Source organism: Lygodium microphyllum, chromosome 16 (genome assembly GCF_053477565.2).
Source record: "Lygodium microphyllum isolate KBCC chromosome 16, Lygodium_microphyllum_v1.1.10, whole genome shotgun sequence".
NCBI lineage: Eukaryota > Viridiplantae > Streptophyta > Polypodiopsida > Schizaeales > Lygodiaceae > Lygodium > Lygodium microphyllum.
In genome coordinates, this window is record NC_141150.1 from 94015171 (window position 1) to 94087259 (window position 72089).

Genomic DNA, 72089 nt, shown 5'->3' on the forward strand with positions numbered 1-72089 from the left:
CTCAAGAAAGAGAGGAAATTCTCATCAACAAAGACACCACCTCCAAGGCATCCAGTACTCTTTGTAGCTTCCTTCACTTCCAAATTTGTACCAGGAACTTTCTCATGCACAACCAAATCAATAGTGGCTCCGCCCACATCAACCATAGCAAACCTTTCCCCTTCTCTGATGGATAGGAATCTAGCATTTTGGAGACAATGCAAAGATGCAGCCTCTGGCTCCAAAACTACTCTTTATGGATGAGGGCTTACATCCTCTAAGCATGTTATGCTTGACACTCCCTTGACCATACCAGCTTCCTGAGCACATTTCCTCATCTTTTGCTTGGCAGCTTCTGCCCATATTGCTGGCATGGTAAGACACCATTGAATATCCTTCATCATCAATTGCCCACCATACCTGTCCCTCAGGTAATGAAAGATGAATTGTGATATTTTCTTAAGGTAGTCGACGATGAGAGACTCAATTGAAAGGCCTTGAGGAAGAGCCTTTGATTTGGATTGACCTTTGTAAGGAGCTTGTTCTGCTAGATATAACTTGAAACCACTCATGAAAGTACTTCCACAAGGAAGCGATTGCATGCATGCGACACTTGTCTTGATGGCAATCTCATCAGTAAGATAGCTGCTGTCAGGACTATTTGAATCATCACCAGCTTCTGATCCATGACGGGCTCTCTTTGCTGGAGGTTGCTTCTCCAAAAGTTGGAGGGCTTGTCTAAATTGGACAAGGGTAGACCAGCCCCAATCTTTGAGCAAACGTCGGGATCGCGGTCAAGTACAGCCCGAACTCTATGGCTGGATGCAGACGATATCGATGTGGACGTCAAAGGCGAGGAGATGCGACGGTATAGCAAGTTGGTCTGCGTTTTGCAGTAGAACACAGAGGAGGCCTCATGCTACAAGGGCCAGTCGCGATTGATATGGATGTCATGTGGGGAGGAGCGGTGCGAGAAGGCGAAGCCCAAGAAGGTGGTACCGAAGTTGAGTGCTACCATCACCAACGCCGATGGATCCAGACCAGGGAAAACGCTAGTCTCTAGTTTGTCATTGCGAGGGCTGCTATGCTAGCTGCTAGGAGTTCTAGGCATCCTCCCCTCCCTCTGTCTCTGTACACACACACACTCTCTCTCTCTGTTTGTAAGACTCGCTACTCATCATAAATATGCCAGAAAATTTGCCAACGAGACCCAATCTTATTGTATATAGTATTCAATTAGCTTGCGAATACAATGATGATTGATATTAACTTTAAATTACCGTTTGCTGAAAATTCGCAATCGCCTGATCAATGATCTCAGATTGAAACTCGCCAAATCATCGTACGTGTTCTATAGACAATTGGCGTTTTCGTCTAATTGCCAGCTTGCATTGAGAGCAAGGATATGGGACACACTGATTAAGATACGCCTCGTGATCTTGAACAACATGACCTTCTTCGTTTTCCATTTTGTCTACGTTACAACATACAATTTGTTTTTGTTATCTTTCTTTTCTTTTCTTAGATTGTTATCCTCTCCTTCCATCTCTCTCTTTTTCTATCCCTCTCTCATCTCCTCTCCCTCCCTCGCCCTCACCCTCTCTTTCTCTCTTTCTCTCTTTCCCTATTAGGTTTAATGATTTTTCTCTCTTTTTCTCTCTCCTCTCTCTCTCTCATTTTTTCTCTCTCCTCTCCCTCTCTCATTTACCTTTCTCTCTTTCTCTCCCTCTCTCATTTCCTATCCCTTCCTCACCCTGACCCTCTCTTTTTCTCTTTCTCTATTAGATGTAATAATTTTTCTCTTTTTCTCTCTCCTCTCCCTGTCTCATTTCCATTTCTTTCTTTCTCTCCCTCTCTCATTTCCTCTCCCTCCCTCACCTTGACTCTCTCTTTCTCTATTTTTCCATTAGGTTTAATGATCTTTCTCTCTTTTTCTCTCTCCTCTTCCTCTCTCATTTCCTTTTGCTCTCTTCCTCTCCTTCTCTCATTTCTTCTCCCTCCCTCTCCCTCTCTCATTTCCCTATTATGTTTTCATCTCCCCCCCTCTCCCTCTCCCTCTCTCATTTTCTCTCTCTTCCTCCCTCTCCCTCTCTCATTTCCTCTCTTTCTCCCTCTCCCTCATTTCTTCTCCCTCTCTCATTATATATAAATCACACCATAAATAAATAAAAAAGAGAGAGAATACACTCTCCCTTCCTCTCGTTCTCTCATTTCATCCCCCTCCCTCTTCCATTTCCTCCCTCTCCCTCTCCCTCTCGCTCCCTCTCATTTCCTCTCCCTCTCTCAATATATATACACAAATCATATAAGCAAAAGTAAAAGAGAGAGAATGCACTCTCCCTCCCTCTCCCTCTCTCATTTCCTCCCATCCCTCTCCCTATCCCTCTCCCTCTCTTTCTCTTCCTCTCCCTCTCTCATTTCCTCCCCTCTCCCTCTCTTTCTCTTTCTCTCTCCCTCTCTCATTTCCTCCCCCTCCCTCTCCCTCTCTTTCTCCCTCTCCCTCTCCCTCTCCCTCTCTCTCATTTCTTCTCCCTCTCCCTCTCTCTCATTTCTTCTCCCTCTCTCATTATCTACAAATTATACAAAAAATAAATTAAAAAAAGAGAGAATACACTCTCCCTCCCTCTAGTTCTCTCATTTCATACCCCTCCCTCTTCCTCCCTCCCCCTCCCTCTCCCATTTCCTCCCTCTCCCTCTCCCTCTCTTTCTCTCTCATTTCCTCTCCCTCTCTCAATATATATACAGAAATTATATAAGCAAAAGTAAAAGAGAGAGACAGAATGCACTCTCCCTCTCTCATTTCCTCCCCATCCCTCTCCCTCTCTCTCTTTTTCTCTTTCTCTTTCTCTCCCCCTCTCTTTCTCTTTCTCTCCCTCCCTCTCCCTCTCCCTCTCTTTCTCTCTCATTTCCTCTCCTAAACAAGCAAAAGAAGGAGAGAATTAAACCCTAAACAAGCAAAAGAAGGAGAGAATGGACTCACCGATGAGATATGGCGAGGGTTTGGCGGCTCCTCTTCGCCTTCACGAACGGCGGCAGTGGCGGCAGTGGCGGCAGTGGCAAGCCTTCTTCCTCTCCCTCTCTCACCCTATGCAAGATGGTCGCTCTCTCCCTTGCTCTCCCTCTTGAAACGTTTGACGAAAATGCACGAAATGAACTGCGCTCAGGTTTCGGCTTGTTTTTTTTTCCTATGGGGCGTCGCTATTCTTGCGTCGCTACTCGCCGTCGCTATACGTTACAATCCTTGTAGTGTAAGAACAACCTTCTTAGAAATAATAAGAAAGGTAAGAGGCTATGTGGAAGGGGTGCTTGATGAGTAGTGGCAACCTCCCTCTCCAATGAATATTTATAGCTAGGCTGCTCGTTGGAAAATAATAATTTTAAAAGCTTAAGCTTTTTTCAAAAATAAAGCTTTAAGCTTTTATGATTTTAAGCTTTTTATGCTTAAAAGGACATTGATTGATTGCTAGGAGGAAAGGCGCCAAATGTAGGCTATTGAGCAAAGAGGGAGGCAAGGATGGTGAAATCCACACAGTTGAAGGGTGGTTTTGGAATTATCGTGCTAGATCTGAGTCTCTCCCTCTCTAGGGGAAACCACTTTGGCTTGAAATGCCACCATAGGTAGTGGTTTTAGGCATTAAGAGAAGAGAGGAAGAAGCCTTCGAAGAAGTCTTTTTTGCCAAATATTGAAAAGTGCTATCGATTAATATCGATAGAGAATATTTAAGCTATAATCTTACGTGTAACACCTATGACTAGTGCATAAAAGACTAATGTTGGATATAGGTAATGTTGAGGCCTTCAAGATGGATGCATATCTTCTCTTTGATGTTGATGTATCCACCAATCACTATGCTTTAATACTAATGTTGCCAGCCTTCATCATATAATAGCCAAAGTGAGCACCTTCCCCATTCGTGTATTTATAATTTTACACTAAGCTTTTGTGTCAAAATGCATCGAAGGCATCTTTTTGTGTTCTTGCTTTTCCTTTTCTAAAACATTAAAAATAAAAAATAACAATTCAACCTTTTTAGGCATTTTATAATAATTATATCCAATATAAATTGATTGCACATGTGTGTAGGCAAAAGGTCTTGCACTCACTGGTGCCTACAAAAATATATATTTCCATGTTATGAAGCATACAATTTTCCAATAATATGTCCATGTTGTGAAGCGTACAACTTCCATGCATTAAACAACACTTTCATAAAATATTTATTTTGCATAACTCCACCCAATAATTTGATCATCACAACACAAGGCACATTAGTATCCTTCGGTCTATCTACTAGGCATAATGTGACCAAAGTCACACATGTATACTCATGTAATAAGTCACAGATCATGGATCAAATATACAAAATCCACAATAAATAAAATAAAAACAAACTTATTTCCATTGTAAATTCTGGTATAACACCGTAAATATCATAATTCCATAACAACATGAGTATCTTGAATCATGCTTTTGCCATGTGAAAGTCGAAGTATCAATATTGTTATTATTGAATGCCATGTCTCGCAATTGGTGAGTCTTTGATAAGTCATTCCCATTCTTTGAAGAATCGACTTGCAATATCATATTCTCATTGTTGTTCAACTTATCATTCTCACACTCAATTGTATTCCAATCTCTTAAGAGGATAGTATTTGAAGAATCGACTTTTTCTTTTGTTAAGGTTCATTGTTTAGCCCTCTTCACGAACACATTGAAACCATAGATTGAAATCACCAACAGTTCTTTGGTCCACTCTATACTTGGATTGCTAGAATAGAGCTTGCTTCATCAAACCGTTCTATCATTGGTTGAAGATCCCTCTTTAGCCATAAGCATGGTATTGCCTTCACCTTTATGGCACATGGGCCCACAAATGAAGCATGTCTAGGAACATAAAACCCCAGAGCTTGCTCTTCACTAATTTTAATCTTTAGCAAATCTAGGATTGTTGGCTTCTTATTGTTCAAGGCATGTTTTAAGACCTCCTTCCTCTTATCAGATTGCCTTGATGCTCCTACTACCTTAGAGGTTCTAGGCTTTCCCAACCCTCAATATTCTTTTGCAAGCCTTAATTCTATACTCTATTACTTTTGTCATATTTCTTATTGGGTTCACTTCTTGTCTCAGCAACATCATTCTCATTTGTTATGCAATCTTTGCACTTGTTCTTATCTCCGAGCCTTCAAAGGTAAACACACTCAAAATTCCCTCCTTCCTTGTAGAAAGAGCATCCCACAATATAGAAGCTCACCTTTTTGACCAAAGAGCACCACGAGAGGAAGCAACAAAACAAACACATAGTACTTTGTATGAGGTCTCAACAATGCTAGCAATCAAAGAATGTAATCCATACAAGACATTTGTAGAGCAGCATGATAATAGGTGACAACTATGAGCTTTAAGGCAAGGAATACACTGGTTGCTTTATAGGCCACAACATACCATAAAACCGAATCTCACTTGTAGAGTAGCATGATAACATGTGACAACTATGAGCTTCAAGGCAATGAATACACTGGTTGCCTTATAGCCCACAACATACCAAAAAACCGAATCTCTTGCGCACTATGAGCCCACCAATACCATAAAAAACCTGTTGCTAATGAACCCATATTGTAGTAGGACGTTGTCTTAAAATTTATGTGCAAACCATTTTTTGAAGTCAACTTTAGAGGGTGGTTTACCCATGAAGGGGAAAAAAAAGACCAACATTGACAAACATGACATATCTTTGTTTGATGTGAGCTAGAGGTAGATCAATAGGAGCTAAGAAAGATCCCCTGGTGCGAACCCAATTCATAAGTGCTCTCTATAATGTTTGGGGTCTTTAGCTTAAGTTCTATCCTTATAACAACGGTTAATTAATGACAATATGCTCTTTTGGGGCTTCTTCCCAAGGGCTGTGAGTTTCTCTTAGAACAGAGTGTTAACCAAAAGCTTTTGGACCACGAAGGGATTCCTCTGAGCTCTTGTGCAGCACCAGTGCCTCGTCGCCACCCAGGAAGCTCGCTTCATCGGTCGCACACGCCCTCTCCCTGCAAGGTACGACCTCTCGCCGTTGCGAATTGCTTACCATTCTTTCATTCGCGCACACACAGGAATAAAGAAAGTGAAACGGAATCTTGGCCGATTTCTCTGTGTGGCTCTGCAGGGACCTTTTTCGTTTTTCATGGAATTAGGGTTCCCGGATGATCCATTCCCTGTCCCCAAGAAGGCCCTTTAGTTGAGCTTCCGAGTGAATTCTTGTGTTTTCTGGATTCAGGCCTTTAAGAACCCCCTTTTTACTGGCTTTCTGAATGGTGTGCCATGAACTCTTGACATATAAGATCTGTATGAAGCAGTGTCATGGAGTAGTGAGCATGGCCCTGTTCGTACAACGTGCAGCTGAGACCTGCTAGAAGCACTTAGCCAGTCTCTCTCAGATTGAGAATGTACAGGCCAGGTGGGGATATTCCACACTTTAGGCCAGGTAGTTATGCGCCTGCGGCCCCCCCTCCTCGAATGATGAGTGGGGTGCCAGCTTTCCCCCCTCCACCTGTACCAGGAGGTGGCTTTGGTATGCCTCAGTTTCCATCAGGGGTTGCACGATACCCCCCACCCCCTCCCACCCCTGTGCCCTTGCCTCCCCTGCCTTTCCCTTACGTGCAGCCACCAATATTTGTACCTCCTCTGCCAGAAAGCCCCCCAGCAGAGGTACCCCCTCCTCCTCCTGCATCTCCTCCTCCTCCTCCTGCTCCTGCTTCTCTATCGGCAGAGCCTTCCTTAGCTGGACTGCTACCTCCAGTGCCTCCTAAGCCCAGTGATCCAGAAATGCTTAAGAATATCGAGGCGTTAGCTGCTGGTGTGGTAAAGAATGGTCCCAGATTCGAAAGTGTAGCACGAGCAAGGCATGCAGGTGATCCAAAATTTGTCTTCCTGTTTGAGAGTGATGAGGGCCCTGAGGCTTTCATTAGCCATGCATTTTACAAGTGGAAAAAGCAAAGCCTTGAATTGCAGCTCAAATCAGAAGCTGAGGTCAAATCAAATAAACACTTAGACCAAGGGAAAGATTCAATACGAGTTCAACACAGTCACTTGCCTGGGAAGTCCAAAGACGCTCCAGGATCACCGGCAATGTCTGATATGGACATGGAAGGTATGCACATGTTTTGTCACTCACTAGATCGTTGATTTTTGTGAAAGAGGTCGTGTTATTTGGTTTTGGTGATAAGGAACATTTTGTTACATGACGAGTCAGCAATTCCTTTAGTGTGCCTGTTTTGTGATGAGTCATGGAATGCCTTTGATATGTTGAGGGTGCCAGTGCGGTATATGCCAGCAAGACTTGTGGCATGAGACTACTGCATGCCTTTCATGTCATGCTTTGTTACTTGTTTTCTATCCTTTCACATGGGCAATTCATTTATCTGTCGCAGTTTGATCTGAACAGATGATTTTTCAATGCTTTCTTCTGATGGGCTATCATCAGAAGCTAAAACAGCTTCCAAGCATGAGGCAAAGGAGGCATTGTCAAAGGGTTTAGAGCAAACCTCTGACAGAAACACGAAAGATTTAGGACTAGAAAAGGTGTCTAGTCTGCTAGAGAGTCCACCTGGAAGTTTGCACTCTACACCCTTGACAGAAAGGACCAAAGAACATGAAGAGTTGGGCCATATTACAAGCAAGGGAAAGCAGGCGCAGTGTCGACTGACAGGTGATCACACTGGAGCTATTATTGAAAATTATTATAGTGATACAAGTGATACTTCTGGAGACTCGGAATCAGCAGAGGACGGGAGCAAGGCTGGGAAGCTGATCTCAGAAGCAAATGAACAAGTGGACCACAAGACAGATATTGTCCGAGAGCCTTTTGCCAAAGAAGCCTCTCCATCAAGTCGTGAGCATTTGCAAGTGAAAGCATCACGACAACTAACTGGGGTGTCTCAGCCTCCCAAAAAGAAGCTGTCAAACATGATTGGAAGCTCTCAAGGTGGCAGCATTGGTAGCCCAACTCACATTCCCAGCTTCAGCGACACTAGTGATGTTTCTAAGGATCCCGAAAATAACGGTGACACATTTGAAGTTCAGAAAGGTACAGAGATAGAGAGGCCAGATCAAGGTGGGATCTCAGACAGCAGCTCAGATGGGGAACAAAAACAACTTAGAACAAGAAAGAGAAAAGGTAGAAGTCTCAGTAGAAGCAGAAGCAGGAGTAGAAGCAGAAGCAGTAATAGAAGCAGAAGTAGATCATTGGAAGACTCGAAATGGAGAAAGAGCTCTAGCCGTTCTCCTGAGAGATGGTCTAACTTTTACAGGTTCGAAAATCTGACTCTTTTTTAATCTTATAAAGAAGTGTTCAGGTCTTATCTCACCTTCCTATGCTAAGTTTACCCATTCGATCATGCACTGTTTTGGCACAGCCGGTCACCAACACAACGGGGCAGGAGTCGCAGCAGGACACCATCCAGGGATGCAAGGTCAGCGGTGCCAGGCAAGATTGAGAAGGAAGGAAGAACTGAACCTGTTGTCCAGGAGCGGGGGAGAGGAGGAATTGAGCCCAATATTTGTGTAAATTTTGCCAGAGGGAGGTGTTTTCGTGGTAACTCGTGCAGGTTTCTCCATCAAGATAGAAATGCTGTAGCGAATAAGCCAGCTGTAGATGATGCTCAACTGGGAAGAGCCAATCCAGAGTCTGCAGAAGCTGGTTCAGACGTTGGGGAGAAGGCAGTGGATATGAAACTTGATAAGATGGATGCTACCTTAGAGCAACGCGAAACTGTGAATGAAACGAACAAGCATCATCTTGATAAAAAGGTTGAAGTAATTTCAAAGGCTGAAATTCCCAGACAGGAAGATATTAAGGGAAACAGGGAGCTGGATCCTGAAGGGAAGATGGTTAGGGAACAGAATGTTGATGCAGGAAAGCACGGAAGGAAAGGACCAAAAGCAAATACTGCTTGTGAAGATGGTATACACGGAAAAGGCGATGAAGAATGGTCACTTCCAGAGGAAGGAAATACCCCCAGTCGTGAGTTGGCTCAACAAAGTGAGGCTCCAAAGCCGGGGCACCAAGAAGCTGCATCTGTATTATCTCCAGACCTGCCATTGGAAGGGTTTGCTGGGGCTTCAAAACCACCTGCCCCTGCCTCAGGATCTTTGAGCACCGCCCCTTTTCTTCCAGAGCAGCCCTTCGTGGCACCTGGAAATAGATTGCCGTTAAATCTATCTGAGACGGCCACTACTCAGCCTTATCCATCAGAGAGTTTTGCTTACAATCTTCAGCACCCCAGTTCCATGCAATCTACTGGATCATTTCCACAATCTGGTCTTCCTAGAGCTCCTTCCAGCAATACATACTTGGACACAAGCAGTAATTTCTCTAACAGGAGCCCTGCTGCCATTCTGTCCGTCTCTTCTGGCAATAATTATGGAGGAAGTCAGCCCAGTTCAATAGTAGGTGATTTCGCAGGGTGTCATCAATCATATCCACCTACCATTTTAGGCACAAATCAGGAAGCTCTTTTTCCTGGATCCTCTTTGCGCGATGTCCCATCTTCCTTTCAAGGTCTCATGCCAAGTATGCAGTCTGTTTATGGAGCTTCCTTTCAATCACAGTCTGCCTTTGTCCAAAATCCAACACACCCCAGGACTGGCTTTGCTTCTCAAAGTCAAGTATCAGGTTTATCTTCCTATTCTTTGTTATCACAACAGCAGGGGGTGTCGGCAAGTCCCACAGCCTTTATGTCTTCCTCAACAAACCCAACAACTTTTCTCTCTTCCTCGCATCAAAGTCTGAGTTCTAATACCTTTCCAACAATGCAGCCACAGCAGTCTTTCTACACGCGTCCAGTTTTGGGTGATATATCAAAGCAGTTTACATATTCAAGTTCAGCAAACAACGGTTTTCAAGAAAGTTCTTATTCCAGGATATCAGGTGCACCACCAACTGTTGGAGTGCAGAATACTGCACCATGGTCGATGTCTAGATCTTCGGAGCCTTTGGCACCATTTTCAGTGTCGGGTTCATCATCAGGGCAACCATCAGCATACTCATATGCTTTGACGACAATCCCTCCCCTCCCAAGCTTAATTAAACTTTCATCATCTACGGATTTACCTACTTCCAACGACCAGTATGATCCTTTATCTGACAGTCTTGATCCTCCATCAGCAAAATCATTGGTCTTCAACTTTTTGAAGACAGATGAAGGGATTAAGCCAGCTGGTGGGCTTTCTAGTGTAATAGCGCCTCGTTTGGAGAATGTTAGCCCTGGGATGGACGTTAATGAATCAAATCTTGTGAAACCTAAACCAGACAGCCTTGAAGCTGAAGTAGCAATGATGAATGAGGCAGTGGGTGATCCAGGGGTGGGCATAGTTGAGAATGTGAGCCCTCCAGATGATGATCATAACTGGAGTCCAGGTCAGCCTGGGGAAGGAGCAGATACTCAACAAAATCAGACACAGTCAAAGACTAAGAAGAACAGCAGTGGGCGTGGATTAAAGCTGCTTAGGTCTGCCGTTGCTGACCATGTGAAAGAGGTCCTTAAACCAACATGGAAGGAAGGGCATATGCGTAAAGAGGCCTTCAAAACCATTGTTAAAAAAGCAGTGGATAAGGTCACTGGAAATTTACCAAGTCACCATATACCCAAGACACAAGAAAAGGTGGACCAGTTTATGGCATCATCACGCTCAAAGATTTCCAAACTTGTACAGGTGTGTGCTTCCACCTTGAAAGTTTAGTTTCAGTTCTATAGCTCTTCAGTCTTGTACCTGAGCAAGTAAGCTGCATGCTGCATATAGGACCACCTTACAACTTTTGAAAGGTGGCATTGCAGGCCTTGGCTCTAGATGAGAAGCTACCTTATCTCTAGAACAACTAGAAGTTGAGCAATGAATACATTTAAGAAAGAAAGAATAGTTGCAGTCCTTGCATGTTAAAGAGGCAAGCTCATAAGATTTTCAGAGTCCTGAGAAAATAAATGAATAAAAGACAAGATTTTGTGCAAGATTTATAATGATAGCAATATTAAGTGATAGGAGCTCTTAGTGCAGAGACAATCATAAATTTATGTGGTGGTCGTGAGTCACAAGCATCTTTTTGGTAACGGGATGTCATAATAAGACCTATCCAGAAACACAATTATGTAGTCTATATAACCTTCTCTAGACTTGCAGTAAGGAAGGAAGAATTGTTATGGCTTACTACATGAGAAGAAGTGTTGCGGCTTTTTGCCATCCCTGGTATTCTAGGTTTACAACATAGGGAATGCAAGAGCAAAGTGTGTTTATACATAGACTGAGCATTATGCTCTCAAGCGACTCTGGCTTTAAGGGGAAGAAAGAGGCTAGTGTATGTAGTGTTCACTCATGTAAGAGATAACATGTAAATTGTTTGCAGAATGTGCACTAATTGAGACCAAAGATTGGAGCACATGCATTGTGAAATGAGATTTACATTGAAGAATTGTGCTTAATTTGTGGTACACTAAACTGGTGAGATTGGCACATGTGCTTGATGCATGAACTCAATAATGATGACCAATCAACTTGGCTAATGTGATCAGTTTGAGGTTGGATTCTGGACTGATATAAAGTAATGGCTAGTTAGAAATTGCAAAAATTTGACATAAGTAGAGATGCACAAGAGTGACAATAGAAAAGAAGAATATGAAGCATGGCCATGAAAAATTGCAAAATTTATGATGGGAATAAAGATTCACTAGAGTGGATAGTAGAAAAGAAGAAGAATGAACATGATGATGAAGGAAGTAGAACGAATCTGGGCTGAAGATCCTAGGCTGATGTAGATACGCAATTGAGAATCAAGAACCAATCAATACTCTAATGAATGCTGCCTATAAATAGATATTGGCCCAAAACTTGGCTGACTAGCCCTTTGACTACCAAACCATAAAGAGAGCTGGACTAGTATGGTATATAGAAATGACAAGGTTTGCAATGAAGACACTAGAGTGTACAGCAATCACTAGCATGAATGACTTGAGAAACACATAGAATGGGAGAATGAAAAATATAAGAGAGAATGCCCATAGCATGTCCTTCTATAGAAGATTTTTGGGCATTTTTCCTATGGCACATAAATAAAGATGTCTAAAATAAATAGAGCTTTCTGGGGCGATTTTTAAGGAGCTCGACATCCCCTTTGAGGCCCAAAAAGGATCCTCATAAAGAGAGAGAGTCATACTTTGCCTTGCCCTCTTAAAATGTAAGGCAAGAAATAGACAGTAAGATCCCCCATCAAGAGCAATTATGTGGTAAGGGTGTCATTGGCAAGGATTATTGGTAGTTGAGATGAGAGTGAAAGGTAGTCCACCATAGTCGGCTAAGGGAAGACGGAAATAGAAGCACTTATAAGGCAAGAATGCGAAGCTCTACCAAAGAGGAAACTTGAGAGGAAGAATGGTAGGTAATAGTCAAGGTGACCAAAATTTGACCTTGGGTAGAAGCTGCTAGCTTCATTTCCAAGTGGGTAAGAATACAAAGGCATGCTTGATCCTAGGCCTCAAAAGATAGGACATAGATGACAAAGCTGGATATTGGAAAGCAACCCAAGATGTAGCCCTAGAAGAGCTGAAGGACTACACATGCCATGGATGTTTGGAAAGTTCCCCAAAGAAGAACCAGAAGGAAAGAAGACTAAGATGTTTGACCAAAAGAAATTAGATCAACAAGAGTTAAAGCGTAAGAATGGGGGTATACCACCTTTGCTGTCTGAAAAGAAACTAACGTATCAGTAGTTAGCAGAATATAGAAGAGAAGGGTGATGTTTCTCTTGTGGAGAAAAGAGATCCATGGTTGGTCAATGCCCTAACAAAGCAAAGAAGAACCAACCCTAGAAGGCACTTCAAGCAAATGCTGTACCTAAAGAATCTTTACACAAGATGAAACTCCATTTGAGAAAATGAAGCCTTTTATGGCTTGGGGTAATTTCATTTAGATACATATCATTATGTCTATCCTTGGATCGTCGAAGCTCTTTATCTACCACACCAAAAATGTCAAGTATTGCTTTTCCTAGTTGTCCATATTTGACGGACGGGTCAACTTGTCCAATCCATCTTCTCTAGTAGTACATGTTTGATGGTGTCTGATGGAAACCGTTTGAATGTTTCAAAGTGCTTGTTTTTGACCATTTGGGGTAAATTCTAGGTAGTGTTTAGGCTCTCTCTCCACAACACACTTGTACATATCCCCAATCTCTCTCTCTCTCTTCCTCCCCCCGGCTGCTCCATTCACCCTGTTCTGGCAATATATTCTCTCCCTCCCTTTCCCTCTCTAATTTCACATTTAAATTTCAAGCTGAACTTTCAAGCTCTCTATTCTCAAAGTCTCTCAAGCTCTCCTCACGAGCAACTCCCTCAAGCTCTCCTTCGCCATATCTCCATCCTACATTCACTTTCAAGCTCTCCATTAGCCATCCTCTCTATCCTCAAGCTTTTAATATGTAAACTCTTGGTATAAAGTCTCTAAATGTTTAAAGTGTATTATTTTCGAGTCCCAACATTAAGTATAGGCTTTAAAATTATATGTACAATTTTTTTCATTGGACGTAGATCGAAGATTTATTAGTTCAATTAGTACCGTACTAGACAGTCTTGATGCTTTTCAAGGAATGAAATTTCAAGTTACTCCAATATTTGGCAAGCTACGATTGAGGTAGGAGACTATGTAGATCATGAGAGTTTTGTCACGGGAGATCTTGGCCATTGTGATGTTGTATTAGGAATACCTTGGCATAGAAGAGTAGACCTATTTAGAATCAAAATAATTTTTTAAAAAATTTTAAGGGTAAAAATGTATCTTTTGAGTTGGGAGTTGAAGGAAACTCTATTTTCATCTTATACCATGTACAAACTTGTAAGATAATGAAAAATTCTATTTCCTCATTCTTGATTTTTATCAAAGATTTTAACAAGGAGTCTGGAACTAAAAAGTCCATCTCAAATATGAACGAGGAGCGAATGAATTTTGTAAAGAAGTATGAAGATTGTTTTATGGACACTTTATCTAAGGAGCTACCACCAAAGAGGCCATAAAATCATCGTATTGTTTACATTCGTGGGAGCTCACCTCCAAATAGACCACCTTATTGTGTAAGCCCAACACGAGGAGATTATGAAGCAAGTGAATGAGCTCGTGGAGAAGGGTTTAATAAGATCTAGTTCCTTGTCTTTTTGCTATCTAGTCCTCTTTAGTATAGAAAAAAAGATTGGTCTTGGTGCATGTGTGTGGATTGTGGGGTCCTCAACAAAATTACTATTCCGAACATGTTTCCCATACCAAGAATTGATCATATCTTGGATAGATTGGATGGATCTAAATTATTCAGTTGGATCGTTGAAGAGTGGTTACGATCAAATAAGGATTGCTTCTGAAGATATTCATAAAACAACATTAAGAACAAGCTTTGGTTTGTATGAGTGTTGTGTTATTATTTGGTCTCACCAACGCTCTTGCAACCTTTAATAAAATGATGGAAAGAATTGTTAGAGTACACCGGAAGTTTACATGTACTTTCTTTGATGATATTATGGTTTCTTCAAAAGATGAAGAAGAGCATAAGGAGATGCTTGTGAAGTAGGGGCATGAGGAGTTGCTCGTGAAGTAGCCATGTGGACTGCTATGCTGAGTTGCAGGCAAGGATGGAAGGTGGGCAAAGCAACTGCCAATTGGTTGTTGCAAGTGAGTAGGGGCAAGTGTTGGGCAGAACAGTTGGTTGTTGCAAGCGTTGAGTAGGCAAGCATAGCAAGAAGAGGCAAAAGGGTAGGGAAGCTAGCATAACAGGGTTGGGAAAGAAATATGAAATGCATGTGGCGGGGACTTGAAAGTGATGTGATGCGACATGGGCTGGAAGTCTTGACATGAGGGAAGGATAGGAGATGCGAAAGAATTATGTACCCCGCATCTTGAAACTTAAAATGTTATCCATCCAAACTTCAATCTGACAGGTCAGGATGTCCTCAAGATGTGTAGAATGTGTCCTATGTTTGGGATGTGAACGTGACATTCTTTGCCCCGCTTGGACATTTGGACATGACTATATGTGTCAGACCCCTCAAGGGTTAGGGACAACCATCCCTTGTTACTATGCCTTGAGAGGTGCTAGAAGGTTGCTTATCATGGTGTCTTCTTTAGTGAGCTTATTCATACCTCCTTTTTCGAGAGTGGCTCTATACCCATATAGGCTATTTAGTTGGGGTTCCATTGATAGATGAGATATTTCAACTTCTTGGTGAGAGAGAGAGAGAGAGAGAGAGAGAGAGAGAGAGAGAGAGAGAGAGAGAGAGGTGTGCGTGCGCATGTTGGGGTGAGGGAGGTGTTGAGAAACCCATTTCCTCAGTTCACACAGTTCGCTTTTTCCTCTTTGTTTGCTATTTATAGGCTTCTTTCGTCATTCATTCCACCCCTACTGATTCATTTTGTCAGTCACCCATTATCTTTCTTCTTCCAGCATCTCCATCCCTATTGCCAGGCACCAGTCTCCAACTTCCTTGGGCTGCGTTTATGGTGGCAATGGCTTCTTCCTCAGTTGGCGCTCCTTTCCACACATGCAACAACTTTCTTGAGCCCTTTCTCTTTGCATTTGGTGCTCCTCCTTTGCTAATGGCGACAGCTTCCTTGGGCGCTTCCTGTGAAGATATGCTAGGGTTTGCACTAAGAAAACACAGCATGTACGACCAAGATTGAAACTCAAAGACTCGGACAGAGACAAACAAAACTCAAACCCTAAACACAAAACGCAAAAGGGTTTAAACTCAAAACTCAAACACAGAGAACACAGAGAGAAGATGCTTTGAAGAGAATGACTGCTGTAAATGAATGTAAGAGTGTACAAAAGGCCCAATGGCAGAGCAATGTAGTGTCGGAGAGTGACGTCCATTGGGGACGGATCCCAAGTGCTATGACCACTAGTTGGAGTGTCGAAGTGTGGAAAACACCAAATACTAATCACCAGAGTGTTAGTGAACTGGGGCCAACAGGAGAGGTGTTTGTTGATATAGACGGTGTGTTGGATAACAAAAACGTAGGTATTGCAGCAATTGCCCAATGGGAGAGATGGCAGCAGCTTGTCACTTGGCACTAGATGCTGAAAACGCAAGCTAATTAGGTGCTATGATGACATAGCAGATGGAGACCTCCAAATAGTAGGGGATGGCTAAAAACAGACCGCCTAGGATAGTGATGGGCTACAAGTCAATGATGGCTGGACAATAGATGGTAGGTGGTTGATGGTCAAAATTTGCATGGTAGAGTGAGAAACTTGCATATAAGGACGAGGCTGAATGGTGGGCAGCTTGTCTATATTGATGTTGAAGAGTGCCCCAAAAAATTAGGGTTTTGGGGAACCACTGAAACTCTCTTGAATTGTGTACCAAATTTGTAGTTTTCATTAATTGTGTTTTGGGGATTGTTAAAAATGCCAATCAATTGTAAATCATGTTTTAGCTCGACAACCCCCTTGCAGGTTTAAAATTGTGACTAAAAGGAAAGGCTAACAATGTTTACCCCAAGGCGCTCCACCCCAAAGTAGCCAGGGTATCAGACAAAGGGTGTATGCTGGCTGCCAAGTGGCCTACCAAGACTACAGAGGCGATGGTTATCTTACCAAGAGAGTCCAAGTAGTCACCCTAGAGAAGACAGGGTGCTCGGTTGCCTAGTGGCCTTCCAAGCCCTACAAAGGCGGATAGAACCACATTAAACTTTTCTCTTTCTTTTTTTTTGATAGTGAAAAGTTAATTTTAGGAAGTGACAGTCGATTAAGTAACATCGACCTAGAAAACGGGAGTACGGATGGTACACCCAACACATCACAAAAAAGTACAAGCTTTTACCCAACCTTGTAATGATGAAGATAAAGGTGATGAAGTATCATGTGAAGAAGGATGGTGGTGTAATCCTCCGGTTATCTTACCAAGAGAGTCCAAGTAGTCACCCTAGAGAGGACAGGGTGCTCGGTTGCCTAGTGGCCTTCCAAGCCCTACAAAGGCGGATAGAACCACATTAAACTTTTCTCTTTCTTTTTTTTTGATAGTGAAAAGTTAATTTTAGGAAGTGACAGTCGATTAAGTAACATCGACCTAGAAAACGAGAGTACGGATGGTACACCCAACACATCACAAAAAAGTACAAGCTTTTACCCAACCTTGTAATGATGAAGATAAAGGTGATGAAGTATCATGTGAAGAAGGATGGTGGTGTAATCCGCCAGTGGAAAAATTGTTCACTTGCCGAGTGCCCTAGTATAGAGATGAATCATGCAATACATAGGGGAAGGTCCAACAGGGGGGGAAGGCTGATGTTGAAGACAAGTGCCGAAATTTGTAGAATACCAAGAAGTGTAAGAACCCCCTCTCAACCTGGATGTCGATACCGAAGAAGGAAGAGGAGCCTGAGGATGTCGGTCTTCATGTGGTGCCGAGAACCATGTGGATAAAGATGATGAAGCATGCCTACTGGAATAGCAAGGATAGATGTCACCGCCATGATAGCATCAAGAGAGATGCTGCATGATCCGTTGCGGGAGGGGAAGCGTCCATATTGGTGGAAGAGCAAAACTCCAAGTAGATGAAACCATGAAAGGAACAATGCACATCTCTTTTCTTCAGCTCAAGAAGGACTAGTGCAAGCTTGCATGTTGGCCCTACACTAAAATACAAAACATTGCAAAAGTGATCAAAATTTGTAAGGACAGAGGTGAGCAGTGAGATGCTTCAAAAACAAAGCTGAAAATAAAAGAAAGCAAAGCTAGTGCAATGCAATGAGTATGTAAGTATGCAACAGAAGTTTGAAAAAAGGGAAAGGCTAAGTGTGTAGCCACCATCATGTACACCGAGGTGGGGGAAGTGGTTCTAGAAGGTGTAGTGGATGTCCTAGGAATGGATGCGTAAAGTGCAATAGGTGAGCCACTAGCAGACCAATCAACCAATCCTTCAAGAGTAGTGAAGGAGATAGGTTGCTAAGATTGTCCAGGTGCCACATGTCGAATAGCCGTTGGGATAGATGGAATAGATGGTGCAGTAGTGGGAGGCGTAGTCCCACTGGAGTGGCCAGTTGGAGTGGAGGCAGTTGCAATAGTCTATGGTGGTTTTCTAGCAGGAAGGCGTTGGGCCTTGGTACACGCTACTCCTTGCCCACATGGCTCAACCTTTGGTAGTGTGTGCAAAACCAATTTTTCTTAGGAATTTGTTGCTAAAGGGGTTGTGTTTCTTTGGTTCCGTCGTTGGAGGAAGTGATGTCACCCTTGTTTTGGCTTGCCTTTGCATCTTGCGAGTTCTTGCCACTGTTGGTTTTTCCTTTCGAAGAAGAAGGAACCGATCCTTGCCCCTATGAATGGATGTGTGTAGAGGATTTCTTGTGGACTTGATCGTGCAGCCTCGCATAATGCAAGAACTAACACTCAAACTCGTAGAAGGTTGCCAATCTAGGTAGTGAGATAAATGAAAGCATTTGTCGGGCAAGTTGTTCAAGAAGAATGTAACCTAATTGTCATTTGACTTCTGTAAAGAATTCCCTAACATAGAAACACAAATAACAATCGTACGACAAAGCACAGATTGATAAGAGAACATAGTTAGGGTTAGGGTAACTCAGAGACAATGAACACAGAAAATAAATGAAATGATATGACTAGTGAATATACAATGCTCATGTAGTAAACACACTATGTAGTGAATGAATATTGAACCTCGAACTCCTGTATCTCAAGGATTAGGACAAGGGTAATGAGTTGGAGAGTGTGTCGTACTCTGAACGGATCACGAATTGCAGCAAGGCAGCCTCCGGATGTTGAACACCAGCAAACGCAGCCAAGGAAGGCTGTATCTGATGCAGATGGCAGTGCAGGAGAGAGAAAAACTAATGACGTAGGTGAGGAGAGAGGAATACTAAAAACGCAGGAAAAACCAACAATAGTAGTCAGTATGCTGAAATCAGCTCCAAATAGTGTGTGGTAGGCTAGAAACAGGCACCGGACTGTTATAGACAGCAATGGCTAGACTGGATCGCGATGTCCTCCGTGTTCAGGGTGTGGGCAGCAAGCTGAAATACCTGAAATCTGCAGCAAACGGGAGGTGGAGGGCTGGAAACAAGCTGTTACGTATTTGGTAGACTATCTTTTGACGACAACTCTGCCGACGGCCCTCTGTTCGTAACAGGAAAATGGCACAAGAGATCCTTTTCTCTCACCACCCAACCTCGCCTAGAAGATTGCTGGCTCCTCTCCCTAATTCGACTGCTAGCCGTCCGCTTCAGGTGAGTCCTACTATTCTTAGATTCACTTACTCTCTAGGCTCCCTTGACCCCGTTCGGGTGCCAAGGCCCCCGGACGGTCATCCCTCGCGCCTGTCTCCCATAAGTTACATTTATTAATGTAACATTTCCTCCCCCTTAAGAATCGGTTTCGTCCTCGAAAACGATACTTGGAAGGTCCAATTGTAATTTGGAAAACCTTTTCCTTAAAGTACTTACTCGCTCCCATGTTGAGCTTTCTTCTGAATAATTTTTCCATTTGACCAAATATTCTTGATAAATAGTATTCCTTGTTCGTCTGTTACGAACATTTAATATTCTTTCTGGTTCATGTGGATTAGATTGGTCATCTAATAGCTCCTCAATGTTATCATTTAAGATTAGATTATCCAAATCACCCAGCTTTTTCCTTAGCTAGCTTACATGAAAAACTGGATGTGTTTTACTACTAGCAGGTAGTTGGAGCTTGTAAGCCTGTTCTCCCACCCTTTTAAGTATTGTGAAAGGACCACAATACTTGGGTGACAGCTTTGGACATGGTCCCGTTTTCATGGTTTTAGTTTGCTCAAGCACTTTAAGATATACCAATTCCCCTTCTTCAAAGGAGATGTCTCTTCGGTGAGGATTTTGAGCTTTCTTAATATTTTTTTGAGCAAATTTTAACATATTATTCATATTTTCCGAAAAGTCCTTGGCTGCTTGAATCTTTTTCTTATGCAATCCTACTGCATGAGGAGCTCTGGGCTGAAACCCATACATTAGCATAAATGGACTATATCCAGTGGAAGAATGCTTGGCACTATTATATGCAAACTTTGCTATCGGTAGATACTCTTTCCAATTAGTTTGCCTTTTACTTACATATGCCCTGAGCATAACTTGAAGGATTTGGTTAACCCTTTCAGTTTACCCATCAGTTTGCGGGTGGTCCGCCATACTCATGCTAAGTTTAGTATCCAACTTTCTAAATACAGCACGCCAAAATTGACTATCAAATTTTCTATCTCGATCAGAAATTATATTTGCCGGAAGGCCATACAATCGGTATATGTTCTCTACGAATAATCTAGCCAATTCTGGTGTTTTAACATTAGTTGAAGTTGGAATAAACCTAGCCATTTTGGTTAACCTATCCACAATCACCCACACAGAGTCATGCCTCTTTTGTGTTCTGGGTAACGTAACAATAAAGTCCATGGAGATACTCTTCTATTTTCCCGAAGGAATCTCTAATGGGTGGAGAAGTCCTTCCATTTTCAATCTTTCAGCTTTATTAACCTGGCATTTATTACATTTGACCACATAGTCAAGGACGTTCTTATTCATTCCAGGCCAATAGAACTGCCGTTTAATAAGACTATAAGTCTTATTAACTCTTGGATGTCTCGGACTAGGGGTATCATGACACTCAAAGAGTATTTGGCGCCTTATTTCTTCATCTTTCGGGACACATACTCTACCCTTGTAGAGTAAATAACCATTATCAATGGTAAAATTCTTCCACTTGAATCCCATTTGAGCAACCCCTGATGCTCCATTTCCTTGTTGAACATCTAAACATCCTCAGATATTCCTTCCTTAGTGGAGGCCCTTTCATTTGGATCCCCATTTTCTATTGCTTCCCATATGTTGGAATACGCCGGATCAACCTGGCATTTCCCTTTTAAGAATGCAAGCAAATCGGAAGTGAACTGAGTAAAACTCAATTCATTTATGATGGGCATTCTGCTGAGTGCATCAGCCACTATATTATACTTTCCTTTTCTATACCTTATCTCATAGTCGAACTCTTGGAGGAGTTCGGCCCATCTGGCTTTACGCCCTTGTAGATCTGGTTGGTCATTAAGCCACTTAATGCTTTCATGATCCGACGATCAAAAGTTTGGCACCGTACAAATAGTGCCTCCATTTCTTCATTGCATGTACTATTGCATACAACTCCCTCTCATAAACAGAATAATTCCGTTTTGCACGGTCTAATTTCTTGCTTTCAAAAGCAACTGGTCGACCTTCTTGTAATAAGACTGCACCTATCGCCTTATCACTGGCATCGGCTTCAACCACAAAATGGTTTATTGGGATCCACAATTAATAGTACTGGAGCTGTAGCAATAGCTACCTTAAGTTTTTGAAAACTTTCATTTTGGTCTGTTCCCCAATTAAAGCTCTTCCCTTTCCCTTTAAGTTGGTCTGCCATTAGAACAACTATTTTGGCATAATCTCGAATGAATCTACGATAAAATCCAAATAAACCTAGGAAGATCTGCAGCTCTTCCAGGTTCCTTGGAGATGGCCATTCAATAATTGTCCTTACTTTTTCTGGATCTATCTTGATTCCCTCTTTTGAGATAATATGCCCCAAATATTTGACCTCTTGTGCGAAGAATTCACATTTAGTTTTCTTCGCATAAAGGGAATGCGTTCTTAACAATTGGAATACTAATCGTAAGTGTTTCAAATGTTCTTCTCTTGATTTACTAAAGATCAAGATATCATCCAAGAAGACTACTACAAAGTGTCGTAGATAGGGCCGTAGCACACTATTCATCAGCTTCATAAAAGTAGCTGGTGCATTGGTGAGGCCAGCATCACCAAAAAATCATAATGCCCATATCTAGTACGAAATGCTGTCTTAGGAACATCTTGTGCCCTAATTCTTACTTGGTGATAGCCTGATCTTAAGTCTATCTTTGTGAAGAATTTTGCCCCTTGTAATTGATCAAAAAGATCTTCCATTTTGGGCATAGGAAATTTATTCTTCACCGTTATCTTATTAAGTGCTCTATAATCAACACAAAGTCGCATAGAACCATCTTTTTTCTTTACCAATAAAATTGGCAAAGCTCAAGGTGAATTGTTGGGTTGTATAAACCCTTTATCAAGATAATCTTTAATTTGTCTTTCAACTTCTTGGTGCTGTGTTTCACTTAGCTTACAAGGTGGTTTAGAAATAGGGTGTGTCTGCCTATCTATGTCAATTGGGTGATTTACATCACCCCTATTTGGTGGAAGGCCACTTGGTAAATCAGAAGGAAACATATGTTTAAATTCATCTAGCAAATCACTTAATTCATTACTTAGATTCAGCTCACAAACATAAGAAAATTGTTGCTTTATATTACAGAAAGTAAAAGTGTTCTGTATAGGAAGAGACCATAACATATATACCTCACAAGCTTCTTTCTTTATCAGCTTCTGAACTTTAGTGGAACACAACAAAGGGTTATTAGATACTTCATGTTCACATTGAATCACAAAAGTCTTACCATCCCTTTCAAATTCCAGTGTATTATGATGATAACTACGTTTTAAGGATGGTTCCAATCCCCATAGCCACTCCGTTCCTAAAGCAATATCGGCTCTTTCATATTCATAATTTGGAAATCAAGTTTATCTTTATATCCTTGGATCTCAATTTCCAAATTGGATACCATTGTATCCCATATTTTATTATCCTGACCTTGCATCATACAAACAACATATTGATGCCCACTCTTTTGTTGGGGAAGTTTCAATTTTTTGACAAGTGCATAATTTATGAAATTGTGGGTGGTAGAGTCATCAATCATGACTCTAATCCTCTTTTCAGCTATCAATCCATGCACTCTAACTAAATCATGTGGCCCAAAAGTAGGCCGCCACATAGAAGTTGACATACAACACCTGTGTTGTACACCCTTGTGTAAGACCTCTAAAGATTTATACTTTCCATACCCCTTTAATTCCAGGGTCTGCACTACATGGATTTGTTTTTCTTTTCCCTTGCCCTTGTCCTTATCCTTTCCTTTATCTTCCCCCTTTTTCCTTTGAGGGCAATTCCAGGCAGCATGGTTAGGGGATAGGCAATTGAAACACAATCTTTCTTTTTTGGCCTTATCAAAGTCGTCTTGACTTAACTTTGGCCTTACATATTGTTTCTTTTCAAAGGGTTGTTTCTTGCCCTTAAGAAATGGCATTTTCCTTTACAAATTTTGAGGTTTCAAATTCCTTAGTCTTGGGATCCGTATCAGTGAGACTAGTGAGTGTATCTGGATGTGTATTATCTTCATTGATTAATGCAAATTTAATTGCCTCTTCAAGCGTCTTAGGTGAACTTCTTTTCACTTCCTTTTTACAGGCCTTATCTAGTCCCCTTATGAATCCTCTTGTCTTTTGAAATTCATCTAGTTCTTCCAATTTGAGGATTATCTCATGATACTCCTCTAGATATGTCAGTAGGGGTCTTCCTTTTTGTCTAACATAATCCCAATCTTCCCAATTTCTTTCCATTTCATTTTTATGAAGGAATTCTTTCAAAAAGAATGATTCAAATTGAGCCCAAGTTTCAGGTATTTTATTTGCCTCCTTTAAAGTTCTCCACCATTTATATGCCTTTGGCCCCAAGGTTAAATTGGCCTCCAGCGCTTGGAGACGTGGTGGAGTATTCTTAAGTTTGTGCAAATCCTCCCATTTTTGGAGAAAATTAAAGATAGTGTCTTTATTTCTGTCTTTTTCCTCCCTGAGAAACTGAGGGTGTTTCATATCTTTTAACACTAGGTTATCCCTTAACTTTTGGTGGGGTTCCCTAGGATCTCGCATAGTCACATCTAGATCTTTCGATGAAGATGGAATGTCCGAGGTTTCTACCTTATTTTTATCCCTTTCTAGTAACAAGGCTAATTGAGATTTTATTTCTGTGAGTGCTTGAGTTAGCACCTCCATTTGAACCCCCTGTGCTTGGATATGAGCAGTTAAATCATCAAATTGTTCTTGTGTAGCAAAAAATTCTTCCCATTGTTCTTCTTGAATTTCTTTTTCATGGGGATCCACCATAGGATGGTCCCCAAAACTAGAATCTTCCGTCACCCCCTTTTTCTCTTTACCCTCCATTAATATACTGGAATTAGAAAGGAAATATAAGAAGTTTGCGTATAAGATGAGGTACTTTCCTTATTACAAAGGTAGGACAGATGTCGATGGCTTGTATAGCTCAGTGGTAAAGATGGTGCGAAGAATGGTGCAGCTTTCCTCAGATCTGCACTAGTTATGTGCAGATTGCGTGGTATAGATTTGATGCATGATAATGCTACAGATATCCTTGATTGGATTGGCCCCTGATCTCTGCTTGGATGGCGAAAATGCTGGCGTAGAAAACAAAATCTGTCGGCCAGTGAAAAAAAACGCCTGTGGCCACACTTTACAAGGTCGCCTGAAGAGGAAACGGACAAAACATAAAAAAGAAGAAGAAGCTATTGGCCACGTTTATGGAGTCGCTTGAAGAAAAAACGAGCCACGGCCCACAGGCGATGGCCCAGACAGATTACAGGTCCAACTTTAAATCGCGAACCCAAACTCTCCGTGCGTTGCGTAGCTTGGCGAGAGGTGGCTGAGTGATAGTGGACGTGGCTCTGATACCAGTGTTACGTATCTGGTAGACTATCTTTTGATGACAACTCTGCCGACGGCCCTCTGTTCATAACAGGAAAATGGCACGAGAGATCCTTTTCTCTCACCACCCAACCTCGCCTAGAAGATTGCTGGCTCCTCTCCCTAATTCGACTGCTAGCCGTCTGCTTTAAGTGAGTCCTACTATTCTTAGACTCACTTACTCTCTAGGCTCCCCTTGACCCCGTTCGGGTGCCCAAGGCCCTCGGACGGTCATCCCTCACGCCTGTCTCCCATAAGTTACATTTATTAATATAACACAAGCGCTAGATTGTAGATGACAGAAGGGACAACCGAGACTGCGATGTCCTCTGCGAGAGGGGTGTGGGCAGCAAGCTGAAAACACTTGAAACCTGCAAAAACGAGATTGAGGGCTGAATGGAAGGCAGCATACATATATATAGAAAGTTTGGGCCCTCCCAAGTGGGTTTGTGTTTATGGGACATAGACACTTTCTAGAAATGCAGTTCTTTTAAATAAACAAATTAAGTATGTTTTGGGGCTGTTTTAGTAAAGCTAATGCAATTTTAGCTCAACAACTTCGAGGAGCCAATAGTGGCAAACTCGGCAAGTAACTGCGATATTCAGCCAACTTAACTTTGAGATTATTTCCTTTCTTAATGGAAAACTCTTGAAGCCCAAAATTGAGATTGATACGTCAAATATGATATTGTGCCACATAGCGGTCAATGAGATTACTCCAGCGCTCAGATGCAAGGGAAAAATGTTGTAATTGAGAGTGCAATTTAGGAAGCAACCCCATTAACTCAACGTTGGTTGTGGCATTGCAGCTCTCCATTGACGGATGTGATGAGGGTGAGTAAGTGAGGGTTTGGCGGCATAGGCTCGGTACCAATGACGAGGTCCCAAAGTCCTTGAGATTCAAGCACTTGTTGTATTAAGTTCGACCAAGTGGTGAAATTCGATTTGTTAAAACGAGTCTTATTTGTGAAGGCATTTTTGGCCATTGCAACAGGAGTGGTAGTGCTAGGAGATGGAGAAGGTGTTTAATGGGAGTAGGATGAATAGGGGGGATAGGATGGGGGAGCAGAGTACACTTAGGAAGCAATCCGAGAGTGCCCGCCATCCGTTGAAACGAGTCTTATTCATGAAGGTATTTTTGACCATTGCAACAGGAGTGGTAGCGCTAGGAGATGGAGAAGGGGTTTAATGGGGGTAAGATGAATAGGGGGGATAGGGTGAATAGAGGGGATAGGGTGGGGGAGCAGAGTACACTTGGGAAGGAATCCCCAAGTGCCCACCATGCATACGATAAGTGTGTATAGCGGATCCAAATGTGGGCAAGGATGGATTGGGAAGGGCATGGTAATTGCTTGTGGTACCCATGGTGGTGGGATAGGGACACAGTGAGCAAATGATGAAAATCCTTATGTAGGAGTGACCCAAGGGATGTGGGACGATTGTCCATAAGCAGAGGATGGATATCCTTGCATCTAAAAGGTCACGTGGGGGGTTTGTGAGTGTTTGGGGGTAGTGAGGGGGATTCCCATCACAACCGTCCTTGAGTGGAAGGATGTGGTAAAGTGGGGGTATGTGGATGGTACAGTGTGAAAGGATGGCATTGCCCCTAACGATGCACTAATAGGTGGAGTGGATGGAGGGTAGGTAGATGATGGGATGGAGAAAGAGAGAGTGTTAGGAGCGGAGATGGAAGATCCAAACCCTAGTGTGTTTTGAACAAAAGTGGAATGTAATCCAAGATTTTGGAATGAAGATGTGAGTAGATCAGAATGTGGAGAAGATAGTGGTGGGATGGGAGGGAGTTGAGAAGTGTGGTTTACTTTCTCAAATGAAACATATAGTAAAGATATACCTGATGAAGGGTATTTGCTTCAAGAGCCTCCATTATTAATGTTAACATATTGAAAACCATTTGGATCTTGCACACCAAAAGGAGAAACAAAAGAGGGTTTTGGCTCATATGGCTCAAAATGGTTATACGAACCTGATACAAGGCTCGGTTCCGATGAAGAAGATGGATCGCTAGATGCCTCGAATGTTGTGGTTCCTTCAGGATCAAGGAGATGACCAGTCTCACCAATCGGTCCAAACGGAATAGTAGTACTCATTGGAGGAGTGTAAACCGAACTGTATGTCATGCACAAGTACTCAAAATCTTCATACATAAGGTGACCAAAATGAGAAGAAGAAGATGGTAATGGTGAAGGTGTGTCTTACCTCCTCGAAACCATAATGCCTTCTCAAAGCCTCCAATCGTGGAGAAGCGTGATAAGGCGTCATAGGATCCGAAGAAGAAGGTGGATGAGACATTATCACTCAGAATTGCGTGTGAGTCTCGCACGAAGACTGGCCTCCACAATCACTGTAGGATACTCTTTAGAAGAGCACCGGCTCTAACACCATGTGAAGGTATGTAGGGTTTGACACATTACATGTATGACTAAGGCTAAAACACAAAGACTCAGATAGAGACAAGCAAAACTCAAACCCTAAATGCAAAACACAAAAATGCAAAACTCAAAACTCAAACATAGAGAACACAGAGAGAAGAAACTTTGAAGTGAATGAGTGTAAGAGTATATGGAATGCCCAAGGGTAGAGCAATGTAGTGTCAGAGAGTGACATCCACCGGAGTTGGATCCCAAGTGCTATGACCACTAGGCGGAGTGTGGGAAACACCAAATGCTGATCACTAGAGTGTCAGGGAATCGAGGCCAACAAGAGAGGTGTTTGCTGATGTAGACGGCCTGTTGGACAGCAAAAACGCAGGTACTGCAGCACTCGCCCAGTGGGAGAGATAGTATAGCCTGTCACTTGGCACAAGATGCTGAAAGCGCAAGCTAATTAGGTGCTATGATGGCGTAGTAGATGGAGGCATCCAAATAGTAGGGCGATGGCTGAAAACAGGCCACCTAGGGCTGGATAGTGATGGGCTATAGTGGATGATGGTTCGACAATAGATAGTAGGTGGTTAATGGCCGAAATTTGCACAGTAGAGTGAGAAACCTGCACAAAAGAATTGAATGGTGGGTAGCTTGACTATTTACAGATGTTGAAGGGTGCCTCAAAAAATTAGGATTTTGGGGAACCATTGAAACTCTCTTGAACCGCACACCAAATTTGCATTTTTCATTAATTAAGCGTGTTTTGGGGTTATTTAAAAATGTTAATAAAAAGCAAAGCATGTTTTAGCTCAACACTTTCCCCTTGCGTTTGGTGCTTCTCACCAGTTGGCGTCATGCTCTTCACCTTGGCGACAGTCTGCATCCTTTTGCCGTCACTTTTACATCAGCTTTTGGTTGGCTGCTTGGAGGTCATCTTTGTAAAGAAAATACCCTAACACAGAAGCATAAACAGAAACCGTACGACAAAGCACAAACTAATAAAAGAACACAATTAGGGTTAGGGTTAGGGTAACTCAGAGACAATGAACACAGTGAATAAATGAAATGACGTGACTACTAATAATACGATGCTCATACAACAAACACACTATGCAGTGAATGAATACTGTACCTTGAACTCCTGTATCTCAAGGATTAGGGCAGGGGTAATAAGTTGGAGAGTGTGTCGTACTCCGAACAGATCCCAAATCACAGCAAGGCAGCCTCCGGATGTCGAACACTAGCAAACGCAACAGTGAGAAGTTGGATTTGATACAACAGTAGTGAGGAGAGAGAAAGATAAAAAACGCAGGCAGCAGGTGAGAGACAAACTAAAAATGTAGGCAAGACAGCCTGTAGGAGAGAGAGAGACTAAAAACGTAGGCAGGATAGCTTGTAGGAGAGAGAAAGGCTAAAAACGCAGCCAGGACAGCTTGCAGGAGAGAGAAAAACTGCAGCGACTGCAGTAGGAGAGAAAACTGTCAGGGCGGCAGCCGGGGCCTGCAAATGTAGCAGTTTGCTAATGTGGCAGGTTGTACAACAGTAGTGCAGATGATTAGCAGTTAGTCGCCAGGCAAAAACAATAGCAATCAGCGTGTGGAGGGCTGGAAACAGGCGCTAGACTGTAGGGAACAGTGATGGATAGCAAGGGCTGAGATGTCCTCCGCGAATGGGGTGTGGGCAGCAAGCTGATAACAGCTGAAATCTGCAAAAACGAGATTTGGAGAAGAGTGGAGGGTTGGCTGCCAATTTATAGAAAATTAGGGTCGTAGATCCTCTCCCACTTAACTCTCTCGATCCGCTCAACGTTTTAGGGTTTTGGCTTAAATAAGCCTAAAATAAGCATGTTTTGGGGCTGTTTAAGTAGCTAAGAGCAATTCTTAGCATAACACCCTCTCTCAAGCCCAAAGTAGAGCAAGAAAAGAAGGCCAGCCTAAATTTTGATCCACCCCAAGGCATCCCACCCCAAAGTAGCCAGGGCATCAGACAAAGGGTGCACGTTGGCTGCCCAGTGGCCTACCAAGTCTACAGAGGCGATGGTTATTTTACCAAGGGAGCCCAAGTGATCACCCCAGAGAGGCCAAGGCATCGGACCAAGGGTGCTCAGCAGCTGCCCAAGAGCCTACCAAGTCCTACAAAGGCGGATGAAATCAATGGATTTTTTTTTTTTTTGGAAAATGTTTTGAAAATACATAAGTAATATAGAGGCAGCGGCCGATTAAGTGACAGATAGGAAAAGATAAAGAGAGTTTTAAACCCAATTCAAGCACAAAACTAGCAGACCAATCCCTCGCATTGACTAGGATAAGTGCCTAAGGATGAGATTAAGTGTGTGTATGTGCCAATCATGTGGTGAATATGTGGAAAGGAAAAAAAAAAGAGGATGGTGGGCTTAGCAAGACAAGCAAAACAAGCAAGCAAGCAAGGATAGGGAAACTGCCTTTAGGAGAACTGCTATGTGTTATACTACGAATATGGTGGATCCTAGAGTCGATCACTCTAAAAGACCGAAAAGGGATAAATGTGCACAGATGCATGTTTACATGAACATAATGCCAATGCATGGGGTAATGCAAAGGGAGATGCAAGATGTCATGCTCATGTAATATGCTATGCAACGGTGCTACTGGAACAGTGCCCTTGTAGGGGAATTGTTTACTTGTCTAAGTGCCCTTTTACAATTAGGTCATCCTGACAGTGCGGATGAAGTTACAAATGCCCATAATACAATACAAAAGGATAAGTAAATGTAATGTCTAAAAACTGTAAGCATCATCACTATCACGATCAAGAGTAGAAGCCGACCCCTCTCAAACTAGAAGGAAAAGCAAGAGGGAAGCACCCTCTCCCTGTCAAGCTGAAGAAGTAGGGGAGGTGTACCCAAGCCAAACTTGGGTAGCAGGTACCGAAGAACTGGCTGGTTGACCGCTTTGGTTAAGATATCTGCAAAATTATCTGATGAAGGCACAAACTCTAGGCGAATAGTGCCTAGCTCAACCTGCTCTCCGGAAAAGTGGAAGTGGGCTCCCACGTGCAACGCCTGTGGTGTGATGATTGGATTGCCCGCAAAGGCAATGGCACTTTGGTTGTTGTAGTAGACAACTGTGGGAGAGTCACATGGAAAATGAAGCGTCGCTAGTAAAACTCCTAAGATAGATGGCCTCGGTGGTGCCATAAAAGAGAGCTCGGTACTCAGCCTCGGTCGTGGAAGCCGCCATTGTCTCTTGCTTACGGTTGGACCAAGAAATGGGAGTTGTGCCCAAGGTAAAGAGGTAGCTGCCATGAGAACGCCGGGTGTCAGGATTTCTTGCCTAATCAGAATTAGTGTATCCCTACAAACATAAACCAGAACCATATATTAGGCCATAAGAAAAAGTACACCGCAAATAACGCAACAGACGAAGATATGCAATCCAATGTGACATCCTAGGTGCTGTGAAATACTAAGTGAGTATGCTAAGTAAGTAAGCTAAATCTGGCCTAGTGTGAATTAACCAAAAAAGTTTTCCTACAACAGAACGATAGGTGTGTGCATCGAAGGGCTGTCCTAGGGTATCCTTCGACAAGTGGATAGTAGGATCAAGAGGTGTGGCCACTGGCCGTGTTTGATCCGAAGTAGTAAGCTTACCTATCTTGTCATCAAGCATGTGTGTGTACGCATGACACCCGAAGACTCTGAAATGGGAAATAACAGGCCGAGAGCCAAAAAATGCCTCATACGGGGTCTTCTGAGGAAGAGCCGCAGTTAGGCACTGGTTGAGGATGTACACCGATGTGTTAGCAGCCTCGACCCAAAGGTGCTATGGAAGCTCTACTGGGAACAACATAGAGCGTGCCATTTCCATGATTGTGCGGTTCCTACGCTCTACGACTCCATTCTGAGAGGGGAAGTTGGTAGAGGTGAGCTGGCGAGAAAGGCCATGCTTCTGTAGAAACTAGGAAAACTCGTGGGAGATAAACTCACCACTGCTATCACTCCTCATGCACCCGACACGACGACCAATCTAGCTATGAACCAGCAGCACCCAAGCAGAGAAATATGTGAAAGCATCTGACTTATGCTTGAAGAAGTACACCCACATGTATCGAGAATGATCATCCACTATCAAAAAGAAGTACAACGCACTGTTCAAAGCGGCAGTGGATGTCGATCCGCAAAGATCAATGTGAATCAATCTAAGAGGCTCCTTAGCTCTATGTATAGATTGCTGAGGAAATGGGTTATGGTACTGCTTCTCGAGTTGACAGGCTTTACAGACATCTTGAGCTAGCTTCAAGCGTGGAAGGCTCTCAATCAGCTCACGGCGTGACATCTCATAAAGTGAGTCATAACCAAGATGCCCTAAGCGAAAATGCCAAGGATGCTCATTGTGCGCAGACTCTCGAGATGTGGGTAAGGCCTGGAAGCTATGGAACACGGAGCCCTCGGCAGTCGGCTCGGTGAGAAAATGAGTCATGTGGTATAGGCCATTAGGCTGTGCCTCACCGCGAGCAATCATTAAACCAGTCTGAGAGTCATGGACCTCGACCGTGGTTGCTATAAAGAAAATTGCTCACCCCAACCGGCAAAGCTGCTGAACAGATAACAAGTTCACCCCAAGCTGAGGGACATGATATACACTGTCCAGCGAAGCCAGTTCCGGACCCTTGTCAGTGGCAAAACTGATGCAACCTTGAGCCTAAATCTTGACCGATGAGTTGTTTCCTACACACACGGACCCGCCCGGCTGCAGGGGCTCGAGTACGGAAAATGTCCTCTATAGGAGTCATGTGATGTGTAGCTCCACTATCCACCACCCAAACTGGAGCTGAAGTGCTTGGTTGTGAGAAGTGGGCCTTTGCAGTAACCTCCTTAGGAGGGAACTCACAGATGTGAACGAAATTTGCATCGGATGTCTCTACGGAGACGATGTGGGCCTTTGTAGACTAGTTAGACAAGCCCTTTGGAGTTGAGAACGTTGTGACTGAGATAGTTGTGTGGCGGCAGTGTGAGTCTGACCTTTAAACTGCCCCTTGCCATCACCTTACCTCCCCTGTTGGGAGTTGCCGACTAAGGGGCGGAGGTCTGAGACTTAGGTTTTGGTGCTGTGCCTCGTGCCTTTGATCGACACTTGTCGCCAAAATGGCCAGCCTTTTGACAATGTTGACAGTACCTATTCTTTTTTAGGTACATTTTGCCACCCTGGTTTAAGTTGTGATTGGGAGTTTCCTTGAGAATCCCCAGATTGATTTAGCTTTTGAGATTGATTGGGAGTTTGTCCTTTCCTTGTTGCCCTTTCTGAGAATGAGCAAGAAGAGCCTCCTCCTCCGAAGAATTCATATGAAATTGATCGAACAACCGTGCGTAATGCAATAGTTGACACTCAAATTCATAGAATGTAGGCATGGTAGGCTTTAAACTATTCCTTCCACAAAATTGAAGTATTTCTTGGGGAGTTTATTTAGGAACAATGTGACCTGATCGTTAGAGGACTTGGGAGTCCTTGTAGTGGAGAATTCAGCGAGAAGATGCCGATACTCAGCCAACTTAACTTTCAAGTCATCCCGGTCAGCGATTTTGAAAAGCTAAAGCGCATGGTCAAGATTAATACGACAGGTCCTATCCCGAGCCGCATAGCGGTCAGTCAAGTGTGTCCATCGCTCTGACGCTAAGTCAAAATGCTCTGACAGGGAGGGGGAAGAGGTGGATAGGCAGGAGATTGTGAGTGTCCAATGAGTGCCGATTGATACGGAGGCACTGGAAAGGTGCCGATGTTGGTGGAGACATTGGAACACGGTAGCCTTGTTTAAAGTGAGGCTGAGACATAGCAGGATGACCAGCATGTCCACTAGGCAATGGCATGGAGGCAAACTGTGGAGGCAAGTGATCCACACTCGGAAGAGACTGAGTGGGGTACCCAGGCTGCAATGATCCCGAAACACCACCCGGCTGAGGGAAGGATGAGGTCCTAAAGGATGTGCCTATGTGTCCATAATCCCCCGGTGTGATGTGCGGTGTGACATGAGGTGTCTGAAATGGAAATGTAAATGGTGTAAATGGAAGTGGTGAAGCAGCGGAAGAATGTGGTGGGATGGGTGGGTTTTGAAAGTGAGGTGTATGAGATGCAGATTCTTTTTGTTCATTTTTATCATTTAAAGATTGAAAATGAAATTGTGAAGGTGATGATGCACCATGTAATGAAGTGAAAGGAACACCAAATTCATTCTGATTATGTGAAGTAGATGGAAAAGAAGGAAGGACAGAAAAAGAGGTACCTGGCTTTTTCTCATAATCCCCTCGACGTGTGTTAATATACAAAAATTGGTCCTCAAGAGGATCTTTTCTGTAGTCGACAAACTAGACTCTTTTTTCCACATGATCTTGACCAGTATATTGCAAAATAGAAGAAGTAAAAGAAGAAGGCACAAAAGATGAATCAAAAGTACCTTGCACCGGAGAGGATGGAAGAGTTTGAAATAATGGAAAATACTCCGGATCTTGCTCTCCAAGAGGGGGGCCCATCACTGATGGAGGTATCGGCGGCCCTGCAACATCATCAGACTTACACGCAACATCTGAAGAGTGAAAATCATACATACCTTCATTCAGAAGCTTTTCTTGAAGGGCAATCCTTTGGTCGAGCTCCTTAATTTTCTTTCATTGATAGGCTATGATCAGTTTACATTCTTCTGGGGTCAGCTTATCTATCTTTTCTTCCATGTACTTAGATGTGTCTTTCACCATGTCGGAACTTTGTGGAGCAAGCTGACCGGCCAACTCTTGCTCAGTTCTCGGCATAGGCTGTTCTGGAGACAAAATCGGTGTTGATGTGTTCGAAGTCATTTGAACCTATTGTTGTTCTTGCTTCTTGAGAAGAGTTCTCAGATCAAAGGGCTTGGTTTCTCAGAGAGTACCAGGCTCTGATACCATGTAAAGAAAATACCCTAACACAGAAGCATAAACAAAAACCGTACGCCAAAGCATAGACTGATAAAAGAACACAGTTAGGGTTAGGGTTAGGGTAACTTAGAGACAATGAACACAGTGAATAAATGAAATGATGTGACTACTAATAATACGATGCTCATGCAGCAAACACACTATGCAGTGAATGAATACTATACCTCGAACTCCTGTATCTCAAGGATTAGGTAGTGGTAATGAGTTGGAGAGTGTGTCATACTCCGAACGGATCCCGAATCGCAGCAAGGCAGCCTCCGGATGTCGAACACCAGCAAACACAACAGTGAGAAGCTGGATCTGATGCAGACAGCAGTGAGGAGAGAGAAATACTAAAAACGTAAGCAGCAGGTGAGAGAAAGACTAAAAACGCAGGCAAGACAGCTTGCAAGGGAGAGAAAGACAAAACGCAGGTAGCAGGTGAGAGAAAGACTAAAAACGTAGGCAGCACAGCCTGCAAAAGAGAGAAAGACTAAAATTGTAGGTAGGACAGCCTGGAGGAGAGAAAAATTGTAGTGACTGCAACAGGAGAGAGAAAACTGTCAGGGCGGCAGTCGGGGCCTGCAAACACAGCAGTTTGCTGACGTGGCAAACTGTATGACAGCAGTGCAGATGATCAGCAGTCAGTCGCTAGGCAAAAACAACAGCAATCAGCATGTGGAGGGCTAGAAACAGGTGCTAAACTGTAGGGAACAATGATGGACAGCAAGGGCTGAGATGTCCTCCGTGAACGGGGTGTGGACAGCAAGCTGATAATACCTGAAATCTGCAAAAACGAGATTTGGAGAAGAGTGGAGGGCTGGCTGCCAATTTATAGAAAATTAGGGTTCTAGATCCTCTCCCACTTAACTCTCTCGATCCACTCCCCGTTTTAGGGTTTTGGCTAAAATAAGCCTAAAATAAGCATGTTTTGGGGCTGTTTAAGTGGCTAAGAGCAATTCTTAGTACAACAATCTCTCCATCAAGCCTCACATTAGCTGTTGGTGTTTCCATCATTTGAGGTTGGTGGTATCAAAAGATGATGAACCAGTGAGACAATAGGGTTTGCGGCAAAAACGCAAAAATGCAAACTATGGGTGAAGGGTTTTTGAACAGGTGGACCTTGTGTTTGTCCTCCTCTCCTTCAGGCGACAATGCACTAGTCATAGGCGGCATTTAGCATCAGCATTTGGACTGTTTGGGAGGTCACCTTCATTAGTTGACATCACCCCTAGTTCTTGCATCTTGTATTTGTCATCTTGATGGCTCCTTTAGTCTCTAGCAACCTCCATCTCCAGTTGACGTTAGCATCAAAGGCCATTGGACCTTGCGTTCAATAGCCTAGGTCTATTTGCTCTTTATCCTTGTGTTTGTAGACTCAGAGGCTTCTTCAGTAGTCTCCTTGCTCTAGAGCATCTTTTGTGCTACGACATCCTTGTATCATGTTTACTTCATTATTTCAGTTTATCATCTTATTCATCTGAGTTTCTTTTCTCTTCTCAATATTTACCGTATACACGTTGTTTCAAAAATCCTATTGTCTCTTTGGTTACTTAGTCATCTCTTGACAGGAGGAAGGGAAAGGGGGAGCAGGGGGGCCAAGGGGAAAAGGGGGGGGGGGGGGGAAGGGAGGAGCATAGTTGCCAAGGGTTTTTGAAATGGGAGGTATGAAACGGGTTTCATAGGTTTCATAAAATGTTAGAAACTCGTTTCATTCGAGATGAAAAAATGTATGAAAGTTTTATATACATATATGGTATGACCCATGTAATGTAGAAAACAGAGATTGACATTATTCATTATTCTATGCAATGCAAATGAACATTCAACATAGCATCAATATTTGCATGTATCATGGTCTACTATCCATGTCTAAAATCAACTATAGTTGTAAAAGGAGCCATCAATATATGCAGTGATCATAGATAACAACTCAAAACAAAACTCTGGCAATCAATGCCAATACCCATCTCGGTGTGTCAAATAAATCCCTTGTAAGCGCAGGGAAGAACGTGAGAATGACAATTATTTGAACTAACCAATTCAATCAATTTTCACCATGAGAGAGAGAGAGAGAGAGAGAGAGAGAGAGAGAGAGAGAGAGATGAGACACCATGTTGAGAGGGGAACCAGCCCCTTTCCCTTTACATGAATTTATTGAAACAAACCACGGGCACTGAGTACGTGAACCATATACAAAAGGGTTGATTTGCTACAATTTTGAAAATTAGGGTTTTTGAAACCCTAATTTTTGCAAAGTCTGGGCAACAAAGCTACTTTTTTCCGTTAGTGCTTGGATCAGATCAAGCTAAGTAGAAAGGGCTTCTTGGATGAAAGAGAGATAGGAGAGTACAAAGCATATGGCTGAAATTTTAGCATGAGAGTGTATTCCAAATGAAGAGAGAGACATCCAACATATAGATGTGGGGCTTGGATACTCAAAAGTGGAAAGTAGAGGTTATGAATGTCAAGTATTTGCTAAAAAATGACAAGTGTAGGGACACTTGTCTCTTTAAAATGACACATGTCACTTTTCTAGAGAAAGAAGCTTCTAAACCTTCTATCTAAAAATTTCTCAAATGGTTAAGAATTTGAGATAGCTGTGGAAGACAAAATTGTTCTTTGTGAAATTTTGGAGCCTTTGACGCGATTGAAAGTTCCATTTGAGCAACTTCTAAAAATAGCAATCTCCTAAAATTTAAAAGTCACCAAATTTAGATTTTGGAGAGCTTTGTTATATAGGTTCACTGGTTCATGGTTTGTTTATTTGATCATGAGCATCTGATTTCACTTTTCAAAACTACTCATTATATGTGTTTCTAGTCAATCTAACTATCTAAGTATAAAAGTCTTAGTCATTCTAAGCTTTTTAGTCAATTTGACCGTTCGACTAAACTTTTCATTTCACTTGGGCATCTTGTCAATGACAACCCAAGTATAGTTATAGGGCATTTTGGCCATTGGCTAGGCTATCTTTAAATAGAAAAATAAACATTTAATCATATTTTAAAACACTCACGTAATACAAATCGCCTTTCTAAGTACATGAACATAAAATTAATTTGAATAATTGAACCAATATGTCTCAAGAGCAATTTATATACAAAAGGTTGGTTACATCCATGATAAATGATGATCACAAAAGTCCCAAGACGTTTAGCGAATAGCATTTGTGAAAGTTTAAAATAGATGTTTCATAGGAGGAGGCTGCTGAATACTTAATAACTTGGGGCAGAAAGGGTATAAAGGACTTTGCATGTATGCACTCAGCTTGAGGCCTCAAACTCTCAAGCAAACAATGATTAAAACCACATGTGGGACATTTGCCTAAACAAATTGCATAGGGAGAGAGAAAACATAGGTCGTCTTGCTAGATCTAGTTGATAGGATGTAGTTGGCAAGGATTGCCACGTGGTGGTTTGATTGACATATCTGACTGCGTAGGCCTACTTGCCTGCCTGCACGCTTGCCTGTACTGTCAACAGTGTTCATGCTGCCTGAAATTGCTTGTGTGTGGCTGCCCTCCTAGCCTCCTCGCTTGTTTAGGAGGTTGACCTCAGCGGCCTTTGCCCTCATAGCCTACTTGCTTGTTTAGGAGGTTTACTTTTAACACCCCCTTTCAGATTTTGATGCAACATAAGGCTCAAGGATTTGGAGTGCGAAGATAGAACAGCCTGAGAAAGAGCTTTGGTGAAGAGATGTGCCAAGTTATCTTTCGTCTTGGCAAGTTGTCTTTCGTCTGGTAGTACTCCAGAGTGACAATATCATCCAAGATTTTCTCCTGAATGAAATGATACTGGACTCTATGTGCTTTGTTCGTGCTTAAAACATTGGATCCCATGCAGTGCTATGTGAAACCAGCCTCTCTTCTTGGAGAGGGTGGCAATTAACCTGATCAAGCACTAATTAACATAGCATAAAATTCGCATAAACTGAAAATGCAAAGGTTACTACTTAATCTTGGACAATGGACAGCTTGTTGGCCCCAAAACTGGTGTGTCTTGCAATATTTCTTTATCTTGTATTGCGATTGGATGGCATACATAAAGATATCTTGAATCTCCTTCGCTCTCCAATTGCTTCTTGCTGTCACAAATGATCAGCAAGCTTCTTGTCAGTTTGCCCCTTGGTTTCACTTGGGGCTTGACCTTCAATTGACCATTGTTGAGTCAAATCTAGCCCCAAATCTCATTTGGATGGGCTGGCTTCTAAAGTCATTGGCAATTGCTTCAATTCTAACTGCTAATCTCAGTGTACTAAGCCTTGAATCTTTGGCATGGGTCCCAAGGTGGCTGCTAAACCCTAATTATTGCTGTAAATTAGGGTTTATGGCAGCAATCTCTTTGGCATCCACCAACTTTGGCGGAAATCTGCTATTGATGGTTGAGAATTGCTGAGATATATTGAGGAAAGGCTGTAGGAAGAGAGGGAATGTTGTAGAGAGAGAAAATTCAGAATTTCATTGCTGGAAACTCTTCGAATCTGTTGCTGCCCTGATTAGAAATGCCCTAATTGCTGTTGCCTACAGCGTGGAAGCTCCAAGATGGTTGTCACCAGCCCAAAACTGCTGTACCTTGCTTTTCCAAGGGCCTTTGGGGCTGTTATCTTTTGCTCCTTGCTTCTCCGAGGGCTGCTATGGCCTCCACACTACAAGTGCAACCTATATTCTCTCTCTCTCTCTCTCTCTCTCTCAGCCTTTACCAAAATCAGAATGGTTGCCATTCTCTCTCTATAGCCGCCAACAGCCTTCTCAATTGCATGAGTAAGTTTTGCCAAGTGGCAACCTTCTTAATCCATATTTCGGCAATTTTCATTCATTTAATTAATTCAGAATTAATTAATTCTGAAAATTAATTCAGCCCTTTGACCTTGCCCATAAAATTGTGTCCATCCACAATTTAATTGGCTAGGTCATTCTGACCCCCAAGTGGTCTTGTGCATCATCTGACCCTTGAACAAGCTTTAATTAATCAATTAATGCCTAGTTTCTAGTGTCACTAAACACTTATTGGTCAAATAATTGCTCTAGGCCCAAATTGACACAAGGTATCACATGATACCTCTCATGCACAACTCGTTACAACATTTGCCTTTGGCTCTAACTGATATCTCGAGGTCCTAGGTCTCACATCGTGCTATAACTAACCTACTCCTCACATGTGCAAGTCACATTTGCACATTTGATTAATTCTTCCCAAAGCAAACCAAGGTGCGAATTGGTTTGGAGGTTTGATGGTTAGTTTTGATAGCGAGAGACACTTGGATTAGTGGAGGAGATCAGAGAATCTCAGCTGTAACCCACCCATTTGCAATGAAAGTTAAAGAAATATTGCAAGGGGTGCCAGTTTTGGGGCCAACCAGCTATTCATTGTCCAAGATTAATGTGGTAACATTTGCATTTTCAGTTTATGTGAACTTTATACTTGCTATCATGACTATTAAATCGTGTTAGTCCTGTCAGAAGTGGAGCAGCGGTGGAAGCATAAACATGTGCTGAAATAAACTGCTGAAACACAAGACAAAAAGAGAAAAGAAAAGAACACGATACAGATGAGAACTCAGATGTATGCACGGGAAATGGAATCCATATATCTGAACACGAGACAGTCGCATACAACAGTGAGTCACTGGCTGCGTGGGCACTGGCACTGGCATTGGCTCCTCTCTCCACAGAGTCTGCAGATGGTGATGTGAAGTGACTGACTGAGGAGGAGCCACTGAGTATAAATAGGCTGAAAAAGTGGGGAGCAATAATGCTGGTCGGACAGCATTAATGCTGGCCGATTGGTGTATAAAAATGCTCCATTGGCATAAAATGCCACACTAGAAAAAACCTAAAATACCTAACAAAAATGCCCAGCCCAGATCAAGCTTAGACTTACACATGAGCTGACAAATACTCTGCTAACAAGTCCTACCCTGTCCGAGGAGGAAGGTTGGTTTTAGCAGCTGTAAATGCCTCGAACAATGTAGTATGCTCAACAATTATAATATTCATTTGAACAATCTCTTTTTGCGTCCATCTTTCTTGTTCAGCCCATGCAACCGATCCTGTAATGTTATACTCTGACATGATATTGAAGTAACGAAGGGCTGATCCATGGTGTACAAATTTGACGAGGAGGTTTCAGCATTACACGAAGGTTGTGTTTTCAGTGTCCAAGTTGAGCTGGAGGGTTGCTCATCAACCTATGGTTGGAGTGAGTGGAGTGGCATGTGAACACAAAACTTGTTTGCTTTTTTGTGTGCACCATCGTGCAGGTTCTTCTACAAAATCTTGATGAGATTGAGAAATCAATTGCACCATGGTCATATAAGGAGCCCTCATAAGAGTGTCTAGATGAGCTTGCAGTATAAAATCAATGTTGCTAGTGCACAACATTAATCATACCTTCAGGTGTCCTGAAAGGTATTTTGATTGAGGAGGCTATCACAGGACGTGAAATTTTGATATGCTTTAATCTTGTTGATAATATTTGATGGTAAGGTTGTTTAGTAAGAGCCCTATTATGCATATATTATGCACATGGTAGTTATTTCATGGTAACAAGTCAAGGACCTGGAGGGTACAATGGGTGTCAAAGGGTTGTGATGAGTTATGCCAGTTGGGCTTTGGGAGTCAATTGGTGCTAGTTTTTGACCCTAGGATAGTTGTTTGGCCAATAAGCATCAGTAGGTGATACTAAGAATTAGCATTAATTAATTAATTAATGCCAGTCTAAGGCTCAAGAGAGGTTGGGGATCACTCCAAGTTGCAAATGGCCTAGCCAGCTTAATTATGGATGGGCACATTTAATATGGGTAGAGTCAAAAGGACTAAAATTAATTTTCAGGATGATTTAATTTTGAAAATTAATTAAATGGCTGGATAATGCTGAAAAATGGGTTTAGAAGGTAGTCACTTGGCAAAGACACCCATGCAAGCTGAGAAAATGTTTTTGGGGGCTGGGCTTAGCCATTTAGTTAGTTTATAGCTTTAGAGAGAGAGAGAGAGAGAGAGAGAGAGAGAGAGAGAGAGAGAGAGGGAGTTGGTCCATTTTCTGATCAAAGAACATCAATTTGTTACAGAAGATATAGCCATCTGGGGGCCTTAGTAAGCAAGGAACAACAGAGAGACACCTTCCAAGGACTGGCAACAACATTGTTGATCAGGTGATAGCATTTTGGAGGTGTTGGTAGCAGATAACTGCATTAAATGCAGGCTGGAGTAGATAGCAAGCAGATTTTAGGGTTTTCTCGCGAAAAAAATCAGATTCTCTCTCATCTTGGCTTGCTCTCACCTTCTCCAATCCTTCTCAAGAGATCTCAGCATTTCTCAGCCATTTTGAGCATATCTCAGTCAAATTTGGTGGAGAGCAGAGGGATCTTTACTGTGAACCCTAAACTTTTGCAGAAATTAGGGTTTAGCAGCCACCTTGGGAACCGTATCAATAGGAGAATGCATTATACATTGAAATCAACACTTGAAATTCATAGAATTGACAGAGATTTCAGATGCTAGGCCATCCATTGTGAATTAGGATAGCATTTGGCCAGTTGGTTCCATTTGTGCGAGTCTTGGGTGAAAATCTAGGGGCAATTGGCCCAAATTGCTTGCTGATTGTTTGTGTAGCAAGAGGCTTTTGGATTAGCAAAAGAGATAGTGGAACTCAACTTATACTCAATCCATTAGCAATTAAAGTTACAGAAATACTGAAAGGGGTGCTAGTTTTGGGGTCAATCAGGTGTCTATTGTCCAAGATTGATAAGGTAATGTGTGCATTTCAGTTTATGCTCATTTATTAATTGCTGAAATTAAGTGCTTGATCAAGTCTTACCACCCTGTTTGAGTAGGAAGGCTGGTTTCGGAGGCTATCCATATGCCATGTCTAATGGGCCACCATTGATCTCAAGTTCAAACTTGCTCATAGAAAGAGTTAATATGTCTTGTAGTGTGGGTTAGACCTATCAAAATAGAAACTCACAATGAGTAAGATGGTGGCAATGATGATGAAAAGTTTATGTAGTCCATATATATATAGGTTGAAAGTTTAAAGTGCACTTATTTTTGCATTGAAAGCTTATAGGGAGTTTGATTTTGTTTTTGTAATGTGCTTGGAAAGAGCTTTCACATGATACCTATATTAAAGTATCCTTGAATTTTGATACCTATATTAAAGTATCCTTGAATTTTAGAAGCCTTGGATTGCCCTAAAGGTGAGGTTAGAATTCAACAGCACATACACACTAACAAGTAAGCAGCAAGAGAGAGGAGAGTTATTGGAAGGTCACATCCACTATGTGAAAATGATGATGATGGTATAATCTCGAAGATACTAAAGTACGACATGGTATACCTATTGATGGGTGTTCACACGAGAAAAAAAACCCTTCTTTAACTAGAAGGTATAAAGTGCTCGTGGATAAGAAAACATTCACATTAGAGCTACGGATGAACACGATAAATATAACAAATTCCCCTTAAGTCAATGATGTGAACGAATATAGGAATCGATAGATCCATTCCTAAATGATAGTAAGTCTAAAGCCTTACGAAATGCCTTAAAAGAGAGCTTTTGTAAACACATCCACCAAGTTGTCTTGTGTAGGGACATAAACCAAGTGAATCTCCCTTGCATAGAGCCTCTCGTTTACATAATGATAATACATCTCAATGTGCTTAGTGCGAGCATAAAAAATTGGATTTCTCACGATTGCCATGACGCTCTAATTATCAGTATAGATAGGAGTGGGTGATTACTGTTTTAGATTATGATTGACCGAAAGTCGTTTGAATTATACACATTCCAATGTAGCTGTAAATGCTGCCCTGTATTCAACTTCACAACTAGATGTGGCTAGTGTAGATTGCTTCTTGCTCAACCAAGAGATAGATTACTTACGAAGCATGAAACAATTATCAGTCAGAAGTGCCTCTCGAATAGAAGAGGCCCAATGGCTAAGTTTGTTTAAGATAGTGAAATATACATTTGAATGCTTGCTAATACGTAGTCCTAGGGCTGCCCATAAAGCGTGCTAACTCAGAGACTCCAAATTGAACATGCGGCCATGTATCACACAAATACAATAGATATCCAACAACTTGCCGATAGAGGGAGGCCTCAAATGGATCTCTTGCATCCATAAGTGTAAACTTGTGGCCTGTCTTGTAAAGGAAGAACAATTATAAATAAGTTCAAAATTGAAGATCGAATAGGAGAATGATTTGATAACTAATTAATATATCTAGTTCCGCTCCCTCTCTCTTTCCCTCATCCATATCATAGTCTTTAGTTGCTCTAGATGGATCCTTTGCATCATCATTCTCTCGAGTCTCATCACATGTATCTCTCATAGATCCGAAATTCTCTTCACTTTTATAAAAGCTTATATATGTCTTGAGAGTACTGGTCATATTTGTCAACAAATGTAGGTTTGCATTGATAAAAATGAGATCATCTGCTCTTTGGATCCCTAAGTGATTCCTTTTGATGTTGTCAAAGTTAGCAAAGCATTGTGATAGCCAAACAACCAAGTTTTGAAGCGTAGGTGAGTTTGCTTCCTACCAAGTTACCTCATGACGAGGAGTCTATAAGTTAAACATTAAATTGACTAAAATCACCTCCGATGAATCAATTTTATAATACTAAAAAGTAGATGTGTAAAGATTCAAAAAAGATAGATGGGATTACATATCATATTGAGTATGATAGATGGGATTACCTATAATACTAAGTATTAGACCGTCCGAACATTTCCTCCTAATTATGGTAGCTTCCAAGCTTGTGTTACTTGGGAGTAGAAATCAATATTTGAAGAGTTGTCTAGTCTCGAGCCGCTTCTACACTTGCTTGGAGAACTCTATCTACATGTTGGAACTCAGGATTCAACAAGATATAAGTTGCATAATGAAGTGGTGAATGATATTGATTCCACCCACTCATTGTAAGTATTTCAATCTCTTGCAATCTAGATTGATTGATCTCGATGTGTCAGATGTCTTCTATCCATCGAAACATTGGCTCATAAATCTTTTAGTGCAGGAAGCATGGGAAAAATAATGTCCGTTGGAGCAATAACCTTACAATGGGTAAGGAAAAAAGAAGTAGATGCTTCACCTACGGTGGATAATCCTTTAGGATGATAGTCATATAATGTAATTGTACCATAGTTGTGCGAGAAGTAGACCAATCTTCTCTTCTAAAGTAGGTACCATGGGAGGTGCAGGTGCAGGTGCAGGTAAAAAAAAAAAAAAAAAAAAAAAAAAAAAAAAAAAAAAAAAAAAAAAAAAAAAAAAAAAAAAAAAAAAAAAAAAAAAAAAAAAAAAAAAAAAAAAAAAATATATATATATATATATATATATATATATATATTTTTTTTTTTTTCTTTTTTTTTAACCACCACCCCCACCCATTCTGATGTCCCCAAACAATGCACTATGCATGGAGTATATGTCAAATTATGATACTTGCTCTTCAAGAAGCCACATATTGCTCTATTGGTAGCCTCTCCATATTTGATATAAATTGTACAACGTTTTGTGGGCCCACACAGCCCATAGTCCCATTGCAAAGCTGAGATAAGGTAGGGGCCATCTTTTGTTGTGGACCACACTCTATGGACTCAATATAAAGTGCAATGATTATGCGCATCTATCTATCCATTGCATGGTAGCGAGACACCATATGGGCTTCTCCTTTCCTTTATTGGTTACATAGTCTCTTAAATACATGAGATCTCATCCTCGAGAAGCTTTACTTTCAATTCATTGCATGTGGATGGTATGTAGGTGGGTCCAAACTCAGCAATCTCTATCATCATCACCTTAAAGAAAGGAGATCATGCAACACTGAAAGGAATCCCACAAGAATAAATGAAGCAAGCTGCTCTTGTATTAACTTGTGTCTTTAGTTGGGGATGCCAAGAAGTAAAAAGAGTGCATTGCTTTTGTTGAGAGCCTGATTGAGAAGACATTGCAATTCCATGTGTATTGAAAGCACTCTTAGCAAAGAAAGAAGATTGGCTTTTCACATCTTCACAAGCAGGAACTCTAGGGATTGCATTGGTTGGCGGGCTATCTTGATGTTAAAATGAGAAAGAGATTTTGATACTAGGAACATTTGATGCTCCTCTCCATTCAAGTAGGCTCCTCCATAGGGATCTTGGGACAAGCCTTAATCCCCTATCCATAAAGACCAAGTAGACGGGCTTTCACCTTGTCTATTTTCCACATTTCTCAATGCAATAGTAATGGCACATCCACCACTTGGCATCACCTTTCTTACTATGGTACTTCTGTAGGATCTTGATTTGATTCCACTAAATTTGGATTCGTTTTTCTCCTTTTTCTCGCTACTTTCAATGAGAAAGGTATTTGTACCTTCTCAAATGTGTGTGTGAGAGAGAGAGAGAGAGAGAGAGAGAGAGAGAGAGAGAGAGAGAGAGAGAGAGAGAGAGAGAGTCTTGAGCTTGTTTCATGTTTATATAGAAGTTTGTTGGCAAGTGAACTGTGGTGTGTGGAGAGAGACAGAGAGGGGGGGGGGTGTCTCTCCAGTATGGTTTCATTAAGGGCCGAAATATTTTGCACAATGTATTGAATGCACAACTGGCAATTGATTATGCAAGGCATTCTAATCAGGAGGTTGTATTGATTCAACTGGACCTGGAAAAGGCTTTTGGCTATGTGGATTGGTCTTTGGTTGCTGAACTTATGTTTGCTATGGGCTTTGGTGCTCGGATGTCTCGTTTAATCTACACCATCAGCGCTGGGCGTATTCGCGAGTCATGCTGAATGGAGGTGTTACTGAGCCATTTGTCCTTGCCCGCTCTGTCAGACAGGGGTGCCCTTTGAGCCCTCTCTTCTTTGCCCTTGCGACGCATCCAGTTCTTTCGATGTTATCTCATATGGCAGCCTCTACTCAGTTGGCCGGATTGTCGCTTCCTACAGGCCAGCACTTCATTAGCCAATCCCTTGCTGATGATAGCTTTATGATTTTGCGCGCGGACAAGGATAACCTTCGAAAAGCATTGGATGTTTGGGGTCTCTTTGGTCAGGCGTCCGGCCTTCGCATCAATGTGCTCAAATCAGCCATTCTCAGCTGCACGGAGTTGGATTTGCAGTCCTTGGACTGGCAGGGTCTGGTTGTTCCTCGTGGCTCCATTGTCAAGTATCTTGGGTACCCTTTGGGTGTTGATGTTCCCCCAAAGCAGCTTTTGCAGTGGATTTCTCAGAAAATGGTGGCTAAGTTTCTGTATTGGAAGTCTCAGGCCTGGCCCTTCCATGTTCGCCTCAAAGTAGCCCAGACAATTATGTTGCCAATGCTCACATATTTCTTGCCATTGCTGCCTTGGATTACTACGACTCTGAATGCTCTTACTCAATCTATTCGTTTCATGCTATGGAAGGACTCATTGCATGCAGGTATTTCTTGGATTTCTTGGTCGCATGCGTGCACCCCTAAACGCATGGGTGGAGGAGCTATTTTAGATGCCCAAACTCACATGCTGGCACTCCGTTGGTCTCTTTTCCGCGCCATTTGCTCGGATCATCATCCGTGGGTCGTTATAGCCCGTTATTTCCTTGAGGACCATGGGCTTCTGCATGGCAATACCCAAATCCGGAGTTCTTGGTGGCATGTTCTTAATGCTGATTCACGGTTCTCCAGTTCTTCTTCATCGCTGCTTACTCATTTGGTATGTTCCTGGAAACTGGTCCTCCAGAAGGCTCAGTGGCATCCAGCGGAGGATCGCTTAGCTACTAACTCTTTTCAATTGGAATTGCTGGCAGTCTCGCGTTTACTTTCATGGGGAGGTAAACACGAGCTTAGACCACAATTCAACCGGACGACACGTTTGGGCTTGTCTTCAGTCGCGGATGCCACCCTTGCCAGTCGCAATGTGCTAATATCGTTTCAAACAGCTAGGAGGCTTTTCAGGATCCCTCGTGGATATAGGCATTTATGGGAACAGCTTTTGACGGTGCTCTAGAGCAGACAACCCTTTCCTGCCCTTGCTTCGGATCATCCCTGGCAAGATTGGGACTTAGAAGGCCGACTGAATTTAAGCAAAGCTTCTGCTAACCAAGTGTATCATCTTCTGATTAAAGATCATCAATGGGTAGTTACTAAAGCGAATGCTTTATGGGGATTGCGTAAATCCCGGTCATGGTGGAGGGCAACTGTGATGAAGGGCTGGTTGAACAAGACACCCTTCAAATATAAGGTCTTTCTTTGGAGAGTGATGATTGGTGGTCTTCCGCTTGCTTCAGCTCTTTCCAAGTGACAAATCTCCAATGGCAACTGTTTCTTTTGCACCACTACTGTGGAATCCGCCCGGCACCGATTTATTTCTTGCCCCATCGCTAAGAAAGTCTGGTTATTTTTGTCGGCTGTTTGGCGAGGGGTGGTTGGTTTCACCCTACGCCCCTTTGATTGGGTTTTTGGGCAGCCCAAATACCCCACTCCGGCACAGCCACATATGAAGCTCATGTATCACTTTCTTTGATATTGGGGCTGTTGGCATAACTGGACCATTCGGAATGCTTTTCTTTTTGATTCCGCCTATAATGTTCAGCGGCATATTGCTAGGCTTAAGGGCCTCTTGTATTGGCAGTTAGATCTTCTCCAGCATTCTGACTTGCTCTCGAGGGAGGACTTACGTCCCTGGCATATGGCAATTTCCTCCGCGTCTTTGCCATGACTTTGTAACTTGTAGTACTTGGAACCTCTTCACATGATGGCTTAGATTGTCATCATGTATCTTGTAATCAAGTAATCTTGTATTTTTTTCGTAATTAATACAATTACCTTTTACGAAAAAAAAAAGAGAGGGGGGGGGGGGGTGTAGCTTAGTTGTTTAAGAGAGGATTTGTTCTGGAAGCATTGTGACTGTAGAGAGAGCAAGGTAAATGATGATTATAGCGTTGAGAGAAAGTTTCACCTAGGTGGAACAAGAGAGAGGCTCCATTTTGGAAGGATCGTGAGACATGGTTGTAGAGAGAAGGGATTGTGATGATTTCAGAAGTGTTGACTGCAGAGCTTGTGGACCTAAATTTGTGGGTGTTGATTATGCGCGCTTGTGGACATGAATCTTGACACAATAATCCTTTGACCTTGAGCAAGGATGAATTTAGTCCAATCATCATGATGGCTTAGAAGAAAATATTAAAATGAAACTTTCTAATGTAAAGTAACATTATTAAAATGTTTTGGGCATGTTGGAAAGCTGCTCACTTAAACATTTTGCCATTGGAAAACGCCACATTGCATTTGTTTTCCCAAAGGTAAAATGTTTCGGCTGGGGAAATGCATTTCGGGCAGGTTGTCTCATGTTTCGGCATTTCAAGTCTGTCTAGGAGGCATTTCGGGGCAGTTCCAGTTCTATGACTGGAAGACAAAGTTGCTTCCAAATATCTCCACATTCATCTTCCATCACATCATCGTCATATCTCTCAATATTCCTCTTCTCTCACTATTGCTTTGAAGCTTTTTTTCACCTTGAGATCAAGAAGGAAGACATGTCAATGTACAATTGATCAGCCGTAAAGAAAGGTGGACTTTTCGTCTTTTCCTTCTATCAAATTGTGATGAAATTATGTGTTGTATAGCATAATAAGTATACACATGCGTGCATGTGTACATCTTTCGCATGATCATATTTTTAGCTATACGAACATGTGTGCACATGTACATCCTTGGCACAATCATACGCATGTGTGCACATGTGCATTGTTTGCATGATCATGGTCTAAGGCACTATCATATTCTTAGCTATACCATGAAAGATTGTCTCTTGCAAAGAGTGCCTTTGGTACTGGTGGATGTTCAACATCAAATAGCTGCGAATGGGAACTTGCCGTAACCAGGCCATCTGCCTATAGCCAAGGTCTTGTGTGCTACTAATCAAAGAAACTCAAGGTGTTGTCCACCAATCTCCCCTTAAAATTGTCCAAGAAAACTCAGGAGAAGTGTCGTTTGCTCCATTTTAGGGATTGTTTTTTGAGCTATTGATGACCATCAAAGAACTCCATCTCTTAGGCAATCTTTGTCAAAGAAGAGCCATCTTATAACACCTCCAGCCTATGTCATGTACACTTGGCTGATCTCTATCTCTTAGGGGTGCTGGTGGGCTACAGCTGGTTCAATAAGGATACCTCCTCCATTGAAACTTTTTGTTACTGCCCTTGAATTGTTGCAGCTGTTGGACCATTCAGAACCATAAGGAAGCCACAACTACGAATCATGAACATTGAATCACCATCACTTTCTTGAACTGACCTGCCCTTACACCTCTGCTGCCAAGAGTTCTTGCAACATCTGAGATCTTTTTGCTTATGCTTGAAATGTTTTTACATTTCTTGCATCGGATCTCTCTCCTCATGAGCAGCTGCCTCTTTGGAGAAGTCCCCCCTCCACAGTATTCATGGACTTGAGTTTGGCTTTTGGGCCCCTTCTGCTCACCATCCTTCATTTGGGTTTCTTGTTTCTTGTATCTATTCCTCTGTCACATGAGCAGAGATACAAGTATGCAAATTGCCTCTGACCTGCCTTATGCATCCATTGCTGAGAGTACGTGATCCATCTGAGATCTTTTTGCTTACACTCGTGTCTGTTCTCCTCTTACAGCCGATGCATCTTGTCATGAGCAGTTGCCTTTTTAGAGGAGTTTCGCTCCACACTATCCATGGGCTCGGCTTTTGCCCTTGGTGCCTTCTGCGGCGCCACACTTCTTTTGTCTCGTTCCTGATGTGTGGTTGCAAACTAAGGTAGATCTATTCATCCATCACATGAGCAGAGATGCAAGTATCCAAATAAAATTTGCACTCTCCATCTACGATTCTTGTACTGAAATGATCAATGACTGACATTCTCTCTGGTCACAAGTCTCTCAGTTAGCACCACGAAAGCTAGTGCAAGTATAATGCTTATTGTGTGATCCTATTTGTAAAATCTCAACGAAAGTCTCCTGACTAAACATTGACATTGCTCTTTCAGGGTTATATTGATAAGTATTTGAAGAACTAAAGAGGAATATGGTGGCTACAACTTTCAGAAACTTGCGTGGCATATTCTTCACCAACAAATAGTCGGTCTATCTTGTGAGAGCGGAATAACTTCCTGCATGCTGGTTAATTAAGAGTGTCACAAGCACAATTGTCTGTTTGCCGTGCTTCTGTATTTATTTGAAGCAACAGGTGATACTGAGTGTTTCTGGGGTAGTATTTAATAACCTTTTTATGGGAAAGTTTTGAGGTGATGGTTGAATTCTGAAAGCTGTCTTTCAAAAGTGCAAAGGTGATGGTTGAATTCTGAAAGCTGTATTTCAAAAGTGCAATGCCATTGGTTTCTGAGCTAGTAGTATCTACTGCAGGAACGTGTCTGAAGTTTTAGCAGATGCCTTTGATAGCTTGGTTTGCATGTGATTACAGGGAATTTGTGAACGATTATATTTCCACCAAGCAGTGAGGTTGTTTGGTAAGAGTGCATTATCTGCATCTTCTGATGAACTAGCTTGGCTAAGTGGGGTTATCTACCTGCTCCAGTTCCAAACCCCAACAGTTTCGAAATCTGGAGTTGGCTTTTTCTAATGTCTAGTGATCCATTGGCCTGAAGTGTTGTGTATCCTTATGATCTGCATGTCCCACAAATATGTCCTTCAGATAGCTCTCTAAATTTCCCATGCGGATGGCCCAAGTAGCACCTACCATTAGAAGCTTGGTCTATAGGTCTCTAAATATCTCCATATGAATGGCACAAGCTGCAGCATGTATTACACTAAGGATGCATGTGTACATGCTGTCCATCATGTAAAGTTGTTTAAAAGCCTGGTTTGTTGTTTTAGCCTAATGGCGATCATGACTCTGGTGAACAACACTTGGTGCTGTGAGACGGCTGTATACTCCAAAGAGTTTGAGGTTGAATGATGGTATTTCCTGTAAGATGTGGATTGAAATGCCAATATGCATTTTAAATTTAGATGCTGACAAGTTGGATGCTAGAATTTTAACTCTGCAAAAAAAAGCGATATCTTACTGTATGCAAGTGCTATGGTGATTATTTGCAGTCTCCTATGTTGACACAGAATCTTGAGACTTACGTCCCATCTTTTCGTTTGTTACAGCTTAGCTATGAATGCCTTGATGAGACTGACTGTTGGTATGGGCAAGTTTTTGATCAATGGAGCAATATCAAAAATCTCCCCTTTGCCTTTCATGCTCAAATGTTGGTACTTGATACTGGATTATTAAGCATGCGGAGTTAAATTTGTTGGCAAATTGCGATCAATTACAAGAAGACTTTGCCAGACCATGTAAACGACTTTACCACTTTTTGTAATCACAACTGTGAGTTTGCTAGATTAAGGTAATGAAGCCCTAGTTATACTAGAAAGGAATATGCATGTAGCCATAGGTATGCTAGAAGCGAATATACACGTACAGTGGTGTTCTGCCTAGGAAGGTAAAGTACTCTGCAAGTGGAGTTTGTGGGCACCATATCCTCCCTATGCTGAAAGGTAGGTGAAAGGGTGATATCTGGATGCTGTTTATGCACCAGATCCTTCCTATGCAGAAAGCTAGGTGAAGAGGTGATCGCATCTGGATGCTGTGTAAGCAAGTTTACCTCATTGGCCTAGCATCCTGTCAGTTCCAATATTGCAAGCTTGCTTTTGTGCTGTGATTTACATGCTCATTGCAGCCAAACTCATGCAAGTGGTCGTCTCCCTCAGTTAACTGTTGTGCAACTCGACACCCAGAGGACTTGTCAGGTTCTGGGAGTTACCTGACAATTGCATGTGAAATAGTTTGTTACCTTTCTATGACGATTGCATTTCTTCTTTAAGATGCCATTAATGGTTATGGATTCACAATTTAGTAGACTTGGGCAATTCACTTGACAGAACATCTTTCCCTTTACAGAGTTTAGAAGCGACTAGTAGTGCATGCTCAATCGGTTATGTTGAAAAGTGATCTAGCCAATGGTCTCAATATTTGAAAATTGAGATCAATTTGGCTAAGTTGCATACATTTATGACTAAGTGTAAGGTTTCATAGTATTGTGCTGTTTATCCTACTGTTTGCACGTTCTATCATAGAAAGTTGGCTGTTTTGTGGACTTGTGTTCCCATACATGGCTTATCTGTTACGAAGTAGCAAGATTCCCAGAGTTTCACTCTTTCAAGGGCAATGTGAAAAGCTCAATATAATCAAAGAGTAGACTTGATAAAAGAAAACAGTGTCATGTTTGATTGTAGTAGAATGCATTCCTTTTATATCTTTAAAAAATGGTCAAGCCTGATAAAATGAGAATGCACCTCAATCCCTTACCATCGTTAACTTGAAAGGGTGGATATTCAATATTCTGGGAATTTCCAATCATTATCTATAAACTCAGGACTCACATTAACTACTAAATTTTGTTTTTATTACATGATTTGTGGATGCCAAATGAAGTTTTATTAATATTATTGCATAACAAGCAAAACAACCCTCACCTCTAGCATCATAGTGAGGGCTAAAAACCTTGTGGGCGCATGTTACAAAACCGTGGTCTTCGTGGGAAAATTTTCTTATGTAACAATGGTGTTCGTGGGCAAGTTTTCTTACATAACCAGAGCCTTAATGTGTAAATTTTCTTACATAAACCATAGCCTTGGTCGGCAAGTTTTGCTGACTAATTGATAGTCTTAGTTTTGTTAACCAAATCTATAGATCAAGAGACTTGTTATTTGGAATTGTGCTAGAAGTGTTTGTTGTTTCTAAGCTAGATATTTTTGTACAACCTATGTTTGGATTAGATGGTGATACAACACACTTAATATTGCCATAATTATGAGCATGAAGTTGATGGTTATGTACTTTGGTTTAGACTATGTTACCAAAAACAAAGAGCAATGCTAACATAGAAAAAGAGCATGGTGAGTTCATCTTAAATTGGGTAAACCTTGCCATGTAGGGAGCTCAAGTTTGTTCTCTAGTATATCTACTCCAATAGAGACTTTTGATTTTTGAATACTACCAAACCATAAACCTCTTTAACTTTGGGATGGAAACTTCTTAGGACCAAAGTTGGAAGTTGAATTTCCTATGTTTCATTCCGTTAAAATGTTGGGCCTTTGAAAGTGGTGAGAAACATTACTAGCCAATGCTTTGAGATCTTAGCATTGTTGGCTACACATATTGTCGTAAACTCTACTTCATGAAGGTTGGGGTCTTCATTACACTCATACTTAAAGATTAGTAATGGGATTGCATTGGGAAGTCAATCATCCATGTTTTTTTGCTAGGAAGGGGACCTTAGTTTGGTCCACTGGAACTCTTGTAAAGAGTGTTGCAAAGATGTCAAAGGATTCTTCTCTTGCTAATTCATTTTAGGCTCTAACCTTAGCTTTTTGTTTTCTCGTGTACATATGGAGACATTCCAATGCTTGTCTCTTTATTAACTCATTCATAAGAGAATGGGTACCATCTAGCTTCTTATTGCTCAATAGAAAGGAGTATAGAGATTTTTTGCTTTCCTTGATCTCTAGAAAATGTATTTGCCATCTTTTAACTTTTTCTTTCTCACACTCTTTAAATTCAACCTTTATACCACTGCAAAGGGGGAGAAAATTGGTTCTAAAGTTTTCGAAATTCATTCATCTTAGGATAGTCATTGTGTTATCATTGTGATAGTACTAACTTTTGAGGGTCTCAAGTATATGTTGTAAAGAAAATATGATCTACTCGCTTTTAGTGAGTTGCTAATTAAGCTAATAAAAGGTTGGTAGTGTACCACACATCCCAAGTATTCCATTGTTGAGTATCCATAATGAAGTTTCAACTCTTTCTTGTGAACTTCTACTCATTATGACTCTTGAAGATTCTTCACACTTTTCCACTTAACATTATCTTATAGATCAATAAGGATCTAATTTGCCATCCGAAACATTCTCATCCTTATGTTTGTTCTATTTCGTTCTAAAAATCTTGCTACAATGGCACAAGCTTGTATAGGTTCAATAGTTAAAATTGTTCCTTATACATGTCTTCCATTAAGATAGCATTCTATTTACTCTGTTGGGGGATAAATCTTTTGTAAAAGGTGGTTCTTAGCTATGGATTTTCTCAATTCTTCCTTGGTTATAGCGCTTTTACTATTTTTTTCATTTTTTTTCGATAATATTCTCTCCTTCATTTTTAGCTTATTAGCATGCTTGTTGATGGTAGCTTTTCTTGATTGTGCACCATAAGCATGGCGCCCTTGAGAGAACACCAAGGAAACAGAGAAAAGGTGCAAGGAAATCTATTTTCTAACAAATAGTAAGGGAAAAAAACACATCCACACGTCAATCTTGAATGAAAATAATCTCACAAGTTATTCGCAGACTTAATGCTCATATCTCCATTCTAGCGGTTGCACAGTTGCAATATTTTTTACATGGATTGGATTTTAATATCCAGGTGCACCTTAGTAGTGTTGCTTTGGTCGATATTGACACTACTATTACCCAAGTAGGAGTAGAGTTGCGCTTGCAAGCGGCTTATACAGCAAGGATAAATTGGAATGGTAATAATTTGGCCTTGACCAATGGAAGTCAAGGGGATCCCACGTCAAATGCGAATGGGAGAGGGAGTATCATGCCAAATTTACCTATGTTACCAGTCCCTCTTATAGTCTCTCAATCTTTCATATATACAATGTATTGATATGAAATGGTTCTCTCTCCCACATTCATCGTCTCACATGCTCTCTTGTAATAATATCATAGAATAATGATAGAATATCTTATCCTAGTCATGGAGACACCTCCTAGAGGATATGTTTGATATGAAGAGTCACCCAAGCCACTACAATGCCTTTTTGCAATCTACTATTGTTACTATCACTTTAAATCTTTAACTTAAGTCTCCAATTGCTACTTTCTTTGCTCGAAAACTAGCTAATAATAGCTTCTTTTCTACTCTTCACAAGGAATAAAAGCATTCTTGAGCTACTAACCCATCCAACATAATCCACACAAAAATATACAAAAAGCTACAAAGGCATATAGGAGCTTATAGAAGCTAAATAGAAGGCAAGAAAACCACATAGTTAATAGAAAATCCATATCAATCAACCAAAAAACATCAAGATAATGTCAAATTGTAGCCATTTTCATTTATCCATAATCTTGAAATCTCAAACAAAAGGAAATAGTGCTTTATAGAGGTAATTAGAACCAAGCAAAACCAAACTCTTGTCAAATAGAATACATTAGATCATTATAAACTAAACAAAGACTGTAATGGACTTACAAAAGATAGTAAATCCATCCAAACTCATACCAACACTGAAAAATACTCATAAAAGAGTTCGATCCCTCATTAATAATAACTAAAAATGACAATTTAGCTCCAAAAATTAACAAAAAAATCCTAAAAATCATTTACTTTAATTATGTGACACAAACATTGCTCAACTTGAGCATTAAGTTTTGATGGGGTGGTCATTTTGTATAAATATATCCTATCACATGAACGAACTAGTGGGATACTTTTAATTAGTGTGAGCTACATATGCATAGGGGATTCATTTGTATATATTCTTCTACATAGAAATTGGTTAAATCCAATGAGCAAAAGTGTACGTACAAAGAGTTAAAAGAAGATTTTGTACATTAGAGGGAACTTAAATTACCTCAAATATATACATAAAGTTAGTCATCTAGAAAATCCGATGGAACCCATTAAGTAGTATGATTAGATTAAGGATTTGGATACCTTTTAGAGCCCAACCTGACATTTCGTTAGTTATTGATGTGATCTCCTATTTGCAAAAAAAGATGCAAAAGCATCTTGATAAGAAGACATGGGTTGAGGACCACCAACTCCGTAATTGCATCAAAGACAAATAAAGTTCTAAAGTATATAAAGGAAGCGGAAAAGGCTAACATCCTCCTGCATCTTCTCACTCCAGAGACTGGTGTATGGTTTGAAGGGTGTCTTGTAGCAAATGTACTGATTCATGAAGGGTCCTTTGTTAACATAATGGTAGAAGTAAAATGACAGATTTGGGATTGCAAGGCATGTAGCCTACCCAATGGCTTATTTGACTTGTGGATCAGAGCACAATTAAGATTTTGGATATCCTCCCTTATGTTAAGACAACTTTGTCTAGAACAAATTATTGGCTAACTTATTTGATGGCGAAAGCTAATTCATATGGAGCTTCTTATCCATTGTGATTGGGAAGATCGTGGTTGTTTGAAGCAAGGGAACGAATGGATTGGTTCAAGGGAACCCTAACCCTCCACAACAATAGGGGATTCAATAAAGCAGTCCTAAATTTGCATGGCTCTCAAAAACAAAATGAATACATCTCTCTAGAAGTCTCTTCTCATCCAAAGAAACCCTAGAAGGAACATGTGGAGCTTCTTATCCATTGTGATTGGGAAGATCGTGGTTGTTTGAAGCAAGGGAACGAATGGATTGGTTCAAGGGAACCCTAACCCTGCATAACGATAGGGGATTCAATAAAGTAGTCCTAAATTTGCATGGCTCTCAAAAAGAAAATGAATACACCTCTCTAGAAGTCTCTTCTCATCCAAAGAAACCCTAGAAGGAACCTCTATTGAAAAAGAAGCCATGGAACAAATATTTCGAAAGAAAATAGGATAGCCTTTGATAGTTTGCATTGTAAGTTAGTTAATAAAAGAGGCAAAGTCCCTAATCATGGGTAAATACCCTCTAGTTGATCAAGCAGTAACCTCTAAAATTGGTTATGACACTAAAATTGAAGCCTAGATTCCACATGTTACATGGCCATCTGGAAGGGAGGCCCTTGCAACCATCGTTGGGGCACATAGATGGAGCCGAAACTTGGACCTACAGAAGAGGAAGACTCGCCAAGAGAGTCGTCACCATCCATACCTACTCTCTTGTTGTAAAGTTGCCAATGTCTTGTAGTCCTCCGAAGGTGTCCCTTCTTCTCATCACAATAGTAGCACTAAGATTTCTTATTTTTCCATGGTATGGCATCCCTCTCTAGAACTAGGACCTTTGAAGTACCAAGAAATAGCATCCTCGCAAAAACTTGCTGAACACAACAAGTCTCCAACATAACACTCGTAGGTGAGTAAAGAATATTTGCATGCTAACCATCAAGAGGAGATGTCGGAGGAGCCATCATGAGGGAGATATAGAGAAGATGAAGAAAGGTAAGGGATCTTCAGAGAGAAAAGTGTGCCAAAAGTGGATGCAGTGATGGAAGCATCGAAAACTGCCGTAATAAATTGATGAATACAAGAGACAATGAAAAGAGAAACACTACAAAAGAAAAGAACACTACACAAGGAACTCAAACACAAAGGGATACTCACGAAATGGAATCCATATGCCAAGAAATGAGACAGTGCAGAACCAATGTGAGTCACCAGCCATGAAGGCATTGGCATTGGCACACTGCTCCTCTCCCTCCACCAGAACCAATCACGTGATAAATGATCAATGAATGTGGAGGACAAGCCTAAATAAATAGGCAAAAATAAAGCCATAAATCATGTGAGATCAACCAACAATAAATGCTAAAATGACCATCATAAAATGCCAAGAAAAATGCCTAAATAATGAGGATAATATCCTGGTGCCCTAGCCCATTGACATGCATAGACTCAACCATGAACTAACATATATGCTCTAACAATAGCAACGGATTTGACGAAGATTGAAAGGATTACAACCATAATTGCATCTACCAACCTCAAATAATTGAGATGATTCCTAGGCCATGTGGATTATTATACGATGTTTATTATTCAATTTGCAACAAAGGATGCTCCCTTCCATAAGATTTTGAGAAAGGATACATAATTTGTATGGATGCCTGAATGTGAGGAAGCCTTCAACACTTTGAAATAGTGCCTTGTTCAAGCAAGATGATTTGGTCCTTGCCTATGATTTGCATTTTGGAAAGGTTTTTGGCAAGCTCTACCGGTGTGGGCTTGGTCCCTACAAGGTATTTGCAATCAATCCTAACTCATTGGTCTAGATTCATGCAACGGTTAATGATTCTAGAGACCCATTTCTTATCAACGACTATCGACTCAAGAAATATTACCCTCCCCATACTTGAGGACCTAGTTGGTGCAAGATTGGGTGTGGTGCTATGCTCAAGGTGACAGGTCTATCAAGCATGCTCGAGTTGCCATGTCCTTGATGTGCCTTGAGGCTATGGTTTGAGGACATGTGCTATGGGATGGATCCCTAGGTTGAGTGAGTGTGTCAGGCCTGAGTGCATGCTGGAGACATCCCCTACAAAGTATATACCCTTTTAATAAGTTGCATAGCCATAGGTATAATTTTTTGGAAAGAAGGGGTGGGTGCAAAGTGTGAATTTGATATCTACCATATTCTGTAAACGCTCCACATAGTAAGGAGGAAGAAGGGTTGCCGTGAGGTGTAGCCATATCATCATCACTCAGTCAATACCTTCATTTACACCAAAAAATGTGTGGTGGGTTGTCAGAGCAATCTAATGAGGAGGCAAAGGAAGTTGCATGTGGTTATGAAGGATTTGGGTAGTTTGGAAATTGTCTCACAAAACTAATGAATGATGGAATGAGATCGAAATGTTGAAATAGGTAGAGTCTTTTCTTCTTAGTGGCTTTGACATTTGGAATCTTCAAAAAGTTGTATCTACCATGTTCTCCTTCCTCGTATTTCGTGTTGTGCTGAGGGGGATATGGACAATGGAGTGGATCTATCTTTGCACTATCACTGGAGTAAACGAGGGCCATGCTGTTGCCTTGTTGTTTTCTAGGATGGGTTATCTCTCAACTATCCCAAATGGGCTTCCCATGGTTTCATGGTGAGGTATTAGCTTCTAGCACATGTGGCTTGACAAGATTTGTTGAAGGCCGCAATATCCACTAAATGTGCTCACTTCTCTACTATGCTAATTGCTATTCAGATGAGCATCCAAACTGTTTGTGGGGGCAGGGGTCCTTGAACCTATCTCCTTCATCCATCTTAAAATTGAATATCATTGTACTACTAGATTCTTCTTGTGTCTGAAATTTCTGTTCCACCTCCTTAGGGTTTCCTTGATCTTCTTCTACTTGGAGGTTTGGGGGAAGAGGAAAATGAGTTACCTTCTGTGGTTGTGCCTTTTTCTCCTCAACCATAGAATTGTATGCTTCCTTTTGCTTAGGGGTTTCTTCCATCGGTTGCTCCATTGACTCTCCAAAGTCAAAATCTGACAAATCGGGTAGGTCCATAGGTAGTGTTATGACTACGAGTGGCTCTAAGGCAAGATGAGATTCTGGTGGGGAGGGATCGACTTGCAAAAGTCCAAAGGCACTATAGCTCTCGGTCCCCATACCCTTTTTCTTGTATGTGATGTATGAGGTCTTGTCTATTTGGTTATGTAGTCATTAGGTTGATGTCCTTGACATGTTCCATGCTCTCTAGCATGCTTGTGCTTATCCCAAGTTGGGCCTTGAGTTTAATAGGGTCATCTGTTTGTAGAGTGCAAGTTACAAATACTATCTTCTTGTAGATCTCTTGTTGCTTATTGGGGATGAACTTATAAGCATCCAATTTGGCATTTTTTTGGAATTCTCCATATAAAGTGGTCCCTAGGTTAGTGGACAACTTCATTGATGCCGAGTCCCACAATCTTTGCACTTCTACTTCTACTAACTCTATTACTTGGTTTAGTATCATGGTCATTGTCCTTTGCAAATCCAAATAGGTGACCTTCCACTATTCTTTCTTCTTTTAAGTGGTGCTTGTGCTCTCTTATCCTAAGTTGTACATTTAACTTTTTTTGAGAGAGCTTGATTTGGAATGTCATTAACTGATGGTTCATGTAAGCCATTTGTTTTCTCGTCTTGTCCATTTTTACTGATTTTTCCTTCATTGACATCTTGTTTTCCCAAATCTCTATGGTTTGCTCTTGTAGGACAACCTCTTTTTCTTGCCATTGATTATGAAGCTCCTCCTTTAGGATCTCATCCTTTTTGTTTAGTTTCTCAACCCATTTTGTAAGGAGTTCTTCTCTTGCAACCATTTCTAGAATTCCTCCCTTAGTAGTGCCTCTTTTCTTGTGAGCTCATGTGTCTTCTCTTACAAGTCACTCACTCTCTCTCTCTCTCTCTCTCTCTCTCTCTCTCTCTCTCTCTCTCTCTCTCTCTCTCTCTCTCTCTCTCTCTCTCTCCTTTTCTTGTAGGTTGCTTATGGAATTCTAACTTGTGTTTCTCCATCAAGATGATGAAAGTCTTGTAATTCTCTCAAGTCTTTTGTAGTTTTCCTTAGGCTTCCTAAAACATCTATAAGTGCAATTGCCTTGCTCCCCCTTGAGCTCTTCACATATGTTTGCCAAATTTTCTAGACCACCCTTTATGCCTTGTTGCTTGGGATAGTTTTGAGTGCTCTTGGTTTGCTACTGCTTTCCTTGATATGTTGCAGTGATGAAATTTACTTTAGGTCCAGCATTGACTAGCTTCGCTATCTATGCCTACAACTATTATAGTTGCTTTGTCTGGTTTTCCATTTGGCTCTACAAGTTGAGTAAGAGAGTTGGGTTTGGATGGTGGAGCTTCTTCTACTTTCTACTTTCTCCTTTCCTTTTTTGGAGTTGTCCTCTCCTTTCTCTATCATAATTTTGCCTGATTGCTTGCACAAGGACTCTTGAAAGGAAAGCCTTATAACTTGATGATAATCTTCCCATTCCCTTCTCATTTCATCTTGTTCTTCTTGTTCCCTCGTATCATTTTCATCTTTGGATTGCTTAAGGGGTTTTTTTCGTAGAATTCCGTTTTCTTCCTCCTTACCATCTTCACTTGTCTTTTTCGTTGCCCTAGCTGCCTCTTGATTCCTTTTCCTATTGTTCCTTTTCTAGCTCTTATGGGCTTGATCATGGGAGAGAGATAGTGTTGGGTCCTGCAAAGATACCCATGTGAGTGGCTATGAGATGGGATAGAGCACTGCCATAATTAATGATAGTATTCTTAACTTCCATGTGATTCAATTTGTTGGTTGTCTCCCTTGAGTAGACCTTGTGGGCCCTTGGCAAGGGATTCCGTGATACTTGTTGTAGGTGAATAGATGATGGAATTCTTGTGGTGACCTTTAGCTCCTCGTCTTGCATGCTAGGTAGTAGTAGCATTCCCATTTGGCCAAGAACGTGATCCTTCAATTGCTGAGGTACTTCCACCAGTTTTTGAGATTTCATATATCTTGCTCACCTTGCTTTTATCCCCATGGTTTTTTTTACCACCTCCGGGGTGAGCTCAATTATGGATTCTTAGGTCACCCATTGCTGCTTTGTAGGAGTAGAAGATGGTAGCTTCATAAGCTAGAAAGTGGATGGGGTTGGCTATGGCTCTTAGGTAGGTTCACAATTCACATTTTGATATCAATTCTTTGAATGACTAGTAATGATTCATTAGTTTCTCGATGTTGCTCATGGTTTGGAATCAAATGTAGCCCATTTCATACATGTCTACTACTATTCCAAAGTTTGCACGCTATCGGGCAATAGTGAAGATGGTTTTATCCTTGTTAAGGGTGTCTTTGACAAGGATGGACTTGTTCCCTACTTGTTGTTGTTCTAATTCCTACAAGGTTAGGGAAATTCCAGTGAGTTCTCCAGAATTCTTGAAAGAATTTCTTATTCAAAGTTCTTCAAAATTTTGACTTCCCAATGATTTTATACTTGGATACCATTGCATGATGAAATCCATAATTCTTGCCCACTGTTATTGATATAACTTGTTACTTAGTTTTGGAAACCTTCATTGTTGGTCTTGGTAAGTCACTTTCTTGGTTAGGAACTTGATCTCTACATCTATTGTTGGTCTCCCTCTCTCCCCTACAAAATAGGAGCAAGCTTTCTAGCTTGGAAGAGAAGGTCATAGTATGTGTGGAATGTTTTCATTTTGTAAAATTTATAGTTTTATTGTTATGTACAATTGAAGGAGTGGTTTACTTATGTATAAGGAGAGAAGGTTCTAGAATCCATCAGTCATAAAAGTTGGGTTTTCACTCTAGGACAGCGAGAGCATCCATATCAATAAGTCGGACAAGTAACTCATAAAGATATGACATGAGGTAATCCACAAGTGAAGGTCTATTGAATTTACTTGTGACATGGAGCTCTTCTTTGATAAACAGCTTGTTTTGAAAGGAGTTTGGCATATGGCAGTTTTGTAGGCTATACGATAGGCCCAAAGTGTTGCAATGAGTTTATGATCCCAATCAGAGCACCAACTGATACAATATTTGTAAGTACATTAATGGGAACCTTATTAATAGCTTTTGCTTGGCCATTTGCAGGGTTGGACTTTCTATGGATGATGAAGAAAGTGGGTAGTAAGTTCTCAATCACTTCATTCAAAAAGTGTGTGTTGGAATTTTAGAGGATTTAGGGATAATTTATAGTGTTGACATCTCTCAAAGACAAGTTAGAGTTTCTCAAGGTGTTGTTTCCAACTCAAATGGACACAAAGATTGATACAATGAACACCTCAAGCCATTTCTATTACATGTCTTTAAAGATAGTGCACATGAGTCTCTGTGGAAGGTTGTGGGAGCATTAGTAAGCCCAAATAGCTTGCCAATGTATGTGAAGACTTCCTATTCAGTGGTAAAGGTAGTCTTTGGTCTATTATGTAGATGGACTTCTTATTGATTGTACCCTGAGAATCCATCTAAGAAGCTATAAGCTTCCTTTGCTGCTACTCATTCAATCATATGATTAATGTAAGGCAAAGGATAATGGTCTCTCTTAGTAGTAGTATTTAGTTTCTTATAATTTATGAAGACTTAGATTTTGTTGTTCTTCTTGAGCACCACAACAATTGGTGATACCTAGTCCTAGTATACTCAATTTTATATATGAATCCCATTTTTTGTAGCTTTTTTATCTCTTCCTTGATATGGTGAGCATAGCAAGGATTCACGGGATAGGGTCTCTACTTCACAAGTTTAGCATCAGGCTTGAGCAAAATTGTGTGTGTAAGGACTTACAAGGGTACACCCTTAAGGTTTGAATAGTTCTAAGCAAAGTTGTCTCGATATTTCTTTAATAAGTCCACAACATGTACTTCACCCTCTTCACCAAGGTTCTCAGTAATATATGTAGGCTTAGGGGTTTTTCCAAGCTTTGCAATATTCACCTCTTTGACCCTTTTAGGTCCCTTCATGGGTTCATTGGATGTGTCTTCATGTTTTGCCCCAAGCAATATGACTATTCGATCACTCTTCTTGAACTTTGTGATGCGTAGAGGTAAATCACTTGTTTTCTTCTAACTTTGAAATTTAGATTTGATATGTTGTGGATTGAGAGTTCGGTTTTAGTCTCACAGTTTGGGATGGTTGTGGGTCATTCTTAGCTAGGAGTATATTAGGGTCTCTGGGTATGATTTTATGCCCCATTTGTTTGTAGTCAAGAATCTTGAGATAATCAATCCAGTCCAATTTCAAGGTCACTCTCACAATCCCAGCATCAATGAGTGGCCTCTTAAGTGGAGGGGGTTCTGGACCTAGGTAGATTTGCTTAATGGTGTGACCATTAGTGTCATAGTCTACTAAGTTTGACTCAAAATCCTTGTTGTCTTGAATTGACAACAAGTAGTCGTTAGAGTCACTCATTTCCTTAGTGTTTATGCCTTGCTCCTACATTAGTGATATAGATAAGTCATTGTGAAAATCAAATAGTACTTGGTGTAGGCCTATTCGTTGCCATGTGGGGTTATTCAAGAGTTCTTCAAGTGATCACAGAAACATGATCTCCATTAGCTAAGGATCTTATATAGTGCAAGCCTATTTGTTGTTGTTGGATAACCCTAGAATCTGATGGTGGTTGAGTGAGGGGCCATCACCATTGAGATGGATTTTATGGGAGGTTTAAGGATAAGAGCTATAGTTTTTAGTGTATTTGATTGACTCTTGCATTTGTGGGTTGAACAATACTCTAACTCCTTAGTTGAATGGTAATTCTAAGGTTGTAAGAATATGCACCTAGTCTTGCTCATCATCAAGGGAGGGGATATATTTAGCAAAAGGTCGTCAGAGGGTCGTTAGAGTCTCCTTTTAGTAGTGCAAAGATAGCATCCAAGTCAACAGAGGATGTATTCCAAGAGTCCAAATTAAAATGGATTGTGTCCTTTCAATTACCTAGAAAGACTAAACGTTGCCCTAGTCCTTTATAAGGTGTGCATTGTGCATCCATGGTTGATTGAGTAGTAGGTCATAGTCGATGCCTTGCATGATAACAAAGTTAACCTTGAATCAGACCCCCACAATCTTGACTGGCCAATCTGTCAATACTCTTAGTGGTCAAACTTTGAACGTGTCAGCTATACAGTCAAATGATTAAAGTATATTAGCTTGATTGGTGGATTTCCCTAGGCTTGAAGTATGCTCTAGCTTACTATACTCATATCATCTCGTGTCCACAATTCCTCGTAGTATAGTGTCTCCAAGGGTTTCCACAAGAAGAATTGCATGTCACTCAGTGCCTTACCAAAATATATTAACCCCCAAGGTACTTAGGGTCGGAGAGGCACTAAAGCTAGATTGTGGAGCAGGGTGGGGTCAATTAGGATTTGTGCCTTCTACATGTACTTTCAATCCTTACAAAATTAGTGGACTACCCTTGAGTAGAGTGTTGAGTGGTATGGCAACTTTAATTGATGTAAGGGCTACAACAATGATGGAGAATTTGATGTTTTTATAGATATACTGCTTGGAGAGCTATGTTAGGTATTTGAGATAGGCTAGGGAGGCTAAGCATCTCATCAGCCTACTCTTTTTGTAGCCCTTTCTTCATTGTCTTCACCCATTTCTTGACTTTGTCAATATCAGTTAGCTCCTAAATTGGGTCAAGTTATGAGCTATCCTTGGCAATAGTTTCCTTTGTAGTCTAAGGTGCCATTGTAGCACTCTCTATAGTAGAGACGGGGGCAATTTGTGGTTTGAGGTGCTATTGTAGCACTCTTTGCACTAGAGATGGGAGTAATTTGTGATATTGAGGAGAAGTCATTGTATCACTCTCTCTATAAGTACTAGAGACAAGACCAATTCATGATTTGAGGTGTTGTTGTAGCACTCTTTGCACTAGAGACAAGAGCAATTTGTGGTATTGAGAGAGGCCATCGCTCTTAAGTTTGAATTGAGAGCTCTTTCTCATTTTCTTGGCACTCTTTTTAACAATTTACTAAGCCACTCATTGTCATAGGGCCTTCGATGCTTACTCTCTCCACCTTGGTTTGTGCATGGGTGATAGCATACATTAGAATGCAAATATTGTCTTCACCATTAATCACTTCAATTGCAAATAGGCTTAAGTACTGAAGGCACAATTTCCTTATTGTTACTCACGTTGCATTGTGAAAAATCATAATCATGTGTGTGACCCTCTCCATTCTAGATAGCATTGGTCAACTTTGTTTCCCTTAGCTTGCTCTCTCTTATTTCTATGGATACCTCGAGGAAACATGTCTTGGTTGTACACAATTTTAACAAGCAATGGAGTCTTTGGTTGAAGGCATGTGTCGTTTGTGGCCTCGTCCTAACATCATGATTGGTGCATATCTATAAACCATAAGAATCAAGTGTCCATCATCATAACACATAAAAGATTTCATGTACAAACACAAAACATATAAAATGTAAAAATAGACTAGTGGAACAATGAATCCTACAAATGAAACTCACATTTCTCACATGACAAAGCTTCAAGGTATGCTTGCACAAATCACTCAAATTGTAATTTTTTAGCCATCGGAGACAGAGATCAAGTAGAAAACATATGAAACGTGAGTTTAAGTCAATGGAATTAGAAATTGGGAAACCATTCTTGCAATTCATATGACATTAGATAGTCTATTGGAGATAGAGACCAAGAAGCAAATGTATGGAATGCAAATTTAAGTTAATGGAATTAGAAACCAAGAAACTAATGTTGAGAGTGGAAAAAGACTGAATTTTTGACTGATTTTTATTGTTTTTTAGGACTGAATGATTGATTTTTGATGGATTTAGAGTGATGTATAGTTGTTAATGAAAGTGTTTGAGAGTGTTTTGGATGATATTGATTATGTTTTGGAAGTTCATTATGATTTTTAGTAGAGATATGAAGCTCTGTGATGTTTTGATAGATTCTGTTGAGGTTCTGATTAGTTCTGTATAGCTTCTGTTTTGTTCTAATTTTCTTCTATATGAAGCATGGATTGATGATTGATGAAGGTTGAAATCTTTTGGAAGCTTATTGAATAGTTTTTTATAGTTTGGAATGGTTTTAGTATGAGTTATGAGGTTCTGATGACCTTATGTAACCCTCTGTAAACCTTCTGTAGTGCCTCTGTCTCTGCTCTGTAACTGTTACGTATCTGCTCTGGTCCTGTACTGTACTGTTATATAGATCTTCTGTAAGTGTTCTGTAGAATGTATATGTGACTTTGGGAAAGTTTTCTAACTTTTGGAAAGGATGAATCTAAGTTCAAAAGAGCTAAAACAAATGGAAGAAGCTGTTGCTGAAGACTAAAGAGAAGATTGAAGTGACAGTGACAGTAGTGAGCTATGAAGAGACATTGTAGTAGCTCTGGTGCCTCTTCACATCAGACATACCTCTTGGGATGTGCATCTACGACCTAAGAAGGATTATTGAGAGTCATTATGAGAGTATTGTAGTGAGGAGATGATGTACTATTGAGAGAAAGAGAGAGAGAGCCAAAGATAGTCAATTCTATCAAAACAATGTAACTGTATATGAGAGATTGAGAGAGAGAACTATGAAGACATTGAAGATGAATACTATGCAATTTATTTCCATTCAAAAATGGTGTATTCTTTCATGTTCATCGTTCTATTAAAGGATTCTATGAAGATGTTGAAGATTATGATTGATTCTATTAAATCCGTGGGAGATATCTACTATGTGCTGTGTGAAGAATTGTTGTTTTCTTTGTTTTGGTCATCAAAAGAATGAAATAAAAGCTTGTTGATGTTACAAGATAGATTTTTTTGCAATAGAATTCCCTTTTCCTTGGTGTTCCTCTTGGGGCTCCAACTAATCTTGTGTTTCATAGCTGTGCGAAGAATTGTTGTTTTCTTTGTTTTGGTCATGAAAAGAATGAAATAAAAGCTTGTTGATGTTACAAGATAGATTTTCTTACAATAGAATTCCCTTTTCCTTGGTGTTCCTCTTGGGGCTCCAACTAATCTTGTGTTTCATATGACATGAGAAAATCATATGCATTAAACATGGCATTTTAAGATGATGATGAAGGTTGGTAGTCAAGGGCACATTTCATTCAACAATTTGTTAGAAAAAGATCACAAAATATAAATTTTTGTATGCAGACATACTTGATTGCTGAAGATTTTTCTTTTTAGTATGGATTCCTTCCAATAGAGGGAGTTGATATTGCTAGAATGCAATTGTTGGATATTGAAAGCATTCTTTATTGCAAATGAGATTGTGTTGGAAAGGGAAGATGAAAATAAATCTTTATTAGAAGGGCTAGGATTAAATCTCAAGTTAGCATTGTAATTATTGATTAAGATGGTACTTAGTAGAACATGGTCTCATTAATCACTTTTTTTAGGTCCAAAAAGAATTCTTGTGTACTAAAAGTAGCCTTAAAAACAATGAAAAAGTAAGCACTCCCTTTTCGGGTAAGAAACGTCATTTTTTAAACAAATTTTGAAAACAATGACTCTATTATCAAATGTCTTTTTAAGAGTCTTTTTAAAACACTATCTCACATTCATCAACCATACTCACTCATAATCTCTTCTGTCTCCATCAAATTGAAGCTAAGCCCTCTTGTGCTCTATCTAAGGCAAAGGCAACCATATGCAATCAAATCAAACACTATAAGTGACTAAAACAACCTGTTTTTCCTCTCATCTCATATAGGATGTGAATTTTAGCTCTCCAATTTTACCAATAATAGCTTTAAAAACTATTTGCAAAGCCATTAGATCTAAAGTTGTCAATAGAGAAGTGGAGAAGATAATTTTGGTAGAGAAGGAAGAAGCCATTAGGGTTTTTGGCTACATGCCTGGTTATAATGGATCTAGAGTTGGATACTTTGGAGTTCTTAGCTCCTATTTACTCTATCATGTGGGAGATATAAAAGATTTGAAGCTTCTCCTTGGCTAGAAAAAGCAAGAGTTTTTGAAATATAGAGGCCTTATTGAGTGGGATGAAGCCAAGGATTTCTTTGCAACAGATATAGAAAGTGAAGATATTAAAGAATCAAGGGTTTCTTGAAACCCATCTTTTGCCTTCTCTTTGTTTAGTTTGTAACCATTCTTAAAACCTCTACTTTGCACTGGAGTTTAGATATCCCTCTTTCCTTTTTTGTGTAACCATTTGTATGGATTTTGCCAAAGATGATGTATTGCATGATGTGGTTGTATATTGAAGCTTGAATTTATGCCAAATTTGTTTGTAAAGCTATCGTAAGTCCTCTGATAAATTGTTTACTTTGACTCTTCCTTCTCCATGTCTTGTGTGCCTAAAGTATTTGTTATTGCTTGATAATGTGATTTTTCTATACCTTGGGTATTGACCAAATAGATACTTCCATACAGTTTGATAAAATATGGAGCATGGTTGTATACAATATGCTATATAGTTAAAAATCAAAGAGAGTTGATTAAAAATTTATAGAAGTTAGACAATGAAGAAACATAGCAACTTCTTACCATATAGGGAGTGAAGTGATTATCCCAAGCTTATATCATTGCCTTTTTTGAAAAGATTTAATTGGTCTTTGAAGTCTTTGAGATCATCATCTTTTCAATCAAATTTATCACAATAAAAAAATATTTTATTCAGTATTTTCTAATCTTTAGTTTTTCTACTTCTAGCTTGTTCATTATTAGTATGATTTTTTAATTGCATTATATAGGAATTTTCATTGCTTATATTTAATGGTTGAATCTTCATTTCTAGAGTTAATCTTGACAAGCTTTCCATGAAAGCCTAGGAACATTCTAGCCTTCATCCCACCAATAGATGGATTTCTACAGAGCTATTAAACACTTGGTTTGTTTTAGTCTACCCAAGATTGTGACCCTATACAATATATCAAAATCCTCTATGTCTACTTCAAAAGCTCCTAACCATTTCAAATTGAACACTAAATGACATTGAATCACTACAATTTGATGAAAGTGCTCTATTCGTAAAAGCAATGGAGACCCTTTTTAATTTTGTACACTTTAAAATCTCACTTTCATTAAGTTTAATCACAAACATGGCTTATTGTGCCTCCTCTAAAGACAAATAATAAAATTTGATCATCCAACATTGTAGTGTAGACAAATCAAGGAAAATGTTGTTAAATTAATTATAAATAATATCTTTCTTCTTACTTTTGAAGCTTGCCTTGATATAGAAAGGCTCACTCAAAACTTCCATCACCTTGCCATTGACTCTTTATCTAATGGTCTTCACCATAGATGGCCTTGGAAGTAAACAAATTCATATTTGACCGTGTTTCATATTTGATTGTATAAGCTAAAAAATTTGTATATATGTATCCCAATTAATATCAACTAGCGTTCCGCGCAAGGAACGCTATCCCGCTTCGCGGCAGCTTAGCGGGGTGCGAGGGAAGTGAAGTTGCCGTGCGATATACTATCACAAAAACATCACATACTTTACTCTCCTCTACTCACAACCCCTCTATCTTTGATCCCATTTACACCTCCCCCCTCTGTATCCACACTCACTCACTCACTCAATCACTCTCAACCTCTCTCTCTCTCTCTCTCTCTCTCCAATTCTCTCTACGCACCCTCTCTATGTCTCACACACACACACCAAACTTAAAACTAAAAGTAGTTTCAAACCAATGTAACACAAAATGCCAAACATAAAAACAATCTCTTCCATGCACCATAGCTACAAACATTCCTCTCGACATAAATGTAAGAAATTATATGCTTGCACATGCGATAATTAGAAACAATAGCGCAATACTGAAAAACGAAGCCACAAAGGCCAAGTATAAGGTACGCAAGTGTTTTTAAACACCATAGGCAAATGGCCGATACCAACAAAAAAAGACAATGTCTCGAAGATGCCTAATAGAAACAAAGCTTTTTGACTAATCATTAACAAAATCTTCCTCGTTGAGAAAAACATGAGAAGGCGAAGCCGGGAATGCTTCCATAGTTTCCATTGGTAATCACATCGGCAATGCAACGGTATAAGTAAGTACGTGGAATAACAATGTTACACTAAAGCGGGTCATAATTGAGGCAGAGACCAAGCACCACAAAAATAATTTCTATAAGAGACCTAGTCAAAATGAAGCCACAAAGGCCAAGCATAAGGCACTGACGTGTTTCCAAGTACCATAGGCAAATGGCCGATGCCTACAAAAAAAGACAATGTCTCAAAGATGCCTAATGGAAAGAAATCTTCCTTTTCTTCGAGGAATCATTTACAAAATCCTCCTCCTTGAGCAAAATATGTGAAGGTGAAGCATGGAACGATTCCACAGTTTCCATTGGTAATTGCATGGGCGATGCAACGGTCCTACCTCTCTCTTCACCACCTGCATTAGAACAAAAATTACAATATAAGTACATGGAACAACTAACAAAGATCATTCCATCCCAACAATAATAATACCTTGTCGAACATTTGTGAACCACTCCGTAGGTACTGACAAGCGTTGATGCAGTGTCACAAAACAACCCAAATCTTTGAACCCATACTTAAACCAATGCCTCGGTATCTTATCTGTATGGGAGCGTTGAAATCTCTTCTTATGGTCAACCTCGTACATATGCACCCGAAAACATTGCGTGTATCCACAACGTACAACTTCAATAAAAACTGGGAGCTTGATGTCGATATTAACATCATCATATAAACGCTCGATGACCCTTGCAAGTGTCCTTCTTATGATATTATCAGGAGCTATAGTGAGTAATGTGCATTGCAGCTCCTTTTGATAGTCAGAAGCTGGGTAATAGTGCCACTCTAGGGTAGGCATCTGCAAAAGTTAAATGAATAGTGAAATATGAAAAAAATATACTTCCAAGAGTATATGCCAACCAAACAGGGCATAGAGAGCAATTCACACATATGTAAAACCAACGTCCCTGCATGGTCATATATATGCAAAATCAATGTCCCTACATGGTCGTCAATAACTACATCTCTGCAAAGAAAGTAATGCACATTACTGCACCTTTCGGAGAACATCCTTGTATACAATGTTTGTGGTCATACCCCCATCCTCTTCACCCAATAGCACTTTCACACCATGCGAAGATTTTACCCTTGAAAATGCAACATACAGTTGACCATGTGTAAATACTGGTGCCTTTAGATAAAGCCCAACAATGAACAAAGTCTGCCCCTATGACTTGTTGATTGTCATAGCGAATGCCAACCGGATGGGAAACTGTCTCCACTTCATAGTAAATGGCAAATGTGTAGCATTCGAAACAAAGGTAATACGGGGAATAAAAACTTGTTCGCCCACATTTGCCCCTGTTATTATCTGAGCATCTATCACTTTCCTATTGAAAGCTCTACATATCAATCGCGTACCATTACATATACCCCTTCCTGGATTTAGGTTTCTAAGAAGAATAATAGGTGCATTTATCTTCAGCAGCAATAAATGAGGAGGAAATCCACCTCCAAGGTCTAATGTATTTAAATACTCAACAGAGTACAAAAATGAGTCGTCGGTCTCTGCAATTGAATCTGCACTATAATACTGCCTGACCTCCCCTGGCATTAGTTGCAATGCACGATCATTCAAAGTAGCCACCTCTGTATTCCGCGAGGCAAGTATAGCTCGCTCACTAAAATACGACGTGTAGTCACCCACATTGGACACGTCACTATAGACACTATCAATCAGTGTTTCGATAGAGTGCCCTTTTAATATTTCGGTAACACCCACTCCATCCCCTATTCCTTGAATCCAATAGATGAACCCATTGTCCACCACACTACCAGCTGTCGACACTCGCATATTGCCAGATAGCCTTAGCACCCTTGTGTAGCGCCACAAATCAGAGTAACATAATGCAGCATTAACAATATCCTCACGTGTTCCCTTTACCACAACAAGCAAGACTTGTCTAAAATCTCCCCCAAACAAAACAACTTTTCCACCAAATGGCTTATCACAGCTAATAACATCTCTTAGAGTTCTATCAATC

The 72089-nt window shown here is 40.8% G+C and overlaps 3 protein-coding genes across 6 annotated transcripts in view; 1 reads left to right on the forward strand and 2 right to left on the reverse strand.

Annotated features, from left to right (window-relative positions):
* LOC148023133 (uncharacterized) overlaps window positions 1-146 on the reverse strand; it is a 1045-nt gene extending 899 nt beyond the window's left edge. Inside the window, exon 1 of the mRNA XM_087695323.1 lies at window positions 1-146. This exon is cut by the window's left edge and continues 373 nt beyond it. Within this exon, the coding sequence (XP_087551449.1) occupies window positions 1-146 (146 nt within the window).
* An 87-nt stretch (window positions 147-233) lies between these two features.
* LOC148023134 (uncharacterized) lies at window positions 234-997 on the reverse strand. Its single transcript, XM_087695324.1, has 2 exons — window positions 903-997; window positions 234-717 (listed from the first exon to the last, which is right to left on the reverse strand). The coding sequence occupies exons 1-2, from the start codon at window positions 995-997 to the stop codon at window positions 234-236; spliced, it is 579 nt and encodes a 192-aa protein (XP_087551450.1).
* A 4858-nt stretch (window positions 998-5855) lies between these two features.
* On the forward strand, window positions 5856-51695 carry LOC148023135 (uncharacterized). 4 transcript variants are annotated; one of them, XR_015693615.1, is made up of 6 exons: window positions 5856-6022; window positions 6132-7115; window positions 7410-8274; window positions 8380-10678; window positions 49915-50018; window positions 51041-51695. XR_015693615.1 is itself a non-coding variant. In XM_087696129.1 (5 exons), exons 2-5 carry the CDS (start codon window positions 6410-6412, stop codon window positions 49942-49944), a joined length of 3900 nt encoding a protein of 1299 aa, XP_087552255.1. In that variant the 5' UTR covers window positions 5856-6022; window positions 6132-6409; the 3' UTR covers window positions 49945-50858. The 4 variants fall into 4 exon arrangements, 1 of the variants encoding a protein (XP_087552255.1); XR_015693613.1 differs by lacking the exon at window positions 51041-51695 and adding an exon at window positions 50349-50858 and having other exon boundaries at window positions 49915-50114; XR_015693614.1 differs by lacking the exon at window positions 51041-51695 and adding an exon at window positions 50349-50858.
* Window positions 51696-72089: the final 20394 nt, after the last annotated feature.

Bases quoted from the DNA above. Each gene is read 5' to 3' on its own strand.
- LOC148023134 (XM_087695324.1), bottom strand. From the start codon at position 997: ATGGTAGCACTCAACTTCGGTACCACCTTCTTGGGCTTCGCCTTCTCG. The intron at 718-902 runs GTAGCATGAGGC...TGTCCAATTTAG, and splicing joins ATCAATCGCGACTGGCCCTT to ACAAGCCCTCCAACTTTTGG.
- LOC148023135 (XM_087696129.1), top strand. From the start codon at position 6,410: ATGTACAGGCCAGGTGGGGATATTCCACACTTTAGGCCAGGTAGTTAT. The intron at 7,116-7,409 runs GTATGCACATGT...TGATCTGAACAG, and splicing joins GTCTGATATGGACATGGAAG to ATGATTTTTCAATGCTTTCT. The intron at 10,679-49,914 runs GTGTGTGCTTCC...TTGCTCTTTCAG, and splicing joins AGATTTCCAAACTTGTACAG to GGTTATATTGATAAGTATTT.